This window comes from Ochotona princeps, chromosome 1 (assembly GCF_030435755.1).
Source record: "Ochotona princeps isolate mOchPri1 chromosome 1, mOchPri1.hap1, whole genome shotgun sequence".
Taxonomy (NCBI): domain Eukaryota; kingdom Metazoa; phylum Chordata; class Mammalia; order Lagomorpha; family Ochotonidae; genus Ochotona; species Ochotona princeps.
Genome location: NC_080832.1, coordinates 101,160,655 through 101,232,743, shown reverse-complemented (window position 1 = coordinate 101,232,743; position 72,089 = coordinate 101,160,655). Strand labels below are relative to the sequence as shown.

Genomic DNA, 72,089 nt, shown 5'->3' with positions numbered 1-72,089 from the left:
ACATTTGGTGACTGGATTTTAGCAGTGCTGATATCCTGACCTGGTGACCTACCCTTGACATCTATGAGGTTGCTTTCCTAGCCAACCGTGGGAAGATTATCAACCTGCAACATGTTATGGCTTCCTTGTCAAGACTGGAGCTACTAGCTTGCCATGGAACTTCTCCTGCTTTATCTTCTGACGCCAGTGCTATAGCGCTATGATTCCACCATTGTCTCTCTGCACGGATCCTGGGCACTTCGGGGACCAGAGGCTCCATTCGACTTGCGGTATAAGGAAGAGATAGCAATGGGAGGACTAGGGCAGCAGGAGAGTCAGTCTACCTTGGAGTCCAGCAAAGCCTTTTGGCTCTCTGAAGATGGGGAAGAGAGGAAAAGTCAGAGAATTATTTAATGTGCTCATTGTTTTAGTTCATTTTAGGCATTGATGAAATAATTTAGCTTCTAGAATCTCAGTCCCCTCATGTGTGAAACGGGAAAAATACAGTTGTAGGTTTTACTATTTGTATGTTTTGTGCATACCTGTACTTGCAAATATGTGTATATGTCTTTTTAAACCAGTGTACATAAGTAAAATCCTGTTTAATATTATAAAAATAAAAGTGAATATATTTACCTTTCACAACTTGCTCCTTTGTAAATTGAGGTGACTCTTCCCACTGGCACCGCAACTCTTGAATAATGACTGTAGTATCAGTGCACTTGAACTCACTGACCAGACCTTCAGGAAGCCCAAGAATGCAATCCTACCATATCCCCACAAGGAAGCAACTTGGGGATAGTTGGCAGAGACCACTACTTCGGCTCATCTTTCAGACTCTGCCGATGAAATTTCCATCATCAGTTTGGTTTTAAATAGCAAGGTATTCAGTAGTTTCCCAGATGGATATGCAAATGTGAGTAGAACAATTCATTTAACTGGAACCAGCATAGTGGTTCCGTATGGCGCCAGCATTCCAGACGGGCACTGGTTCATGTACTGGTTGCTCCATTTACAATCCAGCTTTCTACATATGACCTGGGAAAGCACTGGAAGAGGGCCTAATTAACTAGGCTTCTAAAGTCATGTGGGAGACCTGGTTCCTAGCTTTGGACTGACCCAGCTTTAGCCATTGCAGCTATCTGGGGAGTGAAACAGTAGATGCTGGATGGATTTCTCTCTCTCTGTCTTTCTCTCTCTTTTTCTCTCCCTGTCTCTTCCCCGCCTCCCCCGTGTTGCCCTCTCTCTGTAACTCTGACTTTCCAAGTAAGATAAATAAATCTTTACATTAAAAAGTACATTTAACCACCCCCTGGAAACAAAACAAATAAGTAAAATTGAGTGAATACCTTTTTGTAGGACTGCTGTCAAAAGTTGTTATGGAAGTTCAGTGTCCCTGTGGTTACCAGAGGTTGGGTAAAGTACTACGTCACATTTAGAGAGTAGTAAGAAGTTCTGGTGTTATATTACACAAGAGGATGACTATAAATAATGAAGATGTGCCATGTTTCTCTAAAAAAACAACCAGAAGAAAGGATTTTGGATATATTTTTTTTTACCATAAAAGGTGATAAATGTTTGGATAGACATATGTGTTTGCCCTAATTAAACATAAGCAATGTATACATATACCAAAACATCACATGGAAGTCACAAATATGTACAATTTTCAATCATTTAAATTTTTAAAAAAATAGGCATAATTGAAAGAATAAAGATTCTGATTCAGTGTTTCTCTGGGGGAAAATCTTCTGGGATGATAGAGCAAAGCAAGGGTGAGAGGTGAATGGCACACAGTGGCCTAAGCTGCAGGCACCAGATTTCCTGTTGCTGCTCCCAGTGAAGTCTGACACTTGAATCTTGCTTTCCGCAGAGCATCAAGATCAACCCCCGGCTCCCAGCCTCATGCTGTTAATACTGGTTCCTTCTGCTGATTGACTCGGCTTGGCTCTGCACACGTGTGACGTGGCTCACTGAGAGCATGCTCAGAGTTTCATACACACCATGAATTAGGACCTGGGATTTGCTGCGTTGAGGAGGTTTAGGCATGTTGAGAGTTGAGTTCTACAGATATCTGACATCTCTTCTGCAGTTTATTTCTTGGATACCAACCCATACCCTTGCTGGAATGCCATTCCATTGGCCAACTCTCTAGTGTGCTTGGTTTGAGTGCTGTATTCTGTGCAATCCTGCAGACCCTTTAGATAGTGTACATTTACTAGTTCAGCTCTAGTGGCTAAGTCTCTTTGCACTTAGACTTCAAGGTCTGAATAGACCTTTGTCCCCAGGTAAGAGTTCCTTGTCTCAAATTTCATCTGAATTAACTTTCCCTTAGCCTTCCAGATTGTATTTTGATCTTATTCAGAAGGAAATATAAGGAGACTTGTTTGGTATAAACAATCTTGTTCAATATCTAAGTTCACTATTCACTGCTTTAAACAACTGTTTATTCTCATTTTATTTGAAAGGGAGGAGAGGAGGGAGAGATTGAGCAGGCATGATTTCATCCACTGGTTCACTTCCTCAAATGCATAGAGTCGGGCCAGTTTGAAGCCAGGAGCCAGGAACTCCATCTAGATCTCTCAAGTACTTGATCCATTCTCTGCTGCTGGAGTGTATTACAGGAAGCTGGAATCAGAGCCAGAGTCAAGATTTGAGCTCAGGCAGTCTGATATGGGGCACAAGTGTCCCGTATAACCTGTTAGCTGCTGTATTATGCCCATCTGAACTCATTGCCTTTTTTGTGTTCCATTGTAGTAACAGGGCTTCCACTTTTATCCTAGAACCAACTTTCCGCTCTGTGCCAACCCTAACAATAATCCTGTGCTGTGTGTTGATGCACTATCTGATTTCAGTTCCACATAAACCTGCGTCTCCACCTTCTTCCTAAGGTGGAGGAAACTTTCTCTTTTTCCCAAATTGCTCCCTGACCTTAGCTGCTGTGTACTCCAGGTGTCTTCACCACACTGCTTTCTCACCAGGAAACTCTTCTTGCCTCACACACCCACTTCCAGTTGTGTGAACTTCCATGTGTTTCCTATTGCATATTTTAAAATATGTTTACTGATATAGAATTTATTGTAATGTATTTTGTGAGTATAATTATGAACAAAACTTAATCTGTATGGGGTTTATAGTCTACTGAAGAGGGGAGACATTTAAATAGGAAATAGTAGTAGGGGCTGACTGCAAAGTATAGTATCTAAAATAGACTATTTCATTTTCTCATTTTACTTTTTTCCTATGTGAGAGACAATGTTATTTTCATCTTAATAGAAATGGAGAATTAGACACAAAAAGGTTAAGTAGGCTGGCCTTGGTCACATAGATCAGGAGGAGCAGGGTTAGATTTAAACTCTATCAGCCTGCTTTTACTACTATTCATCCTCACTTTGCTTTTTGATGGATCTAATACAGCTTGTCAGCATACACAGTTTGCTGAATTTTGGTGAGAATTTCATTGAATTAAAAGGGGATTAATATCTTTGCAAGATTCTGTTTTCTAAATCACTGACATAATTAACATTTCAATGTTAGTCTTCCATTCAGTGGACTGGTTTATTTTGCTACATGCTTTATAGTTTTCTGCGTGAGATTTTTCTTTAGATTTTTTAGGGATTTATTGGTTTACATTTTAGAATTCAAAATGTTAATTTGTTTCTTTATAATGTGCTTTGGCATCCAGCAAACTTGCTAACTTTAGTTATATGTTCTAACAGTTTATCTGGATATTAAAAAATACTACATCCATACTTGACATGAATAAAGTTTTTAAAGGATTTATTTTAAAATTTTTATTAGAAAGCCAGACATACAGAATGGAAGAGGGACAGAGAGGAAGATCTTCTGCCTGCTGATTCACTCCCCAAGAGGCCGCAATGGCTGGAGCTGTGCTGATCCGAAACCAGTAATCCAGGAGCTTTGTCCAGGTCTCCCACACGGGTGCAGAGAGGGTCCCAAAGTTTTGGGCCATCTTTGACTATTTTCCCAGGGGAAGAGCAGGGAATTGGACAGGAAACGGGGCTGCTGGGATTAGAACTGATGACCATATGGGATCCCGGCGCATGCAAGGTGAGGACTTTAGCTGCTTGGCTATTATGTCATGCCCAACATGGATAACATAAAAAAAAAATCTATTGTTTGATTTGAAAGGTAAGGGAGGCAGGGGTGGGGTGGAGAGGGTAGAGAGAGTGAGAGAGAGCAAGAAAGACTCTTTCATGCACTGGTTCACTTCCCAAATAGCCTGGTGATAACTGGGGTTAAGCTAGGTAGATACCAGGAATTTAGGGCTCCATCCAAATTTCCCATGGGAGTTGTGGAGACCCAAGTGTTTGTGCCGTCACTTCTCAGGGTACATCATCACGAAACTGGAGTCAGGAGTACAGCCTGAGTCGGAGCCCAGGCATTCCGACAGGTGATGCAGGTATCCCAGCCAGTGCTTTCACTGCAGCACCGTACACTTGCTTGGTATATTCTTCTTCTCTTTATAATCTAGCACTATGCAAATGGATACTTTGCCTCTTTTCTAATCCTTACACCTTTAATTTTTCCTTGCTATTCTGACATCATTTAATTATCTGTGAAAATGAACGATAAGACAGATATTATAGCATACAATTTTCTCTGGATGACATCACAAGTTACTGTTGTCTTTGCTAAAACTTACACTTCTCTGGCAGGGCCCTTGTCCGGGGAACACTCAGGTGTGAGTGAGAGCTGGTGGTTGTATGGGCTGCCAAGGGTTGGATCTGTTTGACTGTGTGAGAGTGGCTGTCAATGACTCATTTATTAGTAAAGGTTTTATTCTCTTCCCCACATATCAGAGAAGATAATACTGCCTTGGGTTTGGTTTTTATGCATAGACAGTGTCTCTTAGAGAGAGATAATGACTGAACTTGTCAAAAAGTTTTCCCAAGTGTTTTTTTGTTTTTGTTGTACTGCCAACACTCCTGTAATGTGTTGAGAATCTCTATAGGATCCCCACACATTACTATGAAACTTCCAATACCAGTAGGGACTAGATATTTAGTAATGGTTAGCTCTGGATGAAAAAAATGTTTTATTCTGGTGTCACAAAGGTTAGTTCTGTTCCTATGTTGAAGAAGCTCACCAAACAGTGCCCAGCCCCAAGTTCATATAACCCTGAGTTCGCATAACTGCATCTTCTGTTGTAAGCAACAGAGAATGACTCACATCCTTGGGCCACTGCACCCACATGGGAGATCCAGAGGAGGCTCCTGACTCCTGGCATCAAATTAGTTCAGCTATAGCCATTGTGAACCAGCAGAGGGAGGATTTCTCTGTTTCTGTTTCTCTCAGTTTCTGTACCCCCTCCCCCAATAATGGTTTTATCTATCTATCTATCTATCTATCTATCTATCTATCTATCTAGAAAATGTAGGCTCTTATTACTGAGGACCAAAACTCAGATTTTCTAAGAAGTACCAATAATTCCCCAATGAGAGAGAGAGTGATCTTTCATCTAGGAATTTACTTTCCGTAAAACCTCAGTGGCCAGAGCTGGGCTGGTCCAAAGCTAGAAGCCGGGACTTCTTCTAAGTCTGAATCATGTTTGTAGGTACCTAAGACCTTGGTCCATTCTTCACTCTCTTCCCAGGCACACTATCAGGGTATTGAATCAATACGTGGAACATTTGGGACACAAATCAGCACCCGTATGGATGCCAGCACCATGGGCAGAGGATCAGCTTGCTATCTTGCTGAGATTATGTTTGATTATGTGGCAGGGGAGATGAAGCAACATGTAGAACTATGTTTGCTAATTAGTTGACCTGGATAACTTCCTGGATTATTTAGGTGGACCTAATGTGGTTGCCAAAGGTTTTCTCGAAAAAAAAAAAAAAAAAGGACACTAGAGTAGTGAAGATACAATGTGACTTGCCTTGAGGATAGAGGAAGGTCCAATGAATCAAGAAATTCAGATGTCATCCAAAAGTGTGAATAATCAAGAGATAGGTTCTCCTTAGAGAGGTTACCTTTGGGAAGGTAACCCTGTGGATGCCCTTATTGTAATCCACTAAGACACATTATGGACTTGTGACATACTATAAGATAGCACATTATTGTATTTTAAGCTGATAAATTTCTCATAATTTGTTAAAGTAATGACATGAAATGGATATAAAAACTGTAACTATGTAGTCACAAATAATCCTCTGGCAAATCACACCTTGGCTAACCAGCTGAGCAAACACCAGTGATTTTTAAGAGATCCACTACTTAGGTACCATCCGGTTGTTCAAATCTTGGAGCGAATGACAGTTGAAATGACATCAACGTGTAGCTATTTTCTCCCAAAGAGAGAAGTACTACGTTCCAAATGGGGCGTTAGGCTTATTTCACTCAATATGACAAATTTTTCTTTTTAAGAAAAAAATCATTTTTAACTGAAATATGAGGTTCTTGAAGAAAGGGGCCTATGTCAAATTGTATTGATTAGTTTTTCTATGATGCTTATGTATTTCTAACAGAAGGAACTGTAAACTGCAGGCTCAGGCAGGGAACAGCCGTGGCAGCGTAGCGGGCCAGTGACACTGCTATACGGGCTGGGGATGAGGAGCCAGCTCTGTGCGAGGAACTGGCTGATGGTGCTTTTTCTGCTTTCCAACCACACTGCCTCACTTAATCAGAGTGCAGATGCAGCTTGACAGCTATGTATTACAAAGGGCTTGAAAGGCTTTCAAAAAAGATTCTGCTGGTCTTCTGAGCTCATCACACTGCAGCTATCTGAAGCATCCTCTATCCCAGTGACTCAAAATTTTGTTCTTAACTAGCGTGGTTGCAATTAAAAACATGTTATAATTTAAGAACAGAATCACAAATTCAAGGTCTGGCAAGATGTTTCAATTGGCTAATCCTTTCCATGCTTATGCCGGATCCCATAATGGGTGCTAGTTTGTGTCCTGGCTGTTGCACTTTCCATCCAGCTCCCTACTTGTGACCTGAGAAAGCAGTGTAGCATGGCTTCTTCACTAAGAAGAAATTCCTGATTCCTTGCTTTTAATCAGCTTAGCTTTGGCCATTACAGCCGTTTGGGAAGTAAACCAGCAGATGGAAGACATTTTTCTCTGCCTCTCCTTCTCTCTGCCTTTAAAATAAAATTAAATACAACATTATTTTTTTTTTAAAGAATCACAAATTTATTATTTCTCAATTCTGGATGTCAAAAGCCCAAAACGGGTCTCACTGGTCTCCACAAGGTGTCAGCAGGGTCTTGTGCCTTTCTGTAGACCTTGGGGAAGATCCTGTTTCTTTGCCTCATGCAACTTCCAGAGCCTACTCATATTGCTAGGCAAAGATGTAGAATCTTCAAAGTCAGAAGAATGGACTGAGCCATCTTACAAAGTCTCTTTTACCTCCTCTTGGTCGAATCTCCACAGTCTTGCACTTTCTTTTCTAGTTTCAAGGATTTTTGTGGGTGCTGGAGTGATGGTGTATCAAGCCAATCCTTTGCCTCTGGTGCAGGCATCCCATATGGGCACGGGTTCCTGTGCTGGATGCTCTACTTCCAACCAGCACTCTGCTCTCCGCCTAGGAAAGCAGTGAAGGACAGTTCAAATCCTTGGACCCTTGCACCCATGTGGGAGACCTGGATGAGGCTCCCGACACCTGGTTTTGGATTGGCTCAGCTCTAGTCATTGTGGCCATTTGGGGAGTGAACCAACAGATGGAAGATCTCTCTCTCTCTCTTTCTCTCTGTAAATCTGCTTTTTAAAGATAAGGAAAAATGTGGTTTCATTGGGCCCATGTAGACATTGCCAAATGATTTCTCTACATGAAAATCCTTGATCTCATCTAAAAAATTGTTTTTTTCCAGGTAAGAATATATACACAAATTCTAAGAGTTATCACATTGTTGTCTTAGATATTGAGTGGAGCTATCACTTTCCTGACCACTACAACATTGAAATTATAATGTGCTTGAACTTATAGATAACTAAGTAAAAAGAAAGCAAGTATAAAATGGCAGCATGCCCAGGCAGCCCGGCAACAACTGGAGACCACACGCAACGCCACGCAGTATCCTAACACGAGCAGTGTCACCACTACAGTCACACAGTCCACAGCCACAAGCAACACAGCCAATACAGAAAGCAGCCAGCAAACTCTACAGAATTCCCAGTTTCTTTTAACAAGGTTGAATGATCCTAAAATGTCTGAAACGGAGCGCCAGTCCATGGAGAGCGAGCGTGCAGATCGCAGCCTGTTTGTCCAAGAGCTCCTCCTGTTCACCTTAGTACACGAAGAGAGCTCGTCCTCAGATGAGGATGAACACGGGGAGATGGCAGATTTTGGTGCATGGGCTGTGTAGATATTATGCCTTTAGTTGTTGCTTTAGAAAATCTGAATTTAAAAGACAGTAATAAAGGAAATGAGCTTACACCACCTCCTCTTTGATGACATCCCAATCCGCAGACGATGTCCTCTTTGCTGTATGAAAGTGGACAACAACTATCTTGGGTTTGTTTGATGATTGTAATTTCAGGTCTGTCGCTCTTGTTACATTGTGTACATTCAAAAGGAAGAGAGAAAATATATATGATAATCATTTCCACTTAACTAACTTTTACTTCTAGCAGGTACATGTAGGTAGCAGTGCAGGGGTGACCCAAGCTTCCTGCACCTTCACATGCAAAAAGCTCTCCTAATACTCCACATTCATACTGAAGGGGAAAATTGAAATCTCTAATGACTATGCTGTGTATATTTATGAATATTAATGAATAAAAACTGCTTGGGTGGTAAGTAAAAGGAAAGCAAGCATAAAAATAATAATAAAAAAAATCAGCAATTCCACCTTACTTATGCGTTCAGTTCTCTATGAAATATATGAGGCGGTGCTATCATTTATATCAAACTGCTGGGTTTTGCTATTTTACAATTTGTCCAAACAATAAAGCCAGATAATAGCAGAATTATGATTCATATTAAGGTTATTATATCTCTGGCATATTTCCCAAGGCCTTTCTGTACTAGCATTGAAACACCAAATTGGTATTCTTCCAACAGTTCATAGCTGTTTATGTTCAGTTGTAATGGCCATATATGAGTGTTTGCTTCTCTTCAATCTGTTGTCCATAGTAACAAGTAAAATTGCCTGTACTGCCTAAGAGCTACAAAAGATACTTTTTACATTCTTTTAGAATATCCTTGGAATTGAAATTTGCATAAAATGTGTTTCAAACGTGAAACTTTCTATACCTGATGTCTATGGCTAAGGGGTCTTGGCTGGTTTCAAAAGGCATTGGTTATGCTAACAGGTATAAGTCGCTGCAGTTAGGTGCCGATTGATGGGTGGCTGTGGGGGTGGGAGTCAGTGGAAGTTATTTTTCCTTTCATTGCTTCTATATTTCTTAGAAAAATAGGAAAAAAATCATTGGCTGAGAAGGAGGATGGGAGATATTAGCCAGCCTATATTATTCTGGAGAGAGGTTGGTTTATGGTTGTTGTGCAACGTAAAGAAACCATTTGATTTTGTGGTTAAAAATTTGAAGAGGTAGTAACCACAAGCTGATTAGTTGGATCTGATCATATCTCTAGTTTGCCAGTTGAGAACAAATGAGAGAAGGATCAGAATATAATGAGGAAATGCAAAGGATTGGCTGTGGAATTTCATCCAGGAAGGAAGGAATTGCGACCATCAGGAAGATATTGAATGCTGTATGAATTGAACACCAAGCTTTTGATGATAAAATAAATTGCAAGTATGTTTGCAAACATTATAAGAGAAAAGAAAGGGAGGCAAAGGGAGGGAGAGAATTATCATTATGTGCCTTGATTGTGTGTATGAAATACATGAAATCTGTTCTCTTTGTATTTGTAATAATTTTTTTAAAGACATAAGAATGGAGTATCTGGGGATTGTATGTTCCCAAGAGCTTTAATTTTGGGCTGAGTACAAATCCATCAACTGCAGGAAGATAATACTCCTGGGTATTATTGACACACTGGAGTTTTTTGAGTGGTTTCTTCAGAAATTTCAGCCTTGCCTGGCTTTTTGTCTAATTTAGTAATATTTATCCCCTTTCTACTTTTTTCCTGGAAACATATTTAATATCACGTCTATCTGAAACATTGCCTCAAAGTTTTTTGCTTGGAGAATTTAAGCTGGCAGTATCAGGCTAAACTTAGCTAAGAAATATATCAACTATTGATATATCCATTAATTACAAGAAAGTGCTTAACAGTCTCATTAAAATATTTTTGCAGAAAAAAATAAAGAAATCAATGAACTGTAGATGTCTGAGATGGAAGGATATTCGTCAGAAGGCATTAGGAAAATTGAGATGAACAGATGAGAGACGGCAGCCAGAGAAAGAGGTGTACACACAGAGTTTGTGAGAGGCGTGTATCCAGATCTGTAAATGATGGCAATGCTCAAGATCTGCCCATCAGGGCAACTTCCATGTTGCAAATCTCAGTTCCACGTGTATTGAAATGACTGATGACCAAAGTAGTCATCAATGATGGTAACCAAAGTAGTACTACAGTGATAGTGGGAAATGAGGAGGAATGACTTGGGAGTCAGCAGATAAGAGTCCAGTAAAATTTGGACTGAAGAAAAGAGAAGGTTGAAAGCAGCCATGGTCGGTGGTGGGAGTGGGAGTCAAGGAGAACACTCTGCAAGGCAGAGGTGGAGAGCAATCACATTTGAAGTTGACTACAAGGACCACTGGGTCCTTTACAGGCTCATATGTCTGAGAAGAAGGTGAGGAAAAATTCAGAAAGAAAATGTTTGTAGGGGGGATTTGTCCTTTAGAGTTTACTGTGGATCCAGATAGCACATGGGGAAATATGAGGTCAGGGTAGAGGAGTGAGGGATGGAACAGATGGGAGGAACTGGGGATGAGAAGGCCCTTTTGGAATTTTACCATAGGAGACAAAGGGTGACCTCTTGGCCTGGGGCTTCTAATAGTTTCCAAAAACAGGGATGAAGTGAGTAGTGTGGTCCCAACGGAGACAGTAGAGTGAGGGTCTAGGTACAGGAGATTGGAGAGGATGGATTTCCAGTGTTCTCTCTTTAATTCTGGAACTAACTGTGGGTGGTAGAATGTCAAGTCACATTCTTAGCCTTAGTGTCCTAATTCTCATTTATTCCATTGACAATGTGGATCATTATCCCAAAGATGTGTGTCTCATTCAACCTGCTTAAATCTTTCAAAGTCTTGAAAGATTTCTGGACATTTCATATCACTTTGTCCACAGGTGAAGATATCATCTTGTTTCCACATTAGAAAAGGACAAGGTTCCAATAGCAATAGCTCAGGAAACAAAGGTCACGTAAAAAGAGGACAAATCTAATTGATGGCATTCATAAAAATGAAAAGGAAAACAGTTTAATTTTTTTTGTTTCTGAAGTCTTTAGGAGCACTGCAAGAAACAGAATCCTAAGTTCTTTCTGATTGACCAATAATCTGGTCCTGACATGGAATGCAGGCATACTGCTACTGTGACAAATGCCTGCACCTTTTATATTTTAAATGCAGGTTACATATATGCTTCAACCAAACATGTCAATGTTCTGTAATGTGGTTTTTATTTTTTTGCATTCTTTGGAGGAAAAAAAATCAACAATTGTCAATATTTCCATTTTTACTGACAATTGCAAATCATTAAGGATTGATACAATAGGGATTTAAAGTCATGGATTCCAAAACTGTATGACCTGTTTTATCCCTGGTGTGACTTTTTCTCCCCTTCATCTGGTCCTGCCTTGTCCCACCATCTCTCTTGATACTAATATCTTGCTGAATCACTGTCATCAGCAGGGACTTATAAGAGTGGGCCTTCTAGAAACATTTGTCCTATTTTAAGAACAAATTAAAAGTTATCTCAGTTGGTGGTGTCTAACTCTTCAACTTGGAAGAGAGCAAATATTAATAGGCATCAACTCTGCTTATTTAACAGGTCAAGATGGTCTCTGGTGTCCATGGGGACGCTTAAGGAGAAGCCGATTACGTTGAAATGTGTGGAAATAGGATCAATAATTTTCAGTAACTGAGGAAGATTACCAGAAGTCAAGAAAAGCCTTTAACAGAGTCTGTGTTGCTCTGAACCCAGGCTGTCAAGCACTTGGCAGGCAATGGTGAAAGTCTAATTGTGGCTGATGATGAGTCATTTTACACTATCATCGCACCTCCTTTCCCTGTGTTCCATTTTGGGTACAGTATAACTTGCCCAGCCAGAAACTGTCTAATTTAAACCCTGACTCTTACCTGTGTGAATGAAAATGACTCAGAGGGTGTAAATAAAACAACCCCAAGGAGTCAGTGGCTGTTTCATTTTTCTAATGGTTTCTCTTCTCCGAACAAGTCCACTTGTATAGAAGAAACCTAAGTAATAGAGGATTGAACTTGGCTGTCAATGGGAAGTAGGGAAGCTTCACTGTGTTCTGTTATTTTTCCTGTTATGAAGATACAGGGCAGGTTCTTTTACGTGTCAGCATCAAAGTTTTAATTATGTAAGAAATAGAGTACCGAGAAGTAATTTCTGCATTTTCAGTGTAACCAACCTTGACAATAAGCAAAAATAGCATGTACCTGTTTACCTGTAAGCATACATACTCATATTATGTATGTACAATTATACAGCTTTTTTTCTGCATGTTAAGCTTCTGCACCCTGCCAAGAATTTAAAATCGTGAAACAATTTTTACTTTATTAGATCAAAAAAGTCTAATAAAACTCAAAAAAAAGCATATTGACCTATAAAGTTAGGGAACACCAGTTGGATGATTCATAAGATATGATTTGCTTCAGAATTCAACTAGTAATTAATGTTCACAAAACCCTGAATTACCTGTAATGCAATAAGTTATTTCTTATTTTTGTATGATTCTTCTCAGTATTGAGGATGTATCAGCAAAAATTTCATTTAACCTTCACAAATAGCCTCTGTGGTAGCAACAGTATGGATTTTTATTTCTAGTTTATAGGTAAGGAATCAGAAATACACAAAGCATAAATGATGTATGCAATATCAAGTGATCCTACAAGTGATGGATACTGACTCCTAACCTTGACTAGGATGGCAGACATGCATAGCATATGGCATAAACATTTCTACATGGTAATATCAGAATCTCTGAAATCACAAGAATGTGAAGGCAATGACTTCACTTAATCAGAGAAATAGCACATCTGAAATGTATTATTTTCTTTAACTAATTAGGTATCATTAAATTTAAATATAGATTAATTTTTACTGGTTCCTGTGGATATACTCTTTCTTGTTGTATGTTCAGTTTTATTTTTCTTCTTTTAGAAATTTATTGCTTATTTTTATCTGAAAGGCAAAGTTAGAGAGAAGAGAGAAAAAGATCTTCTGTCCATTGGTACACTTTTCGAATAGTCGCAACAGACCGAGCTGAGCCAATCAGAAGCCAGGAGCTAGGAGATTTTTCCAAGACTCCCATTCACATACAGGGGCCCAAGGACTTGAGCCATGTTTCGCTGCTTTCCCTGGCAAAGAGCAGCGAAGTAGATTGGAAATGAAGCAGCTGGGGCTTAAAGTGGCACCCATGTAGCCTACTACTCCATGTGTCAGCCCCGGAGTTCCTTTTTCACTGGGAATCTACTTTCATGATTTATTTTGACGTGGGTTTCCAAAATTGAGTAACACTTAATTTTACTAATCATAGAAGTTAAACACATCCACACACAAAAGATATCACTTGTAAAAGTAAACATTTCTCATTGTTATAGTTCCTATTGATTGCCATATTTTTTTAAAAAGATTTTATTATTATTGAAAAGCCGGATATACAGAGAGGAGGAGAGACAGAGAGAAAGATCTTCCATCCGATGTTTCACTCCCCAAGTGAGCCGCAATGGGCCGGCACGCGCCAATCCGATGCCGGGACCAGGAACCTCTTCCGGGTCTCCCACGCAGGTGCAGGGTCCCAAAGCTTTGGGCTGTCCTCGACTGCTTTCCCAGGCCACAAGCAGGGAGCTGGATGGGAAGTGGAGCTGCTGGGATAAGAACCGGCGCCCATGTGGGATCCCGGGGCTTTCAAGGCGAGGACTTTAGCTGCTAGGCCACGCTGCCGGGCCCTGATTGTCATATTACTTGTAACCAAGTATTTTTTTACTTGCAACTGAGGATGCACAGCATATATAAACTGCTTATTATTACTATTTCACTTACCCTTGGTTATTGTCTCCTCATTAGCATTGCTCTTACTATATTTTAATATGCTCCAAAGCTTGTGTAGCTATAGTCCTTTCATGGGATCATTTCCTGTTTCCATTTTTTTTTGATACAAATAGTATCCGAATAAGCATTGTTTGAATTTGTGATTGTTTTTTGGAACTGAGTATTGAAAGTGGTATGCATAGGTCAAATGATGTCAGCATTTCTGGGAGATTGACATAGATTACCAATTGTTTTCAAAATGAGCTATGTAGAATGCTGCATCACCTACTGTAGAATTACTCCAGTGGGATGATGTTGAATGGTGCAACATTTTACTCCAAAATTATTAACTAAAATCAGCATAATTGTATTATTCCATAGTTGGGGTATCCAAAGTTCAGAATCTAGATGTGAGCAGGGCTACATTTGCATGCTTGAAGAATTGTTCCAATGCCTTTCCCAGCTTTTGGAGACTGCCCACACTTTTTGGCTGGCAGGCCTTAGTCTGCATCTTCAAAGCCAGTAGTGTAGCTCCTTCAAATCTCTGCTTCTGCTCTTCCCTGCGTCTGACCTTCGTTTTCTAAGGAGTCTTGCGATGACAGTGCCTTTACCTGGATAACCCAGGATACTCTTTACATCTCCAGATTATTAAAGGTATCTTCCCAAATGACTCTGCTATTTCACAAAGGAGTTGTAGCAACTTAAAGAAGACAATTAAATGAAAACATAAATTGGTAAAAGTAAGACTAGAAAAATTGTTTTAAGTGGGACATCCAGGTGGAGGGAAATGCAAAAGACAGAGAACGCTTTACTGTCCTGAGGCATAGAGGGGCAAGCCACGTAGGAGAGAAGAAACGAGTGCCAAGGTTTTTGCTTCAAAGTCTTGTTCAATGCATTGAATGGTAGCAGGGGGCTCCGTGTAAGAGTTTGCAGCTGATTTACTTTACTGTCCCTAGTAAGCTGATTTGATGTTTTCTCTTTAAATAAATATAGCTTTCTGAAGACTCCTTGCTTATTATCCACATTATTTATACGACTGAACTTTCTGGTTATTGCAAGTGATGTGTATTTTTCCTTTAGCGTCCAATTAAAAGTTTAGGCTACTAGAGCCTTTTCAGCACACAGTACTTCTCAATCAGCCAAATGGTGGATACTATTCACACATTCCTGCTCTTCGTGAAACAAGTACTGAAAGTGAAAATATAAAGCCAAATGTCAGGTTATCTGTAATAGCTTGTTTCCCATCCTATTCTGGCATGTATCGAACCCAAATAACCAGAATCATTTTGTTTCTAAAATTAGTTTTTATTCCATTTTCATAAAAAAACAGAAAATATTTTAATTTTCTATAGGAGGGCCCAGAAATTAAATATATCTTATCTATTTGTGAATCACAATTGCTACTTTGTTAATGGATTTCTTATAAAGCAGATACCAATATTATACTTCACAACAGAAGTGTTTATTTGTGGATATAAACTGAATCATTGTTTCAGAAATCACTTCAGTGTGAATAAGAAACTAAGTTTGGTGCAGTGGCTGAGATGCTCACATACTCTATCAGAATTCCTGGGTTTGCATCTTGGCTCCGCTTCTGCTTTTAGCTTGTTGCTACTGTGCATCCCGGAGGCAGCAGATGAGGCCCAAGTGCTTGGGTGTTTGCCACCGAGGTGTGGATTTGCATTGAGTTTCCTGCTCCTGGCTTTTGGCTGACCTAGTTAAGGATGTTTTAAACTTTTGGGCATCAGTCAAAGAATGAGAGCTTTCTGCCTAGACCTCTGTCTGTCTGTCTCTAGTTTTCTGCCTTTCAAATAATTAAAAATGAATAAATTAAAATTTTAAAAAGGAACCGAACTGACCCTTTTAAAATCTAATTGAAAAATTCATGTTGTGTTGCTACTCATTGAGCTGTAATGCCTTTGTATTTTTCTGGCATTCAGAACAAGTATTAGAGTGAGATTTCATTTTCCTAAGCAAATAAAAACATGTTAAGATGTTTTCAAACTAGTTTTATAGAAAACAATAAAAAAATAAACCCTAACATCTTGTTTATTTAAAAAGATGCGTATCATGTACTCATGTGTAGGTCTGTATTTTGAGTTTTATATTTTATGCAGTGTTTATTTCACAATTTTTTTCCTTTATATTTTTCATTTTGATGGTTGCACAGAATTATTCTTGTTTGCTTGACTATTACATTCACATTGAGAATTTTTATTGTCTGTGATTTTTTTTGCCTATGATTATAAATGTACACAAAATATCCTCTTAAGTTTTAGAATGTACTTTGGGTAATTGCGATTCTTTGAAAATTGTCAATGCTAGATTTGGTGTCCAATACATAATACATTTTAGTAGATGTTCTATGTACACATGAATATGTGTACATTCAACAGAGTTGCAGGGAAAGCATCTTGAGAGTGAAAATATTCAAAAGCATATCTTTTTTTAGATTTATTTATTTTAATTGGAAAGGGGAATACACAGAGAGGAGGAGAGACACAGAGGAACAACTTCCATTCGATGATTTACTCCCCAAGTGGCTGCAATGGCTGGAGCTGAGCCAATCCTAAGCCAGGAGCCAGGAGCTTCTTCTGGGTCTCCCACGTTGGGTGCAGGGTCCCAAAGCTTTGGGCCATCCTCGACTGCTTTCCCAGGCCACAGGCAGGGAGCTGGATGGGAAGTGGAGCTGCCAGGATTAGAACCAGCACCCATATGGGATCCCGGCGCATTCAAGCCAAGGACTTTAACCACTACACTATTGCTCAGGGCCCCAAAATCATATCTTTTGTATTAAACCCAGTTGATTGTTCTTGGCTAAGCCTTTTGTGTGAGAACAGTCTAGTCGAAACACAATGCTAAGTCTTAGTTTAAAATTTTTGATAACAACATATTTTACTTATTCAATAAAATGTATAATTTCAGTGTGCAATTAGCACAAAATTATCCATGAAAAAATTTTCATATTTTCTCATTGATATCTGATGTCTACTTTTACATTTATACTACATGTCAATGCAAGTGCTAAATCTGTTCTGTGTGTTTTACAAAATTTGCCATTAAAAAATGGACTCATGGACTCACACATTCACACTGTCTCAGAGCAGCTTAAAACTTACCAATACCCAGGCCCAGTGGATTAGCCTAGTGACTAAAGTCCTTGCCTTGCATGTGCTGGGATCCCATAGGGGTGCAGGTTCATGTCCCGAATGCTCCACTTCCCATTTAATTCCCTGCTTGTGGCCTGGAAAAGTAATGTAGTATGGCACAAAGCCTTGGGACCCTGCATGGGCCTGGGAAAATCAGAAGAAGTTCCTGGCTTCAAATCAGCTCAGTATGAGCCTTTGCAGCCACTTGGAGAATGAACCAGCGGACAGTAGATTTTTCTCTATGTAAAATCTACCTTTCCAATAAAAATAAGTATTTTTTTTGCTTCTTATCGATTTTATGATACAATTCCATAAGCTCTGTGATTTCTCTTACACCCTTCTCCAACTCCATCCCCTGCCTCCACTGATTACCTCTATTTCATTATAATAATATAGTCCTTTATCAGTAGTTGTAAATCCAGCATACTGCTAGTTAAGTGTATCTTGGCATTGTGGGTACAGACAATATCAGAGATTCCAATATCCTATTGTCAAGATGCATTTGGCAGTTTCACTGGGAGTCCATCTTTGATTTGGAAGTAGAAGATACTGCAGCGTATCTTCACATGTACACCACAGTTGCTATACATCCCCTGAAATGAAAAGTCATGAAACAAAAGCAACAATAGGAATAAAGTTGAAAATTTACAACACCATGCATATAAATAATGTACTAGTGAATGACCAATGTGTAGATGAAGAAATGAAAAACAAAACAAAAAACCTTCTTAGAGGAACTGATTCTACTGTATGACTTAGGAGTCAGTGAAGAATTTACTAAGAGAGAAGAAACCTGGGGTTTTGATATTTTTGCTTTTATTTTCATTTCTACAAAATACATAAATCTTAAAAGAAAGTTCTTTTAAAACGTTTTGTTTTAAAAAATTTAAAACTTGTGCCTAGCAGTCACCTAATGTCTAAATCCTTACCTGGGAGCTGCTGGAATCACATATGGATGCTGCTTCATGTCCTGCCTGCTCCACTTCCCTCCCAGCTCCCTGCTTGTGGTCTGGGAAAGCTGTTGAGGACGGCCCAAAGCCTTGTGACCTTGTACCCACGTGGGAGACCTGGAAGAGGTTCCTGGTTCCCGGCTTCTAATGCCTGAGTCTCTGTCACTTATGTGGGAGACCAGGATGGTGTTCCTGGATCTTGGCTTCAGCTTGATTTATGTCTATCTGGGGAGTGAGCCACCAGATAGACGATCTCTTTGTCCTTCTTCCTTTCAAATAAATTGAAACTATTCTTTGGCCAGTGCCGTGGTAGAGAAGGCTAAGTCTCCACCTATGGCATCAACATCCCAAATGTTTACTGGTTCATTTCTTGGATGCTCCATTTTCAAGTCTTGCCTCAGTTTCAATAGAATCCTGATCAAAATCTCAATGAAAATTTTCAAAGAGCTAGGAAAAAAAAACGCTAGTTAAAAAAAAACACCCCAAAACCCCAAACACTGCTACTACAAAAGGCCTGAATAGTCAAAGTGATTTTGAACAAAGGAATCAAAAGCCAGGGGTTGGAGCGTGCAACAGGTTAATCAGAGCTCCATCATGACCACTGGTGCAACTCTCTGGTAGTCCACTTTCAATACAGACTGCTGCTAACAAGGCTGGGAGCCGGTGGAAAAGATTTAAGTACATATGCCCCATGTGGCTGATGCAGATGGAATCCTAGAGCCTTGGTTTCACCAGGCCCAGGCCTTATTTTTGTGGCCATTTGGGGATTTGAAGAATGATCAAAAGGTGCAGGATCTCTCTCTCTGTCTCATTGTTTCTAACTCTTTCAATTAAAATACCTATGATGCCATGGAAACTAAATAGCAGGATGTTGGACTTGTGGCTGTTGTGAAAAGATCATGGTATTGTAATAAAATGTGGGGAAACACTGAAGGGGAATGGAGGAGTGGAGGAGAGGATCTTTGTGCCTATGGAACCATACTATGAAAAATCATCACCATCATCATCACCATCAACAAAAAATAAAAAAGAAGGGGGAAATGTTGAGGAACATCAGAATAACTACAATGACTTTCTTTTCTATGATTGTGTCCTCCCAAATTCTTGCTGCCTTGGTAGTGTTTTGGTGTTTACCTTTAGAGTCTCCTTCCTTCTTTCACAAAATAATCTGTTATTTTTAGTGGGTAAATTGATTCTATTCAATGAATATGTTATAACTGAAAAGAGATCTTTTTTAAGCTATAAAGGCTAGCACTTATTGTAGACATTCCCTCTCCTCAGTTAAGTAAAGGACAGTATTTGTCACGGCAAATATGAAAGACTGAGAAACATGATAAGAAGTCATTTGCCTTCCAGAGATAGTTACATATAACCTGGACACATGTTAGGAACTGAATGTGTTTTCTTATCCTCACTCGCATGTTGAGATCTAGTCTCCAATCTGCTGGTATCTATAGATGAGACTTGGGAGGTAATGAAGTCCAGAGGATGGAGCCCCCTTGACATCATTAATGTTGTTATAGATAGTTTGCAATAACTCTCTCTTTGCCATGGGAGTATATACAGTAAGAAGGTGGCTAGCTAAAATCTAGGAAGAGAGCCTTTACCCATACCCAGTCATGGTGGTGCCCTCATCTCAATGTCCAGCTTCCAAAACTGAGGAAAAATTTTTGTTGCTCAAGCAACCCAAGCCGTGACATTTTATAACATCTGTGACAGTCAGGTGGACTAAAACTATTTATGTGAAGTGTCTTTAAAAGAAATTCAAGGAAAACACATATTATGAAAATACTATTTGTGGATTTTAAACATTTTCTATCAAAATAAACATTATTCCATGTATTCATAAACTTTTAAAAACATCCTCCCAAATATGCAATAAATACATAATATCTTGTATATATTTTCACAACAAGCTTAATATTGAGATGTTTATACATTAATAAATATTTTATCAACAAGCATATAAAATGTATGCATATATATGAAATAATTACATATACTATCCAAAAATCTCATGCCTTTGACTAAATGGAACCTCATATGTAAATATATGAATTATCAGTAAGTCAAGTACTGCTGTTGCTGCTTAGTCCAAAGTGTTGCAGCTTAAAGAAATGTGCTGATTTATTACTCTGATGTGTTTATCCTCACATTGCAGATAGATTTTTTGAGATCAAATTCATTGCTGGAGATGCTCTCATAATGCAGAGAAAACTCTGACAATCAAACAGTCAATCATTTTTTCCCCTGTATCTGGGGTCAGGGGAGAAACAAAGGGAGAAGCCCCACCCACCCTCCCACCCATCCCAGGCCCCTGATGTGGGGCATGCTCCCAGGGTCCTGTGTATTTTGATAGTTCAGCAGTTCTGAATTGCTGCCAATCTCGCCGGTCCAAACACGATGAAATCTATTCAAAATCCACTGGCTACAGAGTCTCTTCGAGGTTGGGGTTCTGAGATCAGCAGTTCAGTTGGAGGGATCTCCAAAGAAGCTTCTTCTAAGGTGATCCCAGACCTGATTATTGTGTGTGCTTACCAATATAGTGTCCGGCACAGTCGGTAGTCTCACCCCACCTCCTGGCTTTCTCTTCTGGAGGTGCTTTCCCTTCCCTCCCTCTTTCCTGCTCACCTGGTCCCTTCGCAAATAAACTTCTGTCTGCAACAGATTCCTAGCTTTTTATTTCTATACTAAGTTGAGGAAAGAACCCACTAGGCATTTCTGTTAACAGAACAACATAACAAAATAAAACAAAGCAAAGCTGAGTGAGGGGAAGGCTGAGCTAGTGGTAAGAACCCAATTACAATGTCATATTTTACATTGGAATGTCAGGGTCCAATTCTTACATTTGGCTTCTGACTCCAGCTTTCTGCTACTTTGTACCTTGGGAAGCAAACGCTGATGATTAGGCTATGGGTCAGCCTCAGCTAAAGTAAGCCTATGTGATGTGATCTAGTGGATTTGATCTCATCTCTCTCTGTGTGTGCATGTGTATGTGTGTCTCCGCTCAAAGAAATTCAGTAATTAAAACTGGCTAAATAGGCTTTATTATGCAGGAAGCATCTGCTGTATTAAGGGTAGAAAAAGTTGAAACTGCCAGGGGCTAATAAATGAGGCCACCATTGGTGTCAGAGACCAAAACAAAGGCTTCAGAAGAATGGTAAATGGTCAGTAGAATCAGAGAGGTAAGTGATGACACACTGGAAAAAGTCATCAAGAAAACAGAAGCAGAGAGCAGCATTGGCAGGAAGAAGTCAGAGGGGCAAGTACTCACAAAAGCAACAAGTGCCACCAGAATTGGAGCTGAGAATTTAGGAGTGTGGCTTGAGTAATGTGGCTGAAGCCTTCGGTCTCTGGGTTTATAGCCTAGGTTTTTGATTCTTCCCCATAGAATGCATCCTATGAAACTTTGAATTTACTGTTCTTTATTTCTAGACATTTCAATTTGCTTTCTTCCGTGTAAAATAAATATGTTGATCGTCAAAATAGCAGGACTTTCTTACACACTGACCAGAAACTACATTACTGAATCACTCTTCTAACAGTTCTTTTCCCAGGGCAAAATCATTACCCATTATTCGTACTTAGTGCATCAAAAACACATGTGTGTGTATATGCACATGCGTGCATGTGTATGTTCGTTGACATGTGGACTAAATGACCTTGCAAAAAATAAGTCAAAACAGACTAAAACAAAGAACAGTTAGGAAGGCTGGTTAAAATATCTTCAGTTGGGAAAAGTGAAAGGGCTTCATGAAGGAGGGAGCTCTTGCAATGAACCTTGTATGCCATGCAGCATCGGAACAAGAATGATGGTAGAGCTTGAGAACAGAGGTGCTAAGACTTCGAGGCACAAAACCTCCGCTGTTGTAGCCTGAGAAGAACGCGTGCTTATGTGCATGCTTCAAGGATAAAGAGGCAAGAATCAGCTGGAAAGTACACATGAGGCAAAAGACTGGAGGTGGGAAAGATGGCGGTGTAGTGTGAACTGCGGAGTTAGCCTAGCAATTTTAGGACAATTGCACTTTTTTATTTCTTTGAATAATGACCTAAAGTCTGCATCTTTATTCTTTTCCTCAATCATTTTTCTTTGATTTGAAGATCAATAGGAGACAAATCATTTTTTAAAAAAGATTTTATTGTTATTGGAAAGCCGGATATACAGAAAGGAGGAGAGACAGAGAGGAAGATCTTCCATCCGATGATTCACTCCCCAAGTGAGCCGCAACGGGCCGGTACGCGCCAATCCGATGCCGGGACCAGGAACCTCTTCCAGGTCTCCCACGCGAATGCAGGGTCCCAAAGCTTTGGGCCGTCCTCGACTGCTTTCCCAGGCCACAAGCAGGGAGCTGGATGGGATGTGGAGCTGCCGGGACCAGAACCGGCGCCCATATGGGATCTCGGGGCTTTCAAGGCGAGGACTTTAGCTGCTAGGCCACGCCACCGGGCCTGAGACAAATAATTTTTGAAAAGGAGAGCAACAATAGCAAAAAAAAATCACCTGTAATTTTACCTCTAGCATTGTTATATTTTTTTCCCATAATACCTCCATGGTTGTGACATTAGTCTCACATAGCCTTGAAAGTTTAACTTGTATGGATAACTTCATAAACATTTCCCATGTTTTTTTAATAGTATCCACAAGGAGCATCCAGAATTCAACAAAATCAGTTCCCCTTAGTTTAATTAGCCATCTGCTTCCTGCTAGAAGTACACTTTGCTTCTTATCCCCAGTTATAAAGGGAGAGTAGTAGCAAACAGCAAACGCACCTGTAAATGAGGACAAATTGGTAGGGATTGTGGTATGGTTCTTTCAATAAGCCTATTTCTGTTTTATGAAGGATCCTCCAAAAGTTCATGGATGATGTCTGTATACACTTTCATAAGTATGAGTACAGATGTAGCCTACAGTAGCCCCCCAGTAGAAATTTTTGCTATTATCACTATTATTTTAAATTATGCCATTAATTGGGTGAGCAACCTTATTCTTGAGGCAATAGTGACACATCTCTGTAGGAGCTGCTGTTCAGTCTATTTTACTGGATGGAAAATTTGTCCTGCTCTCACTGTTTTAGAATCTTCAGACCCTTACCGACAAGTTTAATGTATGCAATTGACTGCGTGTTTTACTGTTTCACATTTTGTTATGTTGGAAGTGATTGCTTGGAGGACTTCGGGCTATCACATTGGATTATCATGGATGGCCTCTCACAACGCAGTTGAGAGACTGTAGGAATATACAGCAGATGCATACTCTTGGTATTTCTCACTCCCCGAATTTGTCACTGCACATAGAATATTTATTTCTGATGAACTCTTCATCTATAAGATCCAGTATTGTTATGTTTGACATTGCTCTGGAAAATAAGTGAAGGGAAAATCACACACGTAAAGTGAGAGAGAAAGAGAGAGAGAGCAAGAGCAAGAGAGGGAGAGAGAGAGAGAGAGAGGGAAAGATTCATCTGCTGGTTTACTTCCCAAATGCCCCACCTACTGACTGGGTTTGGGCTGCAGCCAGCAGCCATGGATGCAATCCAGGCCTCCTGCATGGGTGGCAGGAACCCATTTACATGAGCCGTTACTACTGCTTCCCAGGTGTACATTGGCAGTAAGCTGAAATTAGGAACTAGAGCCAAATGACAAATCCACTTGTTCTTATATGGAATGAATATATTAACCAGGGCTTTGGCCAACAGGCTGAGAGATTTCCCAGAAACTAGCCCCATAAGTAATTTTAATGACTGGATTAAGTTTTAAACCACTGATCCAAATATATAAAATTATAAATATACCTATTGTTTTGTCATTTACTGAGGTAAATTGCATTAGCTGTTTAGTTCCATGGTTTGCTATTTCTTTCAGGAAACTAGTGATTATGAGTACGCTTTCAGATTTTTGGACTTCATGTTTCTATTTTATTGATTCCTGATTTTATCTTTATTATAGTCTTTCTTCTATCTAAATTTTTTCATTTTATTCCAATTCTTTTTTTTCTGATGTCTCATTTTTATGTTAGGAGAATGGATTTAATGTGGTTTATAGATACAGTTCTAAGAATACAATGACATTCTGTTGGACCATTCATATGAGAATATTCTTTCTAAATTATGGCCCTTTGAAGAATTTATTACTTATCATTATGAAATGATTTTTACTATTTGTATATATATTTTTTACCTTTAATGTACCTTTTTGGATATAAATGCAACCACTTGCTTTATTTTGATTGGTATTAAAAAGCTATGTTTATTTTTATCTTTACTTTTAATCATACAATGTATGATAATCATACAATCATACTTTTAATCATATAAAGTACTTTTTTATAATTAGGTCTTGTCTTTTTTTTTTTAAAGATTTATTTTTATTACAAAGTCAGATATACAGAGAGGAGGAGAGACAGAGAGGAAGATCTTCCATCCGATGATTCACTCCCCAAGTGAGCCGCAACGGGCCGGTGCATGCCGATCCGAAGCCGGGAGCCTGGAACCTCCTCCAGGTCTCCCACGCGGGTGCAGGGTCCCAATGCATTGGGCCGTCCTCGACTGCTTTCCCAGGTCACAAGCAGGGAGCTGGATGGGAAGTGGAGCTGCCAGGACTAGAACCGGCGCCCACATGGGATCCTGGTGCGTTGAAGGCGAGGACTTTAGCCACTAGGCCACGCCGCCGGGCCCTTTTTTTTTTTTTTTTTAAAGATTTATTCATTTTATTACAGCCAGATAGACACAGAGGAGGAGAGACAGAGAGGAAGATCTTCCATCCGATGATTCACTCCCCAAGTGAGCCGCAATGGCCAGTGCTGCGCCGATCCGAAGCCAGGAACCTGGAACCTCTCTTCCGGGTCTCCCATGCGGGTGCAGGGTCCCAATGCATTGGGCCGTCCTCAACTGCTTTCCCAGGCCACAAGCAGGGAGCTGGATGGGAAGTGGAGCTGCGGGGATTAGAACCGGCGCCCACATGGGATCCCGGGGCTTTCAAGGCGAGGACTTTAGCTGCTAGGCCACGCGGCCGGGTCCAGATCTTGTCTTTTTTATCTTGCCTTTTTGGTTTGGTATTTAGACTATCATTTAATGTGGTTATTGATATGATCAAATCTCTCATGTTGCTATTTGCTTTCCATTCACCCCATCTGTGAGGGCAAATTTTATGTGTCAACTTGGCTAGGTCACAGAGTTCTCAGATCCTTGATTTTGTTTTGGGTAGTCCCATTATTGCAAGAGTAACCCAAGTTGCTTTCGGTTATATGGGTGGAATTCCATCAATCAAGAGAAGACACGAATAGAGCTAAAAGGTCCTGCCATGAACAGAGCAAGATTGTCTGTCTTGAACTATGTTTCAATTTTCTCTTGTCTCTGGACTTGGTCTTAGATGGGAACTTCCCCCACTGGATAGTCTAGGTATCCAAAGTGGCATTTGGAAATTTGATACCAGTCTACCTCCTCCACAAACATGTGAACCAATTATTTAATAATAAGACTTTCTCTCTAGCTCTTTCTCTGCACATGCACACACACAAATACGTAAATATTCTCTCATTTATCTTACTCCTTTTCTCTAGAGAATCCTAATACGTCATCTAGTTTTTGGCTGTTTTTCTTCTTCTTTTGCTATTATGACATCATCATTTCTTTTGTTGATTTATTAGCTGGAACTTTCTGTTTTACTAAATCAGTGGTTGTTATCTAGGATTACTGTATAGAAAGATATTGTTAAGAGATAGGAATGAGAATTTGATAAAGGATGATTATAAATTTTGGAAAAAATTAAAATTGTTATGATAATAGTTGTGATGATTTTCAATGAGTAGTGATATAAGACATTTAATAATTACTGAATTATTGAATAGTGAAATGAATGAATATTTATCCTGAATTTCTCACTCTCCCTAATGCTGATTTGTTACTACTTTTTAATTTTAAAACAGTATAGATAGACCTTGTTGTTTAGACATTTAACACTTTCGTTTATTTGGCACTATTTTTGCTTTCTTTTTGTACCCATTTATTGTCTTCTCTTTATGATTGAGTGCTATCACTATGGGAGTTAGATTTTATTTGTTTTTCTCACTTTCACATCCCTGGCTATCAGAAGATGATTCCATTCAGCGAGTGCTCAAGCACTTGTCAAAAGGAATTGATGTTATCAACTGTCAAAATCTTAGCCCTCTTTCAAGAAATCCTCCTGGGTCCTCAGCTTGAACAGGACACTATTTCTGGTCCTAAGATCTCTTACTTTCAAAATGAAAAATGAGAGTGAAGGGACTTGGGAAATGAGTTGAATGTCAAAGGAGAGACCCAAAGAGGAAGATTCTGATGGTTTGGAAAATGCTGGCATCTGTGCAATTCAGCAATGCTGACATGACTGTAAGAATATAAATTCCCTGAGAGCCAGGGAATTTATTGGGTGATGAGGATACAGCAGGAGAGAGAGAAAGAGAGGGAGAGAGATATTGAGATTGTCTTTCTACAGACAGAAGCAGCGCGTCTGAGACTGCTCAGATGGGATGCCAGTGTTGCAGTGGGAGATCGATTCATTATGCCACAACCACTGCCTTCTGTGTCATCTTTATTTTGAGTTCTTTCCTGGCCATGCTCTGCAAGTGAATGCCTGTATACCATCATTCTAGTTCCCTCACGTTTCCTATTTCTCTCTAGTTTCCCCCATTATATGATCGCCACTTGACTTATAATATGCTTACTTGTACATTTGTGCAGTCTCTGAGAAGAGTGCTATTATGATGAATGCAATGACTAGTTGACTTGATGCACAGTTAATGACATGACTCAGTATCCATGAACATTTTGCATGGTGTTCAGTTTAGTGTAAGCGGTGAAAGCAATTGTAGAAAAGATGACAATTAAAACTACTTCTAAGTAGTTGAACTAAACATGCAAGGAAGCTGATGTGGGTAGGGAAGAGACAGACCAAAGTGAGGGAAGCAGTAATTGGTTTTGAGGGTTTTACACATGCATGCTAGATCCTTAACAAGGAGGTGTTCTTATTCTTTGTATTTGATAATCAGTATAAGCACCCAAGTCTAAAGTATGGCCCTATTGTGACTCAACACAGTTTGGCCCAATGTGGTGTGGTTTGGTTTTCCTTCATTTTATTTTTTTTTTAAAGATTTATTTATTTTTTATTACAAAGTCAGATATACAGAGAGGAGGAGAGACAGAGAGGAACATCTTCCGTCCGATGATTCACTCCCCAAGTGAGCCGCAATGGCCAGTGCTGCGCCGATCCGAAGCCGGGAACCTGGAACCTCTTCTGGGTCTCCCATGCGGGTGCAGGGTCCCAAAGCTTTGGGCCGTCCTCGACTGCTTTCCCAGGTCACAAGCAGGGAGCTGGATGGGAAGTGGAGCTGCCAGGATTAGAATCGGCACCCATATGGGATCCCGGGGCTTTCAAGGCGAGGACTTTAGCCGCTAGGCCATGCCGCTGGGCCCATCCTTCATTTTATTTTAATTTTTATTATGATTATTTTCACCACATAGTTTATAGGCATATGGATTTCCACCCATCCCTCATAATCCTCCTTTCCCTACTCCCTCGACACTGTATTCCACATTAATGCAGTCCTTCAGTTACATCATTATTCCAACATTCCGCTATTTACATGTGTCATGATATTTAGGGAAATACAAATAAAAACCACATTGAAGTTCCACTTAACTCCAGGAAAATGGCCTACATACAGAAAACTAGTAACATCTGCTGGTGTGGATGTGGGGACAAAGGTACCCTACTCATTGATAGTGAAATTACAGACTTGTGCAGCCACTATGGAAGTCAGTATGAAGAATGCGCAGAAAACTCAAAACTGACCCAGCAATTCCACTGTTAGAAGTATATCCAAAAGAAGAGAAAACCTATATACAAGAAAGCAATCTACATCCCTATATTCACAGCAGCGCAATCCACAATAGCAAAAATATGGAAACAACCTAGATCCCTATGGATTGAGAAATAGATAAACTGGTAATTCTACTTTATGAAATATTTCCCAGCCATTAAAAAGAACGAGATTCTACCACTTGCAAAAAAGTGGTTCTAACTGAAGGCCATTATGGTCACTGAAATAAGCCAGTCCCCCAAGACAAATATCATGCATTCTGTCTAATATAAGGCAACAATCACATGAAACACAAAACAAGAAGGTGACTTTGCATTGTTAAGGGTTGAGTAGGGAAGCACGGGGGGCTGCGGTCTCTGCAGAGGAGGCTGATGGGCAAAAGTGATCAGGAGAATGAAGAATGTAGCCAAGAGATCTGTTGCCTGTCTGGAAAATAGAGACTGGGAGCTGTGACATTTTTATTTTCTGAGGAGTTAGTGGGAATACTTACCTCGGTTACAATGATGTGAGTTTTGTTTATTAACTTTACACTTGTAACAGAGGACAATCCTTGTGAGAACAGGGAAGACCTTGTTCTGTCTTTTTACTGGTATGTCCTCAGAATTCAGTAGATGTTCTGGCTTATGTTGGAATATAGATGTTCTAATCTTTTAAGTATGTGATGTTATTCTTGTAGCTACATGGACACTAAGTTGTGTAGCAGATGTCAGCATCTTCTCAACCAGGGCACTCTCCCTCTCCAGGATGCCCAGGATGCTTAACTCCAATTTACCATAGCCTTTAGCTATTTCATCTGGATTGCAAGTATCTTTAAAGTAAGGATTCTTGGCACCTAAGATAATGTTTTTTTTTTTTTTTTTTTTTTTTTTTTTTTTTTTTTTTTTTTTTTTTCCAGGCTGAAGACTCACAATGCTTTCTTGAGGGTCATATGACCTTAAACCGGCAATTGGTAAAATGCACATATTTTTGTTTTCCTTCCTGCAGCAGTGTGTCCCTCCCAGATATTGTGTTTCAGAACCAGAGAAAATCCTTGGGATAGTCAGGAAGTGTTATTTAATATAGGATAGAAACCAGCTTTTAGAGACTACCTTGTAAAATATTAAATGAGAGGATGAATAATTTGGTTCACACAAGCTAGAATTTTGTAGGGCAGCATTAGCAGGATAGCTAAGAGGTCAGAAATTTGTGAATCTTGAAAAGTGGCTGACTGAAGCAATAGATTTTGAAATTCCCAGATGCATAAAGAAAACAAAATGGAGACAACAAGAGCTGACAGATTGAGACAAAGCAAGGACATTCGGGCATGAGAGCACTCACGTGTTACAGCAGAACAGAATATTATGGACAGTGTGTATAATGATCAGAATTTGCTATTTCAGAGACGTGGCAGTTCAAGGTTGTGTACAATTCAAGGGCATGGCCATGATAGTAAGTTGTTAAAATACAGCTCATTGGAGTTGAAAAGGTCAATATCTTGAGGTAAAATTTATCAACTTAGGAAGTAGTGTAATTGCTCCTGACACTTGGATCTGCTCAGTTCACAGATTTCACTGTGAGGCAAGCACAGATGTGTACAGAAGACATCAAGCATTGTTAATTAGAGAACTTACATACACAACAAGCACGCCAGTGCACTTTGTTTCTTCATGGTTACTTCTCACTTATTTAGCACTTTTCATTATTCTTCTATTTCAAACATCTTTGTTCCCAGAGGAGACAATGATTGTCTAATTGAAGAAGTTACAAAATTCCCAAGAAAGAAGTAGCTGCCCTCCAAATGGAGGGTTTTGAAACCAAAATACCTTATCTCCAGTAGAGGGTAAGTGTTTGGTTAGACAATGAGTTGAAGCATGACTTATGGTGAGAAAATCTTGTTAAAAATAGGATCATATGATGTGAAAAAATCACAATTCTATTTATTGTTGGTGGGATGGGGTATTAAAAACTGAGATAACTGGAAAACTAGTCTGAAATACTTTCATTTTTCATGAGACTTTCCTAAACTGTTATATTAATAGTTTTCTCTATCATAAATATAATTTCTTCCCTTATTTAAATGAAAAACTGGATTTGAAGTAATGTTATATGTTGATGAAAGACTGGTTCATTGACTTGTTTAGTCAACAAATGTAGAACAAGCTAAGCAGATGACTTTATACAATCTATGTACCATAATTAAATTTGATAAAAGGGTAGGTACATTACTACCTGACCATCAATCTTGGTTGCTAAACTCATTTTCTTCATGGCTGTGAACAGTCTTATCAACAAAATTGTGATAATGAAATAGCCTACTTTGTTGCATTATTGCTGTGGAGCTGAAATGGAGTGATACGTATGTATTCATTAGACATTAGACATTCATTAGACAATTCCAGTTTCAGGAAGTGAAATCGTTGAGTAGTAGGCATTCCAGCTAGTGGATGCTTATGCTATTAAATCTTCATTTCCAATCCTGACAAACTTGGAGGGTTGTAAACCAGGACAGAGCAAGTGTTAGCTTTATGTTTAAAAATAAGCTGTGAGCTTTCCTTTTACATTTTAGTGGTCTTTCTCAGGTAGTTATGAGGTACTTGAAGAGAGTACATACTGATTTTAAAATTTACCAATAAGACAAATCAGTAATAAAGGCTTCAAGATTTTACTTGTGATTGAGGATGAGTCTCAGATGTTTTAATTGAAAAGTAAAAAAGCAAGTATATGGTGTCTTAAGGTACAGTCAGCAGACAGAATTAGTCTAGTTTCTGATCAATATAAGGGCCAAGTAGCTGCTGCTGGTTTTTTAATCACTGATAAATTAAGCTTCCAAAAATTGCATCTCTCCTCATAATTCAATAAGATGAGATTGTTTTTTTCTGAAGATATGATTGGTTCTTTCAGCAAAGGGGTGGAGAGACCTGAAAAGTCTAGAAAATGAATACCTTTCACTTGGTAAGGTTTAAAATCAGCTGAAGTGCAAAGTAGCTAGGGTATTGCTTTGGAAAGAACCAATAAAAAGATGTGGCAAGATTGAGCAAATCCAGCCAGAAGCCCAGGGAACGAAACTTCTTTTTTTGGCAGGCTCTAAAATCGGTGAGTTTTAACAAGGGAATAAAATGACTAAGAAGCAACAAATTCTAAGGTTTACTGTTAGGCAAATAATCTTTGAGTTGATAGTCAGTTGAAAAGAATGATGAGGATAGCATCAGGATAATTCATGGGCAAAATGATGATGGTTTTTAAATTCAGTTTTAGGGGATTTTGCCCTTTCATTCGTGTTTTTTGTTTTAAGATGGATGTGGAGTAGTTAGAACTGTTCTGTCTAAGCTTTTATTCAAATATCACTGTGTAATTGATGAAGTTAATTGGATTTTTTTTTTGATCTATTGAGGTTAGGCCCACATTCATCAACAAGTACTTATAAAAGTCAACTCAGGACAGAATTTTACATAAGGAGTTAATTAAGGAAGGCAAGCAGCAGCAAAATAATGAGAGCCTGTGAAACCAATGTCAGGTCTTTTATAAAGTACTGTGCTATTTGTTTTTAGCTTATCTATTTCTGCCATTTTAAGCCTTGATGACATGTTAATTTCTGTTTGAGAAGGAATGAAAATTCTGTTGTTGAGAACTTTGTCTCATTGATTGTTGATTGTTATTAATATGTAGGTGTGTTTCATGTTGACTGTTATTATCATTATTATTTACAGTTACTTTATAACTCATAGCTAACAAAATCCAGCTCAGAGTTGAGGCATTTGAGAAACAAAGGGATTTGTAATCTATCTGTCAAAGTTTATGCTCAAGTTTCTTTATACACCATTTGATGACAAAGGAGATAAAATGTCCACGATTAGAATATTCTTATAAGCTGCATCCAGCTAAGTACGATTTCTAAGTCCAGGGTTTCTTGATAAAATTGTTGAGAATTTTGAGGCTCCAGCTGCATCTCTGGGTGTGCAGTTTCTTGCATGCTCTGGAGGTTATCTTAGCCATGTGCCACCTTTCTGACTGCAGAGGTTGGGGTTCCTTGCTTCCTTCTCTAGGAAGGAATCTTAGGTATATGGGAAGTCTCTTAGAGAAACAAACAATGGATGTCATATCATGTCAGAGTTGGGCAAGATTGTCGAACACCTGAGTGGCACGCATTTCTTCTTTAATTAAACGTACTGAGGGTCTGTAATTAGAATAGTGATGGCCACATGACATTTGTAGCTCATTACATTAGCTTTGGAGAAGTGGTTTGGAGAAAAGATGACATCAAATTGATTTGAAACCTGCTCAGGAGACGAGATAGGTGAAATAGATATTAGTTACATGATACTTGATATTTAAGAGAAATTAGTATTAGTAGACTAAGGAAATATTAAAACAGATCTCTTTATGGCTTAAAGACCTTCCATTACCTTAGACTTGTCAATTGGTTTCAAGCTGGAGTGGTTAGGAATAAATTGACATGGAGGCTATTATTCTCAACAGACAAATCTGCGCTTTTCTTATACAGCTTAGGAAATATTGAATTGAATTGATTGCTCTCTTGCTGGCTTGGTTCTGTGAAGGAAAATGTTCTTTTATCCTTCATTCTACAGCCCTCACCTCTTTCTTCAACCAATTTCCTTCCTTTTTTCTTTATATTTCCAACCGTATTTTAATGAAATGAAAAACAATACAAATATTTATTTTCTTCTCTAGCATCTTATTGAACCAAAAACCCAGAAGTGTGTCTGTGCATTTCTGTTTGACAGGCAGTTTTAGCTGATTACTAATTTCCTTGCGGCCGTGAACATCTCTCCTGTGGAGAAGGCCAAGACCTCATTAGCACCAACTAATGGATAAAAGTGACCCATCCACACACTGTAGTTTGAGCCCCAGATTTATTTTATGTTTTGATTGTTACTTTGCATGTGAAGGTGATTTCATGTTTATTTTTAATGTATAAAAGGAAAATACTACATCATACGAGTACGATTAGTACCATGGCTTAATGCTCAATAAGCACCTGCAGCTGCAAAAAAAGAGCAAAAAAAAAATTGAGAAGCATGCATGATTTTGCTAATTGAGCTTGCAGAGCACTCACTGAGCAAGAAGAGACAATCACTGAGTAAAAATCCCCAAGGTAAAACCTGACGCATCAACGTGTATGTGTCACAAACCCCAGTTAGTGCTAGCACATAGTTTGAAACACAGATATGATATGATAGGTGGTAAGATTTCAGGGCTGTGAGGAGACCTCCTGAAGAAAAACCTTTAATTTCAGTATCTTTAAGGCACCAATTCACAGCAAATCTCCCAAGTGAGGAAACCCACAGAACCATGAGAGGCCTTCATATGGTTTGTGATAAATAAATACATGAATTATGAATGGATGGGAGCAATGTTTTCACCCAAAACTGTAATTGGTATCAATGATATTGCCCATTTTGTAGATGAAGCAGTTGTGGTTCAGAGTGGAAATAAACTTCTCAAGGTCAGAGGATTTTCAGCTTACAGCCAGGAGCTTATATTGGAGATCCAGGCATCACAAGGAAATCAGGATGAGGAGAGAACTTACCAGAATGATTGGCAGTCAAAGAGAAATTATGTGCTTGAAATTTAAAATGAGCTTTAATTGATCAGATCTTGAGAGGCAGAGAGTGTTGGCAGCCTGAAACTTTTTGTACAGCTTTTCACAGCTTTCACAAGCTGCGCGGGCTTGCAAACAATAGCTTCATCTAACTGGCAGCTTAGTGTGGCACAATTCCCTTCTAAGTGGTTAAAGCAATCTCTTTAGAAGAGGTTGAGATACATTCTTGCATGTCTGCTGATCACCCCCTCACCCAACAACACCATGTTACACTTGCAGGCTGGTAATCTCTCTTCCCAGAGGGCTGAACAGTGACATCTATTGGTTCATTTGAAGTAAGCAAGTTCAAAAAATTGAAATGCCTGCATTAGTTCATCTCCTTGTTTCAAAAGAAATATACCAACAATTACTTCATAGGAAGTTATGTCATCAACAGCATGATTTATTTAGGGAATAACTATTCAATGCTACAAGATTGGGATAGCATGTGACTTTGATTTCTCAGAACACCCTTCAAAGAGCTTTTGTAAACCTTTTAATATCACAATTCAATAGAAATAGTACAAAGACCTGTGGGCTTTGGGAATTCCTCATTGCTCAAGACTTCAGCCGGCACCAGCAATCTGTACTTTGAAAGAATGTATTTGAAGAAGTAGTTTTAGGAAATAATACAGTTGTTTTTTGCTTTAGGAAAATATAGAAAAATATCTTACAATCAAGATCAATTATTTTCTAAATAGCCTCAAATTTTGCAATAATTGTGAAAATGTCCCAATTCCTTGCTCTGTTTACTGAAGCATCTGTGTTCTTTGTACTTAACGCTCTATTTCTTTTCTTTGTAAAACTGTGTAGTTCACTGAACATATAACTGATGGAGATGCTCTTCTGGGCAATTTGGGTAATTACCAAATACTATTCTCTGACAAGTGAATATATACACAAAGTGTAAAACTCCATTCAATGAATTCCTAGCCAGACTTTTGCAAAATTGCTAAAGCATAGTAAATACGGACAATTGTCTTTCAACTTAATCACTCAAGGTGGGTGTGAGGTAGCAGAGAATGTTGCAAGCTTGGGAAAGACACAGAATGAAATATGAAGTATTGATATATTTGGATTATTGAAGAAAATGTTAAAATATCCATCAATAATTTAAAAGAGAATCATGCGGGACTGTGGGAATGTGTCTTTTGGTTGAATACGGAGGATACCCTTTTGAGATGATTCGTACTGACTGATTCAGGTCTTTTGGGATTTCCACTGATTTGCTTTTCAGACTCCTGGTGTCTTGAGAACAGCATGGCACTGAATGACACTGCCCTGCCTCAGGATGAGCACCTGCCGCACTACTTCCGAGATGGCGATCCTTTTGCTTCCAAACTTTCCTGGGAAGCAGATTTAGTGGCAGGCTTTTATCTTACAATAATTGGTAAGTTTCCTTAATTTTTCTGTGTGAATACTGCATTTAGCAATCTCATAGATGTACAGTGTGAGTTTTACACAAAATATTCTAGTTTTCTGGGATATATTGCGGGTGATGAAGAGTGGGAGGAAAGTAGTCGGAAGGCACTGTGACCGTCCATATTCTGTAGGCTATCAGCTTCAGTATTGGGGATAAAAATTTCATGGATAATCCACGGATTAGTTATGGCAAAATTCTGTGTTTTAAGACTATATTTCATTTTATTTACTTTGTTGTTAGGTTTATCATCTGAATGCGAAGAATAATGATAATGATATTTTACTTTAAAAGTACTTCTATCTTTTAAAAAATGCTTTTGACAGATTTATAAGATTTTTTTTTAAGCCAGAATGAATCTTAGAAACCATCTAGTTTAGTCTCATCTTCTCATAAAAGAAGAAATTTTGGCCCAGACATATAGGGAACATAGACACACTGAATTTACTTTCCCAAAAGTAAAGTTACATCACAACAGCATAGCTAAATGATTCTGGTAACAAATGCAGAAAGGTATTGGCAATAAGTGGAAGTCAGAGTGCAATTGAAAGATGCTATGCATGTCCATAAAGGCATTCATCTGCTTCTAGAACAATGCAGGGGTCGCAAGGGGATCCTGAGCAAATGAGCCAGGACTTTCTCAAACTGAGCTATGCTGCAGTAGAAATACATACCAGGTCCTGAGGACTCAGTGCCAGAAAAAAAACATGTAAAATACCTTAGCAATAATTAGAAAACATTAAATAGATGTTGAACCCATACTATTTTGAATATGTTAGACTAAAGAAAATGCATTATTAAAATGGATGTGCCAACCTATTTTTACTCTGTTTAATGTGGCTAAAAGAAAATTCAAAAATGCATGTGAGGGGGTCTGTAAACCATGAATGGAAAATGCATTCTATTTTTGAATTCATTTTCACACAAACAGTTGAAAGATCTATGCCATATGGTACACATCTTATCTTTTATGTTATATTCCTATTGGGCATCAGCAGTCTAGACAATAAGGGTTTAACCTTAACATTTTCCTGAAAATTAAATTTATTCTAAATTTGGGTGCACAGTGTTCAGATGGGTTATGTCTTCAGCTTTCTTTGCCTTTATCTTTCTTGGGTCAAATTTGCTTTCTCCCTTGTTCTTCTCTCTGCTTCTCTCTGCTTTTCCTTTCGTCCCACGTTCTCTGCTCTTCCTGCACCCCATGCTCTTCTACTCTCATCTATTTATTGCTTGCTAAGATTTTCATTTAACTGCCTGAAACTGACAAAATTCATGAGAAAATTCTCGTGATTCCTCTATGGTCAATGCTTGAGGAAAAATTCATCGGTGACATGCAGTCAGAAATTCTGCTGCCACATGATCCTTTGGGTCCTTGTCTTTATAGTTAGCGTTTTAGTTATCTAAGGACCCCGTGTCCTTTGCCCTGTGCCTTTTCCAACACAGATCTATATGGTCTTTCTATGCTTCCTACGCTATTCTTTCAGTAATTGAGAACATAGCAGGGAATAATGGATGAGCAATCTGAAGAAAGAGGGCCTACCCTGCAGTAAAATCTCCATTACGTTTTTATTAAATGTAAGTGCTTTCAAAATGCTGGCAAAACAAACACCTTGCACATTGAAGTTAATCTGTCTCAGCGAGCGGCAGGACATGAACCAAACATCTTTAACACGAAAAGCCTCTCCAGACTCAACACAAAACAGGGAGAAAGACAGTCATCTTAATATGGGGAGAGAGGCAGGTGGAGTGGATAGGTGGGATGAGTGGGGTGCTGAGGCAGTGACTGGAAGACATGTTCAAAGAGTCCCTAAGGAGACTGTCAGGTGAACCCCAGAGCTGGGCCACGGCAAACGTGCAGCCCAGCAGTCACTCAGGTGAGGCTAGGATTGGTCGGAAGCCTGGGGCTAGGCCTTGAGTCTGACTTTCACCTTCTTCTAAGATCACATCTTATAAATATACCCAGAAAGATGCTTTTGGTGAGCTTCGTTAAACACTGAAGGTCTTAGGGATGAAAATAAATCTGCATTTGAATTGTAAAAGAAAAATTTAGAGATGCACGCTCCACTCTCCTGTGTAAATACCTGGCATATCAATGTTCTAGATATGTATATATATATTTTTGGTAGGTATTAAAAAGAGATGTGGGATTTTGATAATCTAAAAATGTCCTCACGTTACCTTCTTGTTTTCCTTGAATGATCATTAAAGATACACTTGCAATTTTTTTTTTTTTTTTTACAACACATCTGTGAGTAAGATTGGCCTTGGAAATAAAGTCAACAGAGTTGACTGTTTTGCTAACACATTGGGCACTGGGTGAAGCCTATGAAATAGGGATAGTAAAGACCATTTTAGAAAGAGAAAGCAAGAAGCAAATATCCTTGAAAGATTTCTAGACAGATAACAGATATTTAAATGAATTTTCATGTGGAATGCATATGCATATTTGTTTTAAAACTTTTTTGGGATACAGCACAGGTGGCATTGTTTTATAACTTTTCAAGCCCTGTTTTCACAATTTAATTTTCCCAGTGCGTTGTGTTATCTGGTTTCCTTTTATGAGACATGAGCCTCTTTTAGTTGGTTTGCTCTGGAACTCCATAATCTCCTCTGCTTTTCTCCTCTTGTGCTTTAAGAAAGCCAAAGAGGTTTCAGCGGACCATTAAGTAGCACTGACTCCAGGGAGTCAGAATTTTCTAAGAGTGCAATGCAGTCAGTTCCTGGTGGTTTCAGACCATCGGCTGAAAGACACATTCCTTTCCTTGCCCCCAAAATGAATTGTGGTGGAGAAGTAGAAGTTAAAACAGAAAACTCTGGGTTTCTCCTGTTAATACTCTCCTTATTCCTTACTACCGAAGGCAGCTGTACCAGATTCTCATTTATACACAGCTACTCTATGAAGCAAGAATTCCTGAGGAAATCTACTCTACATGTTAAGCTATGGAAGTAGGTGTATTCTTTTCTTAAATAAAGTCAGTAGGGATTGGGTCATTTTGGATTTAAACTGGGACAGTTTCCTTGTAATGCGAAAGTCGATCAGTCATTCGTTAATGAAAGGATATAAAAAAGCGGGAACACATGTATGCTGTTATTGGTAGGTCTGGTGGGTTGAGGGTCACTTTCTCTCCCCTTTGGTGGGAGGGGGAGTGCCTGTGTTCTCAATTGTCACCCACTTACCCTTGACACCTATTTTAGCAGCAGATGAAAGTGGTCCTGTCTGCCACACACCCAGAGTCCAGGTCTCCTATGGAGATTGATGTCCTGGGAAGTCTTCTAGGAGATGACTCTTCCCTTGTAGGAGGTTATGCCAGGCTCACCTGGCCCCTGCCTCTTCTGAAGGAGCCCACAGTGTGACAAAAGGCACCTGTTGGCTTCATCTTAGAATCTATCCAGAGCCAAGGGCTTAACCCTACTTATCAGAGGGAGGGAGTTCTATCAAGCCAATCATCTGTAACGATGGCTGAGGAACATGCTCCATCTTGGGGGCCGGTCCACGCTGGCCCATGGGATCCCCACACCCTGCGGAGTCTGACTGCAAGTCAGCAGTTTCATTTTCTGGGTAAGTTCAGTCTTGAGAACCCTGACTCCAGCCCTTGGGAGGCAGCCCCTCCCTTGCCAGACCCACTCACAACTCATGCTCTTTATTTCATCTTCTTAACTTAGACTTTTTGTTTAGAGTCCTCTCACTGCCCTCCAAATCTATGGTGTCGATTTTTTTTAAAAAAATTGAGGAGTGTTTCATATCCAAGTAAATGCTTAATCATGGTTTTAACGATGAGGCGTTTTTTATTTTTCTTTGTAGGGATTCTGTCCACATTTGGAAATGGGTATGTCCTTTATATGTCTTCTAGACGAAAGAAGAAGCTCAGACCAGCTGAAATCATGACTATCAACTTAGCAGTCTGTGATCTGGGGATTTCAGGTAAACACAACCCTGCCGTTTGCTTCTTGTGGGTCTAAACAATTTGCTTTTCTAATGTACGCATTGGCTCTGCTTCTCCTCCTCAAAGCATCTTTACAGAGGTTGTGGTGTTTTTGGCTGCAGAGATCATTCATTTAACATGCATTCAATCTTTCCAAAGTGCCAGGCACAAGATGTGCAGCGAGGTCAACCATGCAGAAATCAAACTCACTAGGAGGGTTTTGGCCACCGCTTGGAGCTCCGTGTCTTTGTATGCTCTCCCTTGGCAGGTGGTCTCAAATGGGGTCCTGTAGGGTGACTGGCAGTACAGCTCTGAGGGGAATACAAGAAGTTGGGGGGGGGACTGCTTGGCTGCTGGTGTTTGTGAGTTAGGAGCAGAATGCAGGCACAGAAAGCTTACGGCTCAGTGGTTCTCAGGTTTGACTGCCTGAGAAACCAAAAAATGCCTCATGATCCCTCACCAAGATGTTTTGCTTTTAAGTGTTTGGAAATGTAACATGGATATCGAGATATTTGAAATTAGAATCTCCCAGGGAATCAATTTATATGTCCCAAATTGAGAAGAGCTAGTTTCTTTTTTTGCTGGTTCTGCTTCTATGACAACACAATAAGCAAAAGTTGGGATACTATCTCTCTTTAAATATAATTCACTTAGAAGATGAAAGATATTTGGGTAGATCACCTCCCGTCAGTTTCTGCTGTAACATTCTAGTGCTCCTATAAGTCTTTGGATTCCAGGGTCTACTGATTAGCACATGGTTATGGTTAGAGTTGGGGAAATTGTGTTTGAACAGCACATATTAACTTCTTTTACCACTAAAAACCTTTCAGCAATTTCTCATCTAAAGTTCTCCTCTTCAAATGTTCTCCTATACTTAATTCTTTGTTCCTAAGTGAACTTTTCATCCCAATGTACCAAATCTATTTATTATCTAGCATTACACATGTTGTGGTCTCAGTTATTTGGGCGATACTTTACTCCAAATGAGAAGGTTTCAATATCATCTGATCCTAAGATAAGTAAATGCACTTTGCTGATTAACAGGAGCATGACGTCAGGTCCTTTCCTGTGAAAATAGGATGCATCTGCGGACCCGTCGTTACAAATGGTTGTCATTTTAGAAGTTGCCACACGATGGCGGTGTAGCAACACCAATGATAGCTTTCCCAGCGCACTCACCCAGAAGGCCCCTGGAGGTTCTCTCTGGGTACTGAGATGAAACGCCTGGATGACACCTGTCATTTCAACTTCATCCTTCACCAGCGGATAATGCCAGACTCCTGCTTAAGGCTGAATTAGCCTAGGCTTGGATGAAACTGTCTTTAATTGGTCTGAAACATCGAAAATACTCTCAACCAAGTGAGTCAGCTCTAAAATTGCACAACCCCCCTCATTACTGTGCACGTCTTCACAGCAATGAATCAGAAAGCATTACCTTTCAAGTGACAGCTTTTGCTGATTAAATCAGATCAGTCAGAACATCTGTAATGTACTTTCCCTTCCAATAAACCTTAGGTTTTGGCTGCCTTTTTTCCCCCTTGCTCAGCTACACTCACTTACAAGTAGCACAACCCGGAGAGCGTTGCTCACCTGTGCAGCTAATATTGCTGTGTGAATACCGAAGGCTGACAATTGTGAATGCATAATACAGCAACCTGGAGAGTCTAAAAAGTATCCTGATGTCTGGCTCATTCCAGACAAATGATCCCAGCCTATCTAAAGGCTGTTTTCAGTATTGATTTTTAAAGCGAATAAAGCAAAGTAATTTCTCCAGTGATCCTAACATGTGGCCATGTTTGGAGCCGACTTACTAGATCACACCGCAGCAACTCACCAAAAGCTTGATGAAGCGGCAAGCTCAAAGCAGCTCTTGCTACCATTGTTTTACGCACAACCACACTAACTTGATCCTATTCCGTTTTTTTTTTTTGACTTTTTAAAAATTAATTATTATGCATTATGTGACAGTTTTATAGGCTCTGGGAATCCCCCCACCCCTCCCCATGCCCCTCCCCCCTGGTTTTGACTTGTCTGCCCTTGAAAACCTCCGCCCCATCTGTGGCCTCTAGCCTTTCCACCTGCTGGTCCTTGCATGATGATCTGTATTCACCACTGAACTAGAAATCCTAGAGATATACTACCATAAATTAAGAAACTAACTGAGTCAAATTGTAATTATTCGGGAGTCGTCTCCCAACCATCTTTGAATTGAACAGGTTTTCTTGTTGGATATTTGAATGTTATGTAAAGAGTTAAGAATTTCGCATCAAATTACTGCTGAATTCTGGGCTCATGCCTTATGTTAATGAATTGTTTGTAGTTCAATGACACTTTGTCGTCTGAGGAGCAGTGTTTCCTAAGGAATAACTGATGGAATGTGTGTAGGGTTTTATGTGGAAACTCACTTGGACAATGGTATTACACACAAACTGATACATTTCTGAATGTTTAAAAATTTATAGAGACTCCAATTTTGACTGCTAAGAAGCATGTATAATAGCTTCTTTAATATTGTTGATTATGTAAGTATTTTATCCTATTTGTTTTGCAGAAAAGCTCATCAGATCCTTGTTTTGGAGATTCTCTGGTTCTAGATGAGATTTCTGAAGTTGAACACATCCAGATGTGCATGCTCCAAATCTCTTTCCAATCAATATTCTTTTATCCATGAGCTTGGGATGTCTAACATTCGATGGAGAAAAAAATAATGCGATTTTGGGTACTCTAGAGGGGAAATCAGTGTCAACATTGCTATTTTTTCTTAGGGTTCAAATGAACCGCTTCAGTAAAACATTAAAAGTGTCCAGATTGTTGTTACTACCCACTAAAACACTCCCTGCACTTCCTGAAGCTGGGTCCCTTTAAGATGGTTCCTTATAGTGATATTTACATTGAAATTTCCTTGAGAATGATTTTATTATACTTGCTTATTGATACGACTGAAATGATCCAGAGAGGTTTTCAATCTCAGTCTGTTCTGAGATCTTGGAACTTCGTTAGGGCAGCAGTTCTGTGTGCTGAAGCATATTTAGGTGTGCCTCTGTGCTTCCGGAAGAGGAGGGGCCAGGTGACCTGAGGTCGGGAGGCACCTTGTCACTGCAGGGCTCTTCCCCCTGACAACTTGCTTGGTGCTCTAGTCGTAGGCAAGCCGTTCACCATCATCTCCTGCTTCTGTCACCGTTGGGTGTTTGGCTGGATTGGTTGCCGTTGGTATGGATGGGCTGGATTTTTCTTTGGCTGTGGAAGCCTTATCACCATGACGGCCGTCAGCCTGGATCGGTACCTGAAAATCTGCTATTTGTCGTATGGTAAGTTGGAAGGTTTCTCACTTCCTGATTCTCAAAGCTGGGTGGAATCACTGTCACACAGATAATACACAAACATTGTTAATAACCTCAGAGATTGAATATTTCTATTTATAGCTTATCTTGTGCTGATGAATGTTGAAGTATTTGAACCCTTTGTCAACAGATTTCTTTTAATACTTTTTATAGCGATATCTTGTGTTTTGGCTATAATATTTGAAGAGTATATTTTTCTTTATATAACTGCATAAACTTCTAGCATGTTCTGCCACAAAACCAAAAGAAATAAAACACATTGAAAGGATGTTAGACCCAAGATGCTTATCTGATTTTCCATGTAGAGGCTATAATTATGGATAAAACTATTGATTCTCCCTGAGGATTTAAGGTTCCTATAATATCAGAGAGAAGTTCCAAAACGTTCAGTTTCAAGTTAAAGTACCATATAACTGTTCCTATGTGAAAAGGCACACATACTGAAATACTACTTCACATTCTTTTGTTATCAGTAAATAGAAATATGAGTAAAAGGAATTGATGAAGCGAAGCCAGCAATTAAACACGTTTTCACAGTCCAAGCATTCTTAAACAATTAAATGATTCAGCTAGTGAAATATAATTTTTTAGCACTTTGCTTATTGAAATTTTGGAAATCTGTTGAATGTGAAAAAGCATTTTTAACTTTAATATTGAGAGCCAGCTACAACCAGGTAATAGTACAGACTCCTTCTGGATAAAGCTGCTATCATTGCTCTGATCTGTCAATCAGAGTGGCTGGGACCACAGGACGAGAGTATAGCCAGGAGACCAAGGTGGAAAAATACAAAGTTGAGCTGTCATGCTCTCATTGTGGTTGACTTTTCCGTTATAGACCCCAAACTCTCAAAACACCATTCGTGAATTGGTGGGAGGGTCATGAACCATCGTCTTCATGATTCAGTTCTCATTAAAAAATGCATATCTTTTTCTAAACATTTAAATCACCCAATATAAATAGCCCAAATCATCAATATTTCCATAAGATTAAAAATATACAATCATACATATTCTAGACATGGAAAATATTATTTGTAAATCTTATTTCTGGTCAAACTAAGCAGATTTTAAATTCAACCACTGATCTTTTAGATAAGAAGGCAAAAGTATTTCCTCGAAGTATTCAAGAGAGATTAAACCTTGGCATTTCTGTTTGTAAATATAGTCTTGAGGTTAGGCTTTTTGTCAGTTAAAGAAATGATGCTTTACACTGCCAGACTCATTGCAGGGCATGGTTCTGTATGAAAACTATATATACTTTATGCCTCCTCTAATATCAAACCTCAATAGTACAGCTTCATAATTTGATCTGAAGCACTATGGAACTTTCCACACAGTCTAGAAGGTTGGAATTGAAAGGTCACTTGGGGACATGTAGACCTTTCTCCCAGTTTTGCGGTAAGCTGTTTTAATGCATCCCCGAGAGACAACTATTTGGCCTCTTCTTGAATAATTCCAGTGACCAGTGACGGGGAGATTACTACAGCACAAGGCAGCCCATTCTCTGATTGGTCTGCTCTCATTGTTACAATGTTATTCCTTATATTGAGACAAAACTGCCTCCCAGTAACCTCCACCCATTGGTCCTAGTTCTGACTTCTGGAGCAACACAGAACCAATCTACTAATCTACTCCCTCCTGTACTTGACAGCCTTTCACCACACTCGAATGTAAGTATAAAACACCTCACTAAGTAACCTTAACCATAAACGCTTATAAGTATGCATATATGCACATTCCCATAATTATGAGCATTTCTGCCAATGTTTTATCCATTACAATAGAAAACCGAAAGTTGACTTGTGTTGTGGCCACATGTGTGCTACCCATATCTGGTTGGGCTTGACAAGTTTCATTATGCAAAATACCATGTATTTGAAGGAATAGAGACCATTGTGTATAGAAAGAATCTGTTATGTTTCTTGTGCTAAATTAGACAAACATACAGGAATAAACATTTGTGATGGACTAGTGCTTCTTAGTTTGCAAAGCAGGTTCTTACATTACAGCCTTTAACCCTTTTCAAAATCTGTAAGCATTTTATCCTTCCCTTGATTTTACTGTGAAGAATTCAGAACATCCAGAAAGAGTATATGAGAAAGCTTAAACACTAGGAGTGACAATTAGGCTGTACTAAACTGCCCAAACTTCATAATGTACCAAGTAGAGGCAGGCCCCGACTCTATATTGAAGAAATCATTTAGCTTTTATTAAATATAGGTATATATTTTTATCTACTCTTGCATAACCAAAGCAGTAAGCATTCCCTCCCTAGCCACTTTGAGGTGATGAGTCAGGTGTGCAGGCAATTTCCTGTGCAGGATACAGCACTTTATCAAGCTGAACTAACGGTGGTGGTAGTTGTGTTGAACTTCAGAAAACAAAAAATCACTTGCCTTTCTCAGATTAGATGATTGCATTGTTTCTATCCCTTGGAATTTCCTTTTGCTTAAAGAATAGAGCTAAAAAGTGGAGCTCATTTTTTTTCTGGTCTTCCTGAAAATATTTTCACAGAATTTCATTTGTAGAAAGAACATCATGCTACCTATTTAGATTCTCTGTCTTTCCTTTTTTTTTTTGGCTACATGAATAATATTTGAAGATTCAAAATCTCCACAAATCACTGACAGTCTACCACTTTTTGTAGTGTAATGAACAAAATCTACCAGCCCCCACTGAGCAAGTTCTTAGAAAGACAAATTCCACACATGAGAAGAAGGACATTTAGAAGACATGGTGATATTTTGTGATTTCTCACTCTTCTCCCAGAAAAAACTCCCCTTCAGTTAATCCCTGACACATGCTTTGGAGATGTTTTCCTAAGAGCCACCGCATCTTCAGCGTCCATTCATCTTTGTACTGTTCCCTTTTCCCAGCCTCTGCCACTTCTCCTTTGCAAAGCTCCCAGGTGCCCAGAGAAAACTCTCCTTGTGAAATCTCTTCAGAATTACTCTCCTGGAGACAGGCCCGGGTTCTGCAACGCGTCCCTCTTCACCGCACTCTCCCTCAGGCTTCAGTTGTCTGCTCACGTCTCCCAGAATTCAATGGAATAAATCTTTGGAGGTGGAATTGGATGTATCGAGGGGAGGTATTTGGGTATAGGGCAGATTACATCGAGGTAATGCTTTCCTTTCACCTCCAGGGGTTTGGCTGAAAAGAAGGCATGCCTACATCTGCCTGGCGGTCATCTGGGCCTATGCCTCCTTCTGGACCACCATGCCCCTGGTGGGTCTGGGGGACTACGCACCTGAGCCCTTCGGAACCTCATGCACCCTGGACTGGTGGCTGGCCCAGGCCTCCGTAGGGGGGCAGGTTTTCATCCTGAACATCCTCTTCTTCTGCCTCTTGCTGCCCACGGCTGTGATCGTGTTCTCCTATGTGAAGATTATCGCCAAAGTTAAATCCTCATCCAAAGAAGTAGCACATTTCGACAGTCGCATTCACGGCAGCCATGTTCTTGAAATGAAATTGACAAAGGTAATTGTAGTAATGATTCACAGATGGTGTTTTCTTATCAATTGAAGCTAATTGAGAAAGAGGATGGGCGGAAAACTTAGTGTCTTCTCTGTTTATGTACTTCTGAACTTTGTAATTGTTTGAGTCGTTGTTTGTCCTCTGTCTTCTGCTGTACTCTCTGTTTCTCTCTCTCTCTTTTTTTTGTCTCTTACACATGCCATTGTGATGGTTACTGAAATTTGTTTAATGGATGCACTGGGGACAGATTTTCTCAACTGAATGGGGAATACTTGATTTTTAAAAGTTAATTTAGTAACAAAATAACTTATAAAGCATATATCTACATTTTCGCATGGACTTTGGTGGGCATAATTAGCAATATTCTACCATTTGGAGTGCTGAAAGAGCATGCATTTATCTCATAGAGCTTTCCATGGGGAGCTTGTCTTAATACGGGAGCAAATTCTGTAGTGTTGAATCTTTTGGATAATGTTTCAGAGTTGGAAATTCTTTATAATTTGTGGTTGAAGGAAAAGAACACACAAGTTGGTAACATACTCTTCACTGACACCCATGTTTGTGGCTCAGAGCTGGATACTTAACTTCTGTGGATCTCTGTTTCCTAACTTGCGTGCCAGAAACAGTGCCAAATATGTTAGTGTAATTGTGGAGATTCAAAGGGGTAGAAGCTTGTTATTCTGTCCTTCATATACAGAAGGTGCTACAGAAGCTGTAGTTTTCTCTTCACACTGATTCCTAACAGGAATCCTTGGTAAAGTCTAAAGTGGTTGTTATCACACTTTAAAGGTACTGAAAACATATTTTCCAGAACACATAACTTCAATATAGGTGATGCACAGGTAACACCACTGAACTGTGTATTAAATGTTAGTATGCCATATTTCTGTCTTATATATTTGTTTGTATTTGAAAGGTAGATTTATGCGAGGGGTGGAGGGATGGCAGGAGGCAGAGAGAGGAAGATAGAGATGGAGAGAGATGGAGAGAGAGAGATGGAGAGAGAGAGAGAGAGAGAGAGAGAGAGAGAGAGAGAGAGAGAGATCTTTCAACTTCTCGTTCACTCCCAAGATTATAATACCTAGAACTGATCTGAATCCAGGAGCCAGGGATTTCTTCTGGGTCTCCCACATGGGTGCAAGGACTCAAGGACTGGAGCCATCCTGCCCTGCTTTCCCAGTCCATAAGCAGGGGACTGGATTGGAGGTTCCAGCATCTGAGACATGAACACGGGAGGCTGGCACCTCAGGCAGAGGATTAGCCTGTTGATCAACTATGATGGCTGTCCTGTTTTAAAGATGGAATCAAATATGCACTTTGTAATCATTTCTTCGCATATCCCAATTGATCACATTAAGTGTTCTCTCAGACGCATTGGTCTTTGGGATCAATAGCAGATAGTTCCCTCCAGACTGAAGCCAGCTTCTTCTATTAGGACCTTGATCCTAGTAATATTTTCCTGTCTAAGTGGCAGTTTTTGAAGCCATGCAAAGATCGTTCATTTACACAATTTGAACTAAACATTCTGTATTGTTTAGTTCATCCTTATTCCCTAAATTTGCTGAGCTAGAAGAAGCTTTGAGGAAAAATTCTCTTTCATTGCTTTAGACCTCTGCAAGTCACCTGATAGCAGAATAATTTAGGAATGAAAATGTGGAATCTGTATAACTACTTAATTTAGTCTGATAATTGGCTGAAAAAGTTAGGCAAATACTTCTATAACACGTGACGTTGTGAATTATGTTCTTCATTTCCAGCTTTTCCTTTATGTCTTATCTGTGAGTTAAAAATTTATTGAAGACAGCATTAGAGGAATGAACACTCACACAGAGGGAGTATTTCCATTTTCTGGTTAATCGTCCAAATACCAGAAATATCTTGGTATCTAGACTGTTAGGACTGGATTGGGGCCAAAGGCAGGAGCCCTGAGCGCTCACATGGGTGGCAGGAACCCAAGTTCTCACTACAGTTTCCCTTGTCTGTATTAGCATGAAGCCAGATTTTGGAATTGGAGTCGGGAACTGAACCCAGCTAATCTCATGACAGACTCATGCATCCTAGCCAGTATCTTTTTTGTTGTTTAAAGATTTTATTTTGTTTTTATTGAAAGTCAGATATTCAGAGAGGAGGAGAGACAGAGAAGAAGATCTTCTGTCTGTTGATTCACTCCCCAAGTGGCCACAATGGCCAGAGCTGCACTGATCTGAAGCCAGGAGTCTGGAGCCTCCTCTGGGTCTCCCTCATGTGTGCAGGGTCCCCAGGCTTTGGGCTCTCCTCGACTGCCCTCCCAGGCCACAGGCAGGGAGCTGGATGGGAAGCAGGCATGTCGGGATTAGACCGGTACCCATATGGGGTCCTGGCGCATGCAAGGTGAGGACTTTAGCTGCTAGGCTGCTGTGCCAGGTCCCTCGACAGTATCTTAACCACAGGTTAAATGCTCACCCCTTTTCTGTGGGTCCTAAAATTGAAATTTAATCCAAGAAATAATTGAAGTTAAATTTGAATTGAACATAAATTATATCCTGCTTTGTATCTGGTACTGCTTTAGGAACTGGACATTTGCACCAATGAAGAAACTTTTACTTTCAGTAGTTGGTGGGGTACCCAGTTACATCCAGGGAAACAGTGTGAGACCCATCACAGTTGTAAGTGGGCCCCAGTTTACCTGGAAGCCTTGTTGTTCAACGTCATGCTAAGAGGTCTCATGCAACAGTGCTCTTGCTGTCCCCTTCATCTGTCTTTTTGCTAGCTTGCCGATGATGCAATCAGCCAGTCTTGTTGGTCTTACTGCATCTGGGTGCTGATTCCCATGGGGATCTTATCTGATTTTTCTGACTCTGTGACAAATCATCTGTTCTGTTAGTTGAAATGTACAACTTGACCCAGTTAATTCTAGCATCTTGTACTTTTGTATTTTTGGGATGGGCAGCTTGTTTAGTTCACTCCTCTGACTCAGGGCACATAGCAGGTACAGCTCAGCATCTGCCAGTTAGTGTGGTATTTTTTTCTGTCTTTATGCTTGAGTTGGATAGCGTGGATCAAGTAGTTAGGCTCACTCTGAACCAGATTAACCCAATATATGCTAGATGAATAGTTTAGGAATATGTATGTACAATATTTTAAAGTTATAAATAGATGTGTATTCATCTAACATATCCCAAATGATATTTTGGATAATGGCATATTTTATAGTATGTCCACGTTTCATTCGTATTTGTCAAACATAAATAAATAACCAAAATCTAAAATGTTTATAATTATCAACATTTGTACACAAATAGACATCAAAATTCAACTGTATGGAAGCATAATAGCATCTTAAATTTGAACTGTTTTCAATCATTATTTAGTTTTGACCTTGATTCTCCCTTTGAATAAAAGTAAGTAGAAACAGCTGCCTCCTGGGCCTTTTTATAACCTCAGGGTTCTTCGCTCATATTCAGCTACTGGCAATTTGCTTGTTCCCTGGTACTTCTGAAAATCAGAATAGATTGGTCTTAAAGTTTAATATTTAAAACCTACTTTGCTGAGTTCTACAATCAAAACTCATTTTCTTGTGTGCTGTAATTATGTTTAGCTAGGTTATTGTCCTTATATATATAAGAATAAGTCTCCAAAATCTTCAAGGCAAATGAAAATGCAGGGTGTGAGAAACCTAGGCACAGATTAAAAAAAATTGCATCAAAGAAAGTTTATCTTATTTCTTTTTCACAATTTTTATGTATTCTTATCTCTGTGATTCCACATAATCTCACTTTTATAACCACATTTACTTTGTAAAATAAATTTTAATTTGAGCAATCAGGATAAATTCAGTAGAATCAAGGATTATTTCCTTTTCCCAGGGTTACCAACCCATTCCAGGAAGGGCTTTTCAATGTTGGCGATGGTGGGTGAGCCTCCTGATGTAATTATCATTAACTTGGTATTGTTGAGTTGTTTCAAGTTCCTTCCAGTGGTTTTACTAGGTGCTGTGGCTCACTTTGCATCTCTGATTTGTTCTAATTATAGAGCCTCCTTAAGCTCATCAGCACTGCCCAGTTTCTCCTATACTTCTCCTGCAATGTGTTGCTTCTCTTTAGGATGCTGGTCTATGAAGCTCATATGCCCCAAAGTACTGCAGGTTCTATTGCTATCCAATTCTTTATCCTGATCTTTGGTGCTCAGCTCAGTACGACACTTATCATTGGTTTGATAAAGGTATAAAACAAGGTTTTACATATCTGTGTTTTCAGCAATACTGATACATACAGACATTTATTTCTTTTTTCTTTCTTATGTTTTTAAATTTTAGCTTTGACAGGATGGCACAGGTGTCTCTTTGATTCATTGTGTTGACATCTTTTGGGTATATACCTGGTAGTGCATATGGCAAGTCTTTCTAGTTTTTTTTTTTTAATTTCAATACTGTTTCCCACAGGGGTTGCACCAATTTACATATCTGCCAATAGTGTGTTTGCCCTTTCTTCAAGAGGATTTGTTACTGCTTATGTTTTGACTTTTAGCCATTCTGACAAGGTGAGGTGATAGCTAATGGTGGTTTTGATTGGCATTTCCTTGATGACTAGTGATATAGAGCAGTTTTTTGTAAGTTTGTTGGTCATTTGTACTTCTTCCTTTGAAAATTGTCTATTGAAATGGTTAGTGCAGTTTCCAACTAGATTGATTGTTTTTAGTTTGTGATGCACAGCCTTCCTGATTCTGGGGATTGTTGCTTCTATGTGTAATTTTGGAAGGGTTTTGTCATGAGGGTATGCTGAATCTTATCACATGCTGTCTCTGCCTCTGGTGAGAAGGTCATCTGTTTCTTGTCTTTCATGCTATTGAGGTGATTTATGATGTTTTTTGATCTGTGGAGGTTGAGCCACCTTTGCATTTCTGGGATAAAATCCACTTGATTGTGATGCATGATCTTTTTTGATATACGTTCAGACTTGATTTGCTAGTATCTTGTTGAGAATCTTTGCATCTATATTCATTAAGGACACGGAGCTGTAGTTTTCTTTTCATGCCATCTCTTTGGTTGTGGTATGCAAATTATGGTAACCTCAGAGAGAGTTTGGCAGAATTCCATCCTATTCAATATTTGAGAATAATTTGAGGAGTGTTGATCTGGAGTTTGTTCCTCTTTGAATTCCCTTGGAATTCAGTAGTAAGACCCGCAGGTACTGGACTGGAAATCCACTTTCAATCAGCCCTATGTTCCTATCAATAGCATTCTCTTCAAGCAGGCAAGATCTTCCTTCTCCCTTCTCTCAGTGCACTTGCCGTGGTGATCTCACTCTTGGTGACCTACTTCACATGAGTTACTGGAATACCATGTTGTCAATAGTCTAGCTGGTTTTGAAATATGACTCAATGTTATTGATGGGAATTTCTTTCATCCTTTTGATCCTCTCTATAAAATGTCACTTTTACAGCAGTCCCTTGTCCTCTTCTCATGTATTTCACAAAAATTCCATATCCTCTTCTTGTCTGTTTATTTTAAGTATCATGCATTTTTAACTGCTAATGATGCCTTATTCACAGTTCAGTCTCAGAGTCGGGTAGAAAGGGAGGGCACTCCTTCTGAAATGAGTGTATGCAGAAAATCAACAATCCTATCTCCCTCACACTTGTCATGGATGTTGCACTGTGACTATAATGACCCAGACACCTTGGGTCCTATCTTTGCCCATGATCTTTTCCCCCATTCCACTCTGCCTGACCACAAAGAAAGGTTCTCTTTCTCTCTCTTTAAGAAAGAATGTCTTCCAGGATAGTTCAGATGTTTTTGGACCCAAAGTAGAACATCCTTCTAGTATTTTTCACAACATAGAATTTTTACTTTGATCACATTATTACTCAGTTATGGTTTTAAGTGACTAATTTGTTGGAACTGAGTACTTGTGGACATCATTCTTGAGGCACTGCATACCCCTTAATTAGAGCTAGAAAGCATTTACATCAATTGATTCTCTGCAGCAAGTTGTATTTTTAATGAATCAGGTAGCATCACACCGTAGTGTTTTGGAAGGTATACACATATTCTGGGAATTTATTTTCACTAAAAAGACCAATTTTGGAATTAAAATTTTGTTGCAGAATAAGTGTTGTGTTTGGTGAGTTAGGGCATGACCAGGACTCCTTCATCCTATATTGAAGTATTTGGGATCAAGTTTTGCTCCATTTTTGCTTCAGCTTTTTTCTAATGCACTTGGGAGGCAGCAGATGATGGCTCAAATACAGAGGCCACGCCACTTTGACATGAGAGATCTGGAGGACTCCATCCTATATCCTGGCTTCAAACTGGTGCAGCCATGGCTGTTATGGGGACTTGAGGTATGAACCAGCAGATGGAAGATTTCATACTCTCTCCATCTCCCTCTTTTTTTCCCTACCAGTCTGACTTTCAAGTAAATAAAAAGCCAATAAACATTTATAAAAACACTTGTATTGCTTTTTCAAAAAAAGCAGAAGATAATAATAAAATTGAAAGAAGGAAAAATGAATTAAGTTAATTTGTACAGTGCAGGTGTCAAAACTGATTGAAGGACATTTGGGTGAGACATTTTTGGAAACAAGTGAGAACTCAGGAAAACATGAAGTTAGAATTGAGAAGAACAAGAAACAGTCTAATTGGAAGATCAAACATATATCAAGATACATAGAAATTTCTGGAAAAAAATAGAGGATAAAATGAAGGCTTTGGAGATTTTTGTGGAGTCTCTCTTAAAATAGTTTTGGTGCTTAAATGTTTAGTATTTTGGGAGTCTTTTGAAATTGGAGTATATAAAATGAAGATGTCTAATATTAACTTTGTAGTTAGTTCAAAACCATAACATTTTTAAGTACCTTTTAAATCCAGCTGTTTATCCCTCTCTCAGCTTGAAAGTCAATTTCTGTTAAAATATTCAGATTTATTCTAATCTGAGAGGAACTGCAATGATTTATTTGCTATGCTTAAAACCACAATATAATTAATAGCTCCATGCCCTTACAAGATGACATAATGAAAATATTCTAAATCCTTCCTTTTTCTCTGTTGTACAGTCCCTCAAAAGGAAAATATGTAAAATATAGAAAATATTATGGACTAAGTGTTAATCTGTTTTTTTTTTGTCAATGACTTCAGCAGCAACACAGAAAACAGTGTTTGAGATACTGTGAAATGATCATATGACTTACTAAAGAAGCAGGGAGGGAGCTATGTTAAATCCACAGACATCTGCAGAAACAAACTTTATTTATATAGTTAATGTTTATTTAGGGAATTTTAAAAAGAAGGTCCTTACTGTGCACCTTGAGACATCTGTTCCATTAAAAAAAAATCCCACAGACAAAACCAAATGAAAATTTCTCCTGGGTGTCATTTTGTAGAAAGATAGAAAATCAGGCCCAGGGGAGAGCTGGCTGTTTGTGCATGAGGTCTTAACAGTTTCTCAGTGTTAAGCGCTGGTGACAGTTTTGGCTCAGGACCCTAAAACAGGGTTGTAAGACACCTGGGAGATCTGGGCTCAGTTGATTCATTTCTCAGGGTTTCTGTTTGCAAAATGGAGCAAAATAGATGTTAAGGTTTTTTTTTTTTTTTTGCTGTTGCAGTTTATTTTCAGAGATGAACCTTAAAATACCTGGGTATAATTTTAGCACCTGAAAATTTAGGGCAGATTCATTCTTCTTACACACCTTCTAAGCTGTGTTCCCAAAGTAAATACATTCCACACAGGCAACGAATCCTGAGTGTTCTTGCTACCTCCTGGAGGTGATGGCTTTGTTTCCACTAAAGCATTCCACACCCATATTGGACCACTAGAGTACTGCCTCCATTAATCAACCTTCCTTCTAAAGTACCTGAGAGGCAGAAGGAGGTGTTCAACTATTTGGGTCTCTGTCAGTCATGTGGGAGACCAAGATAGGATTCTGGGCTACTGGCCTCAGCCTAACCCAGCCTTGGCTGTTGCAGGTATTTAGGAAGTAAAACAGGGTATGGAAGATGTTTTTGCTTCACATCCTTTTCACTCTGCCTTTTAAATCAATTAGTTAATCTTAAAAAAAATGTAAATGGATGGATATGATTTTGTTAGAAGAAAATACACATTCAATTGAACTTCCAAAACAAAACATGGCTTTACAAATATGTTTGCCTTAACTATTATTATTAAAAATATCTTGCATCTCACTCCTTTATCACTGATTCTGCATATAACTTGCCATTACCCTGATGTTGGGAATTACTGCCTTACTTTAAAAAAATTATTTGTAGGTATAGGGATTTCCTCCCTTCCCTCCCATTTATTCCTGCCCATTTTCCCCTCCCATCACTTTCCCCATATTATTATAACAGTATAGTCCTCTAGTAACAGTACAAGTTTAGCATTCTGCTATTTAAGTTCATCATGGAATTGTAGGCATGTACAAATCTAGAAAATCTAGTGTCGTACTGTCAGGGTCTATTGAACTGTTTCACTGGGATTCCTCCTCTTATTCAGATATAGAGATGCCTATTGTTACATACCTTCACTTCCGGGCTTACTTCTAAGATTAGAGCGACAGTGAGAGGAAGTGATAGAGATAACTTCCTGCCAGCTTCCCAGGATTGTGGGCGCTTGAAGATAAAATTTTCCTTTTTCATAGAAAGCCCTTATAAATTCCAAAGATTGGCATTATCAAGCTTTTATGACTGATGTGCCAATCCCTGTTTCTATTATTGCATCTGAGGGTGTGTAATCTTGTAATTGGCCACATTTGAGTCATGTGATGTTATGATATCAATTCTTGCCTGAACAATCCTGCTAAGGGTGGGAATTCTGTATAGGCAGGATGTGTCTGCTTTGTTCATTGATTTTTTTCCACAAAACATATACAAGATTCTCAGTAAGATTCATTGATTCAATGAATAAACAATAATCATTCTACTGTCAATTCCTTTCTGTGTGTTTTATTTTTGTATGTTTTGTCTATTGTGTGTTTTATATTTTGTGTGTTTTAATTTGCAGGCAAATCTTGAGTAGAGTTTGCATGTTTGTTGCTCAAAAATCTGTTAGTGCCTCAAAGCATATATAACTAAGCTGCAAGCAAATTAATATGTTGTACAAGTCTGCAAATACCATGATGCTTTCTTTTCAAGCATCATTTCCTTTTGTTGCTTTCCTGCATTTTCTTACAGCAGTAGCTCACTGTGCAACCATGCACTTTATGCTTTTCTAAGTTGCTGTCATTACTATTTATTTCTACTGATCCACGGGCAGTTTTTATGACACATACTCAATGAAACTTTATTTGCCCAATAGGATGTAATTTTGTTCTCTGAGCTGACACTTAAATCACAGAAAACTTTGATAGTACATCTACTTGCATTTTAGGGGGATACAAAGCAATCCACTGTGACCCCACACATGGCTTGGCACAGTGTTTTGTAGAGAGCTAAGATGAATGTGTTGAAGTGAGATGATTAATGGGGACAAGGTAGGTAGCTTCGGGGCACTAATTAGGACTACTTTATTAAAGACTGAATTGCATATGATGAGAAACTCATGGGGTGTTTTAACTCTTATCTCTAAGTATTACTTTCTCTAAAATTAAAAGACCCTGTAAAGCAATTATAATTTTGTGTCAGAGAAATGTGCTTTCTGGAGAAGTCTAATTTTATATTACTGTGCTCCTTTGACTGAAACTTGATGGCTCTATTTTGATTTATTTCTAGTGAACTTTCACTATCTGAATGTCAAGCTTGAGAAAAACTTGAGTCAAAAGAAGTAACATTTAATAGAAATCTCCAAAGAAGATGCATATTAGAATTTCAAACCAGGGCAAATTCTCTACATTTCCTGAGGCAAATATGGATAATTTAAAATTTCATCAAGGTGAACATATGCCTGTCAAGTTTATAAGTGAATGTGGGTTGAGAAGTCTAGAAATCTCAGGAGCACTGATTATCTTTTTATTATGATTTCTTGCCCAATACAGGCACAATCTGACAGCTGTTATTGTATTATATGTTGGATTTTTGGTATATTGAGATTCTGGAGTTCAGAACAGATAAGATATAATAAATGGGATAAAGAAGTACAATAACTTCTTCTAACTGAATTTCTCAGAAACCTTGTGAAATGATTCCTTATGGACAAAATAATGGGAAAATATTAGACTTTTCTGGCTGTAAAAGATGACCTGCTCCTCTTCCACTCTTGTCGTTTCAATCTCTTGCTCTCCTGGTCTGTTGATTCTGTTCTCTGATGCCTTTCCTTATTAGGTGGCAATGTTGATTTGTGCTGGATTCTTGATTGCATGGATTCCTTATGCAGTGGTCTCTGTGTGGTCAGCTTTTGGAAGGCCAGACTCCATTCCAATACAGCTTTCTGTGGTGCCAACACTCCTTGCTAAATCAGCAGCCATGTACAATCCCATCATCTATCAAGTCATTGATTACAAATTTTCCTGTTGCCGAACGGGTGGTTTGAAACAAACTAAGAAGAAGTCTTTAGAAGACTTCAGGTAAAATTTCACAAGTTGAAAATAAGTCATATTATTTTTTTCAAAATTCTGTGGGGTACAAGTTACTTGGTTGTGCTATTTTAGGTTTAGAATATATCATCTAGGAGCTTATATAAGAAGGCCTTTGTTTTCTGTTTATTGAAATTGCTGAGATTAAGATATCAGGTATTTCATTGTTGAGCAACATGGGTAAGTACTGGGACATGTGATCTTAATTTTGATTCTGGGTTAAATAAAACACAAAACAGTATCTACTTGAGCAGCCATCGTATATGAATGTCTAGTTTGGAACTAAACTCATTTTACTTCAACAACTCTGTTCCATGTGGCATTGATCTGAAATGAAATGCTCATGACCAAATGATTCTCTTATCTGGGAAATAATTATAGTAAGTGTAGCATTTGGGAAGGCAGAGGAAGGAGGTACAGGTGGTATTTTTTTTCTTTGCGTCAGGTTATTGTAGTTTTACAAGAGCCCTTGTTTTCTTTCTCTTATTCAGATGAGGAAATTGAGGTTCAAGTAAGATTAAGTGTGCTTCCCATATTTAACCGAATAGGATGTGTGAAAGGGCTTAGGAGACAATTGTTAATGGGTTTTTATGTTGCTGGAGGCAGGTGTGTTCTCTCTTGAACTGGATAACTGGATCCAAATACTATAATGCATATTCTTTGGAAGTAATAATACTTTGTCCTTATCAGCTATTGACACTTTATTATGAATACAGGTAGAGTGAATAATTCTAGTGGAGTCTTTGAAGGAGAAAATAATGGGCACTTCTTCATCTTAAGTTGGGGATTTGACAGGAGTTACTGGAAGCACTTCATCTACCTCATTATTTTGCTTCTGACTGGCTCTGTGTCTTCTATGTTCACTCACCATTGTGAGCAGCACATAAATATTCAGCACTCAATGGAAAGAAGGAAATTTAGGTGGAAGCCAAGTTTGGCTTAGGACAGAAACCGTTAGAGCAACCAGCCAGCCAGAGAGACTCTACACGTCATCTGTTCCTGTGGGCCATATTTTGCAGTACAGAACAATAGCTTTGCTGGAGCAGGACTGGGACTATCTCCACATTGGAGAATGTCCACTTACAGTGAGCAAAGCAGGCACTAGTCTGAGCAGCAAACAGCCCTAGAGATCCAGAGGCTGGCGTGCCTTCCAGAAAGGAATACTGATGAGGGGTTGGATCACAGATTGTATTTTATTATTATTTTAAAATTTTTATTGCCCATGTTCAATGAAGAGCAGAATGCTGTAGGTGACCATCAGATTTCTTTTTATCCCTACAAAAAGCCAAAAAACTTTTGCTTACCCTTGCTGCTATTAAGGAACAAGCAAGTGAATGATTTGGCGACCCACAGAGTGAAGTCCAGAATGGCTATTGTGTTATCAAGACAATTAAGTTGAATTAAGCTGAATTAATTGATTTCATACATTCTGCTTCTGAGCTCTGAAACGTGTATTTGCTAAACATAGGAGACTCTACTGGGAAATATTTTGAGTTCAAACAAAAAATATTCTAATGTAGCAAATACGTGAATGTGAAAGTACAACTTGAATGGTTTTTAACAGTTTATTACCAGTTAAACTCACTCCTAGCTTCCTACTTGGTCCTACTCAATTTTAGTAGAAGTTGATGAACTGGCTTCAGGAGATGCGTGATGTGAAAAGATAATCCCAGTTCAAGGATGTAAGTAGTTAATCTGATCCAAATCAGAACTGTTATAGGGAACATGCTCTTAAAGACTGGTAGTTTATCTCCAAATTGTTTTTCTTCTCTAAAACCACAGCAGCAACATCATTTTCAATGTGTACGTTTTTATCTTGTTTTTAATTTGCTCATGCAACTCCGTGATGACCAATACAGTTCTAGAGATTTGTCGTTTGCTTGAGCACAGTGATAGAGCAACAAAATGTTATTGTTTCCCCAACTTGGTCTCTGTAGTATTTACTGGTATCTGTAGTAGTCTCTCCTATTTTGTAAATTATGTTTTGCCATTTGGTTATATAAACCAGACACCTAGGGAATTTTGAAAACTGCTTTATGGTCCCGCTTGAAGAGATGCCACCTCAGGTGCAGGTTCCATGGTGTAATGGTGAGCACTCGGGACTCTGAATCCAGAGATGCCACTTCAGTTGGTTTGGTTTGGGCCTAACCTTCAGCTGTTTGTTTAACTTCTCAGATGATTCTCATGCACAGTCACCCGGAAAATCAGTGAGCTCCTGAGGCCAGCTATGTCAGTGACCAGGAAGGTGACTTCAGATGCTGGGCATAACTCAGGTGGAAACAAAATGCTCAAAGACTCGGACATAAATCAGTGAAGATGGGGGCATTTTACTTGCTAATACTTTAATAAAGATCATGCCCCCAAACCTAGCATTGCTATCATAATTAAACTTCCACCTGACTGTAATAGTTTGCAATGCTGTGGGTGAACAGAGGGCCCTGCTCAAATGTAAGTAGCTGTGCAGTGAGTTTTGTTCTAGAAAGCAGGAAACTCGCTGTGGCACAGGACTTATGTGGTAACCAAGTAGCTTGGTGTTCGGGGAGATCTGCCCAAGGGATTCATTAACTGCATATGACGGATTTATTATTTTTATATTTTTCAAAATTAAATCAGATATCAAAGCTAAAGTACATAAAAATGGAATGAAACAGTGTTTATTTTGGCATGAAAATATCTCAGATTCTTGCCTACAAGAGACCTTCAAAAACTTCATAGGAAATGCACATTAGAAATAACTTTATGTGGGTTTTGTGCCAGTAAACCTGCCTTTTAATTCCATTTCTGAAGCATCCTTTTATGTAAGTAGGTATGCCTTGGTGTATGTAGGTATATTTGTGCATGTGTATGCACATTAAGTTGTATTTTTCTTCCCTGTCTAGGCTGAACACTGTTACCACTGTCAGGAAGTCTTCTGCTGTGCTGGAAATCCAATAAGAGGTATGAAGATGGAAAACAACATCACTCATGGACACAATTGTTTGCCTCTTCACTGCTGTTAACATTTGGTTGTGGCCACACTTTTCTTTCCATATTATATTTTTTTACATTTTGTATACTTTTCCTCTATTTTATCAAGTCAGGGTTTGCTGCGAAATTCCAATGGACAAATGGAAACTAGATTACAGGCTGTTACTTCAAGGAATATTATTAGGATGAGCATCCCTGGAACTTTTTTTTTCTCTTACAACATAAAACCTGTTCTCATGCCAAATAGTATTAAGTCTGACATATTAAGAAAAATATTTAAAAGTTTATTCCATTATGTGCTATGGTATTATTTAATTTTACTGTATCATAGTCATTGCTTTTTCTCAATATAGGGTAAGGATGGTGGTTTCTAGACCTCGTGTTGGTGGGCAGTTACTGAGACCATGTGTTGGGTCATGGCTTTTCACTGGTAGATGCTGTTTATTCTCACAGTCATTTCCTCTTTATGTTGATGGGAAGACGGTGATTATGCACAGGAATTCTTTGGGGAAATCAGCTTTGCCTTAAGTCCCTAAATAGAAAACTCTCTTGTGTCTTATAATCTGAAAACAAAAATAAACCCACTGATGACAATTTTACACATGTGGGTTTTTCTCATCAAGTTCTATTTACTGACTTAGTGGAAGAAACAGTTTTACTGGCTATAATTTACTGGCTATAATTGCCTTAGAAATGATTATGGTGAAAATCAAAGGATTTTTTTCTTTCCTTATTTTTACCTTTGATCTTTGTTCTGGTTCATTTTTTTTTAAACAAATACCTTTTTGAAGTCTTGATATAATAAGATGCAAGTTGCAGTGAGATAGACTAATTTCAAAGGCAGATCCTTGTCCTTTATGGGAAATGAAAGGGGAAGTCATGTAAATATAGCCTTGTTTCTGATAGGCTTTCAACTCAAAATCTATCTGATATTCTCTCCTACTTTTCTTCTCTCCTGCTCTGAGGAGCAGGGCCATCCACCATTCCATGTGTTTCAATTCCAGGTATAGGTAGTTGTCCCTCATGCTTCCCCATCTCATCTAACTCCTTGTTCTACTATGAACGGTAGCCCTTCTCATCAATTCTGACTCCTAGAAAGAAAAGTGGAATAGAATCACACCTGCCATGTCGTTGATAACCTCTCCACACATGATATTTATGATTTTTAGAGAACTAGACACTCCTCCAGAGTTCAGACATCAGTACATGATATCTGCAGTTCTATCGACTCTTCCTTTCTTGAGAGAGAGAGTATAGGATGGAGAGTGAGTTGATGTATGTTGGTGACTTAAGATATGCTCTACATAGCTGTTATAAGGCAAGCTCTAATGTTAAATGAAAGTAACAACTCTTCCCAGGGTTAAGGAAGCATATCATTCTAAGGAAAAGAGGCAAAATTAACACTAGGGAGGCAAGGAGATTTTAAATAGATTTAATTATAAATATAGGTAAGAGTACAACACCTCAGGTGGAGAAGGTGCAGGTTTAGGATGGTTAGCCCCTGCCATTCTATGCCCTTTGACAACCTTGCAAATGGGGATAGAAGCTATTGGATAGTTGAGTCACCCCTGGATTGAGACAAGATCCAAACCTCACAAGTCAATTAGTATTCCTGCAATATAGGAAGTGTCCCTCTGCATTATCTATTGCTTTTATTATTTTTAAAGTGGGTGTAATGATCAGAAGTGAGGTGGAAGTGGTAGTTGGACAAGAGTCAGATCATGTATTTTTGCTATTCTGTGAACTTTACCCTTAATGTTATGGGGAGACCACACATGATTTAGGCCTGGGAGGGGAGGCCAGGCTAGTGGCAGTGTGGAGAGTGGATTGTTTTGGTGTGAGTGGGCAGCCAAGAATAGAGGTTAGCAGGCCAGTGAGGAGGCTTTATGAATATACATAAGAAATTCCAAGGACCAGCATTGTGGCATAGTGGGATAAACCACTTCTTGTGATGCTGTCATCTCATATTAGAGTGTCAGTTTGAATGTCAGCTACTCCACTTCAGTACAGCTTTCTGTTAATACGTCTGGGTAGACAGGAGAAGATGGCCCAAGTTCTAGGATCTGATGGAATTCTGATTGCTGGCTGTAATCTAGGGCAGCTCTGGCCATGGTGGCCATTTGTAGAGTGAACCAGTGGATGAAAGATTTCTCTCCATGTCTCTTCCCCTATGTCTATCACTCTGTCTTTAAAATGTATATATCTTTAAAAAATTACAAATTCTGAATGCCTGAACTGGCAGATATTCAAAAATTAAGCAGTTTTGGCAATTGATTGCATGAATGCAGAAGCATCAGTGATGGCTTGGGTGGATTTTCATGGGAGACAGTATGGTTGGAGTGTCCACAGAAGAGAGTGAAGCTGGGGATAGAATACATTACATTTGAAGTGTGCTTACAGCATAGGTGAAGAACATTAAAACTAATCAAAATCTAAATGCATACCCAAATTCTATGGAGATTATGACATTAGGGAGCCGAGGACAAGCATGCTAAGAAGAAACTTTATTTCAAAAATGTTAGTGTAAATTTGTTCGGAAAGTAAAAATCTAGTAATTGTGTTTTATAGAAGTCCCTGAAGGCATATGGTCTCTTCTTTATTTTTTACCTATTTAACTAGAATGTGGTAATATGCATGGCTTTAAAGAGCACATATAAGAAAGGTTTCGCATGCTGAGGAGGGAATAGGAGAACTGAAATATGAAGAACTCTGAGAGTAGGGGAAGCATAGAGTTGGTTTTTGGTATAAATCTGAAATTGGGATTTAAAATAGTCTGAGCTCTAGCTCTACATTTCTTTTTATTAATATTTTGATAATAGGGAAGAACAAGAATTGTTCCCAGAATGGTAGATAAAGAGGCAGTCCTTGTGGGCAGAATGAGAGGGAAAAAACATGAGGAGTGGCTGTGGTTCCACAAAGGTGATAGGAATATAGTTCACAGCATAAATTATTTTAATAATTATTTGATGTTTGGAAAATAATTTATCTGAATATTCAGGCATTGCACCTGTTTAGAATTAAAATAATAACCAAACAACTCAAGTCATTTAACTTTCCTTTGAAGATTGCTATTGCTATTGATGAGAGTGTTTTTTAATACAAACTACAAATCTATGAATGGAAATGGTTCTTTATTAAGTTTGTACAAATGAGGAAGAACAAATGAAGGAGAGCAGAGGGGGAGACAGGAAACGAGAGAGAGAAAGGGAGAGAGAGAGAGAGAGCGCCTATGAGTGGAATATTGAATGGATCAGTGATGCTGGCATGATAAAATGTCTTACAGGTTTCCAAAGTGTCAGAGGCTATTAACTATAGTTAGAGGATATATGTTGCTATAGAGAAAAGGTTAGTGCAGGTAGTATCATCTTTTAATTAAATAACTAATTTTGTAGAGAAGGAGCCAGGGTTATTGTCTAAAAGGTCAAAGTGTTGACTATTCTTAATTGCTTGTATGAGAAAGAGGCAAGAGAGAAGACATATAAGAGCTATAATGAATTTAATCAGAAAACACATTGAAGGACATGCCTTCATTTAGTTCCAACTTAGTTTGAAATCTCAAGATATTAGTGCATGCCACAAAGCCAAACCATTGGTCTCTACTGAGAGTTTGAGTGAGTTTTAAGACTTTATTTATGTATTTTGAAATAGAGATTTAAAAAAAAAATGTTTGCTTAATGTTCAACACATAGTTGTGTGCTTATCAGGTTCATCAGGCCTTGAGACTAAATGGGAAATATTCTGAAATAATTTTATTCCAAAATTTTGAATCAAAATAAACATTGGCATTTCTATGGTTTTTCAGAGTTTGAACATGCTTTCCTAGCCATGCAATATGTATCATTATAATATATAGTCATACAAGTTCAGAATACAGTTTTAGAATTACACAGACCTTATGTCCAAGTAAGGTTCTGTCACTGACCATGCCTCTTCTCTTTGTGTAAATTATTTGATCTTTTATTGTACCCAGTTGTCCCAATTATGAAATAGGAGCAATATTATCTCATTAAGACTTGTCATATTTCATGTAAAGTTTGCGAGATTCTTAGGACACTTCTGGCCAATTGAAATCACAGAAAATAAATGAAGGCTATTATTATTGTCATTATTGGATGAACCAGTGGCAGGTGGGTTTGTGGGGACAGCTGCAGGTTGTTTTCTGAAGTTGGTAGGTGAGCATCCCTCCAGATGTTTAGTCACTTAGATACAGGAGATGTTCAAGCTTTATGAGAATAACAGCTAACACTCTTTGGGAACAGCTACTGCCTACTCTTCCATTGAAAAATCTCTACTCCTACCTAAACTCAATACCTTGAGAAAATGCTTGCCAGATTGAACCAGGTTGGAGGTGACAGGTTGGACAAGAATTCACAGAGAAAAACATTTTCTCTGTTAAAATGTGAGTCATCTGGAAGGAGAAAGGAGTCACAATGCATTGTATACTAAGCTATAGTGAAAGCATCAAAATGAACAGGCTCTCAGAAATAGTTCACTGAGGTGGGAACATAGTCATTTTCTATTATAGACTTTAAAAAATTTTTATTTTATTTTTATCGCAAAGTCAGATATACAGAGAGGAGGAGAGACAGAGAGGAAAATGTTCCGTCTGATGATTCACTCCCCAAGTGAGCCGCAATGGCCAGTGCTGCTCTGATCTGAAGCCAGGAGCCAGGAACTTCTTCCAGGTCTCACATGCAGGTGCAGTCCAGGTCTCACATGCAGGTGCAGGGTCCCAAGGCTTTGGGCTGTCCTCGACTGCTTTCCCAGGCCACAAGCAGGGAGCTGAATGGAAAGTGAGACTGCCGGAATTAGAACCGGTGCCCATATGGGATCCTGGCACGTTCAAGGTGAGGAATTTAGTCACTAGGCCACCGTGCTGGGCCCTCTACCACAGACCTTTTATAGTGGCAGAATCAGAAATTATATCTGGTGTTCAAGCCCATTACAAAAATTGCTATGTTACCTCTCACTCCTGCCTAGAAAGCAAAGAAGATTGCATTTTAAAAATTTCTCTAAAATTTTAAAAAGCATTAATTTTCCTATATGATATATATGTAGAGAATTATTTAAATCATTCCTATCAAAAGTATAGTCTACAAATCCAGGGCTTAGGACATTCTTCAAATCTGGTTAGAAGAGTTGAACTAAAGCCACATGCCTGGCCTCTTGAGTCAGAATCCATAATTGAACAAAGTGATTGGTATACATATTTTAATTGCTTATGTCATGGTTTATTAAGATGAATGTAAGTACAAGTCTTTGCTGTTGAATATTGCATGGTTAGGCTTTGCCCAAGAAATACCATTGTTAAGCAATATAAAGACAGGGACTTGAAATCTTGATAGCTGCCTTGGCAGCTGGAGCTATGAATCCTCCATGAACGTACTGGATACAGAGCACTGCAGCTTTAAGTATGTTGTGGGGAGAACTCTGAAACTACTAATTTCTGTGGAATGGTGAGGATCAGGACCCCTCCAACTCCTCAGGAAACCAGGGAAGGAGGAATTGAAGCTTTTGAGGAAATTGGCATTTCTTCACATAAAGCTATATTAGCAAGGATTGATTACTGCAGGGTAACATGTACAGACAGAAGTGAATTTTCTAATACCAAGAGTTATGCTTTTCAAAGTATTTCTTCTGCTTTTCAAGTGGCATCCACTTTCAACACCTGGCATACATGCATACACACCCAAATGAACAAAATGAACAAGATCTATTTTGCTAGAGGAAAAGAAAAGCATATGATCCTTTTGAAAAGTGAGCCATATTTTCCTGAAAGCATGTGGGATTTATACAAACCTCCCAGAATTAGATCTGAATCTACCCATTTTGATATTCCATCTATGTAGAAACATAGCCATGTGGAGGCCCAGACTGATAAAATGTTCTGAGGGACTGGAAGTGAAGAATAATAGCATTAAAGTAGCAAGTTGCTCTCAACACTCCCAGACAGTGGAGAAGCTGGTGTCCTTCTCTAAATATAGGGCCAGATCTAAAAATTGCACAAATGCTTCTAAACTAGTGTCTTGTAGGAACACACTGCCAGCAGGGAATTGGCAGATCATCCACCCAAAGGATAATCTTTTTCTGCAGTTGAGCTTGAAATGGGGCATAGTGGGGTACTTTGGGTCAGAAGGGTTGCAGGATGAAAATAGGCAATATACAGAAATGATACTTTTCAAAGAAAGGGAAGATATTCCAAGGTGAGAGAAGACCTCACTAATTTCTTTTGAGCTATGTCATGTTATTTTTATTGAATCGCTGTGCAGTCCTGAAAATAAGAATCAGGTGTGCCTAGGAGCCAGAAGACTAGGCAATCACCACTGTAAGAAGTGCCTGGCATAAAGGAAAGGTGTTCGTGACATGAGTTAGAGCACCTTGAGCACATCGTGGGTGAGCAGACAGTGCAAAATGAGAGGGAAAACAAAGTTACCTGTGAATTTTGGCAACATTAATGAGCATGAGCATTTTCTGTCTCATTCTGATGGCAGTGGCTACTGATGGTCTAGACCCTGCAGAGCAAGATAGAATTATGTTGTATGTATTGTGTGGTGAGGGATATTGGGGAGGGTAGACAGAGAGGGGTCTAACAAAGTGGGAAGAGTCTGTGGGAAGGAACAACTTCCAGACAACTAAAAAAAGCCTATCACTTGCAAATGTTGACATAAAAGGAAGCATATGTGGCTTCTTTAAATCCACTTCTTTTAAAAGAATCTATTTATTTTTAGTTTCTGAAAAAAGCATCAGTAGTTGTTAAGTCCTTATACCCATAGTATAACATTGCAATTGCAGTCCAGAACACTAACTAGATATTATCCTCCACTGTAGACCAGCCTTCATTTACTTGGTAGTGGCACTGATGACATGACTTGCTAACTAGAAATATCTAAATAAGTCTGAAGTTTAGGTGAAAGTTTTGGTACCATCAGCCAGAAAGCAAAGCCTGATAGATTCCGTATTTAGCAGCTCAGTAGTTTCATGTAGTGTTTTTTCCATTAAATTGACAGAATTATAAATGAGCAGTCTATCATTAAATATAAAGAATTTCCAAATGATCATAATTATCCATATCAGGCTGCTGTATCAATGCATTTCCTATTATAATGTCCTATGAGAGAGAGAAAGAGAGAGGAGAGAGAATGAAAGAGACCATCTTGTAAAGCTCTAACATGTACTTTCTAGCATGTTACAGAAAAACCTTAGCAGTAGATACTCTAGTATTATTTTATACTGTTAACAGTTCTAACAGATATTCTTCACTCCCAGTTAGGAAACTAAAGCACAAGAAATGTGTGCAGACTACCTAAAATACAACCCACTGTCAAAAGAGCTGGGATTTCAACTCCTGTTATCAACTTACAGAGCCTGTGGCTCTTACGGTTTTCTGTATGAGTTTATAATTTATTCCATATTTATTTTCCCTCTTCCTTTAAGACCTTACTATGGTCCTTTTTAACAATTTTAGTTCCTTTCTGGACTTACCAGTCAAGTGGGGAGTAATGTTTTTGCTACAATTTTTGTTCATTTTAAGGGAATCAGGAGACCTCAGGCCAGGTGCTCCAAGTCTTATTTCATTTACGGGATAAAGAACTCAGTATGTGGGGGGTGTGAGAGCAGTTGAAGACAAAGTCAAGCAGATGTGCTCTGTTGAGTGCTTCTCATATATGAAGCTAGGCAAAACAAATGAAGAAACCAAAAAAACACTTATGTAAGAAGTAGGTCATGGTGTGCTGGACTATTAGTAAGTAGTTGATCCCAATACATTGGGGTCATGCTGTAATAGGGCTTGTACATGGAGCTGTGGGAACACAAGATGGCTACCCTGCACCAGCTTGGTGTGTGGAAGTCATGGGGCCTAGGGAAATTTCTGAATGTTAGAATGCTTCATAGTCCATGGTCAGAAAGTGTTGGGATGTTCTTCAAAACCTGAGAGAACTTTGTAAGAAAGGGAGCACTGTATCTTTTTGGCACAGTGTATTCCAGAGGCTTTGGGTAGTACAGTAGGAGACAAGGAAAGGGGTCAGTTCTTAAATGTGTTTGAGCATCAGGTCATCATGGTCAATAACTGCCATTATTTCCAGTTGGTTGTGGAAAAGTCTGTAAGTGATTTTAATACCTGGACTTTTTTTTTTATATTTCCATTTAGATGCTATACTTTGAGGTCAGTGTGGTCCTCGTTCTTGTCAGAACTGGCCCTTGGAGCACGGAGATAAAAGTTGCCTAATATGATTGTTCAAAATTGAAATAGCTGGGCTCTGCTCTAAGCTTCTTACTCCAATTCTGTAGAACATAATCTATGAATATGCATCTAAGTGATATTTCCAGGAGTCGCTGATATGTCAGTTTCTGAAGAATTGAAGCATGACTTTAAGAAGAGGAAATTAATTTAGGTGATGCTTGATGAGGGTCTGATTAGTGATACCTGGGCTGAAGTGGCATTTCAATTTTAGAAATAGCTTAGAGATCAAAATTGACAGTAGTTAGTGATCAATTGGTTATGGAAGATGGGTAGCAAAGGAAAAGGAGATGCCTTATTTTAAAAATTCTGGCTTATGTGATTCACATGAGATAGTGATTTTTTCTCTCATCCCAAATCACCTTTTTGCCTTCTTTACTAGATCAATTCAGAGCCTTTTTCAGTGATATCCCTGTTTTTCACTCTGAAATGGGGCATTCCAGTCAGTTTGGAAATGTGTGCTCATTTTACTTCCCCAGAAATTCACAGAAACATGTCCAGAGTAGTGGTTGGAATGTATATTTAGTGGAATGGGGAGCCTGGTGCACAAAATGGGATATAATTTGAATTGACTTGCCAAACGTGAGTGATGTGGAGCCTAGCAAGAGAGGCAATTTGGTTCATAAAAGAATCTGTTCTGTGGGCAGATTGAGCCCTAGAGAGCCAATGAAGATTTGCTTATAAACCAACATCATAACTGCTTTTCCTTTTCTGTGAAAAATGCTATTTGGTTAGAACATTTTTATTATCCAAAATTTCTCTAAATAAAATTCTAAGAATTCGTGACCCCATAAGCTGGTGCCACAGATAGCATAAAAGTGGGACAAGAAGACTTTCCCATGTATTTGAAGGACACATAGTTGAGGCTAAGTTTACCCTGGTGGCACTGCATGACACAAGAGACTAGCACAAAACCTTCTTGCGATTCCAGCAAAGCCCCAAGCAAATTTCCTTACTGAAAAGAATGCTGTTAATGGAATCATCATAGGGTTCTGTTTCTTGTTGGTTATGTAACCTTGGCCCAATGTGTGACTGGGGTAGTAATGTTGCATAGACATGAACTTAGCCAGGAAAGAGTTTATTTTCCAACAGGAAAGACAGTCTGGAGAGGGATCTTTTTCTTTTTCTTTTTTTTTTTTTTTTTTTTTTTTTTTTTTTGGTTTAAGGATGACATTATATTTGTATAGAAACTGAAAGGAAAAAATAAGAATTACAATCATAGGAGAGGGTAGAAGAACAGTCTGTATTGGATAGATTGAAAAAATGCAGGGGAAATTTATGCTAATTGGAAGCATATCCTGGAAGCTTATATAGGTTCATCTTTGATGGTTGCATTTCCTTTTATTTAGTCTTTAGAAATAGATATTGGTGACATGTGTTTGGAGCATCTCGGAGTGATATGGGTAAGAAGGGGACCTGAGTAGGATTTTGAACATTATACTGTTCAAAAGGGAGCATGTTGAACTAGACCTGGACAGAGAAGTTTGTAGGATGGACTGCCAAATGATGTACAATAAGAAAACAGTATTTCTGGGAGAGGCTACTCCTGAAAATAATGTCCGTCTAGCCAGTTCTTACCCTTTTGGCTTGAGTGTGGTATGTTTAAGCTTGAATTTCATTTTGGAACTTCCCCAGTACTGGGGGTGTATCTATCCCTGGAAAACATTTTCCCTTCTATACTGGGACTATGAAACTAGCTGGTTATGAAGAGTACAAGTGAAAAGCTTCAATGTTTGGCTTACTCAGAGAAGTTTTCTGATTTCCTGCTTCCATTCAATTAGTTTGTCAGGAAAAAGGAATTAATAAGGAACATCAAAATAATGATATACTCCAGAAATATCAAAGCATAGTGCTGTGTCAGAATCATCTGAGTACAATATTATAAAAGGGGAGAGTTACTCTCCGATGAGTGCCCGGAACCTAAGGTCTCATTATTCTGCATTGCATGCCTCAACCTAATGACCAACAACCTCACTTTTATGCTGTTTTGGGGCTGGTAAAACATGTGATACCCAGACTGATTAAAAGAATGTGTAATGTCTTGACTTGACTTGACATCTGTAATCTGACTTGCTTTATTGTAGAAGAAGTGCTTAGCATAGCTAAGTATTATTATTGTTGTTGTTGTTATTATTATTATTTTTTTTGTGGTGGGCAACATTGAGCAAAGGGGTGTCCTTCTAGCAAGGAACATCCATTTGTGGGAGGCAGGATTTGGACTTGATACCTTTCCTGCATCTGAGCATCTCTCAAGAGCTTTTCCAGGTTAGTTTCAGGTTCAAAGAAGATGGTAGCCGATCTCTAGGCCTATTACTCTCATTAAAGTTAATACGTAGGTTAATGTCCAGTTCCAGCTTCAGGCTCCCAGATATGTAGGCAGAAATGGCTAAGTTTTTAAAACTGAATGACTTCTACTGTGGAAAAGCCTTTTCTGTGATTTTGTGTGTGTGTTTTGAATTAATTTTAATGTAGTGTTTTTCATTCTTTTTTAGTTTTAGTTTTGTGGTACAGTTCCATAGGCTTTGAGATTTTCCTTAGCCAATTGCCAGATGCCCTCCTCCATGCTGATTTCCCCATGTGTTGCAATATTATTGTCCTTCATGGGCAGTCGAAAGTCCATATTCTGCTATTTGAGTATATGCTGACATTTTTGGGATGGACAATGGCCAATAGTCCAGGATCCTATTGCTGAGATATGTCCAACTGTTTTATTGGAATTCCATCTTTGATTTAGAAGTAGAGATGCCTATAGCATTGTAGCTTCACATCTTGATATGATAGTCTCTATTACACAGTTATTGTTCATTCCCTGAATGGGAAGCCGTAAAACAAAATCAACTGCAGGAAAAAAGTTTAAAAAATTTACAGCAACATGGAGTTAAATAACATGCTACTGAGTAATCCATGTGTAATTGAAGAAATGAAAAAGAAAACAGAAAACTTTGGAGAAAATGATGCTACTGTGTGATCTACTGGTCAGTGAGTAATTTGGTAAAAGAAACTATTCTGACAAAATGAAACTAGAAACAAAAATATTGAAGCTCGTGAGTTGCAACACACACACACACCCCAAAACAGTAATAATAAAAAACCTGAATAACTTCTTTTCCTTTCTGATTAGGATCCCTGAGAATGCTCCCTCTTAGAAGTCTTTGGAGAATGAGCAGTCAAATCTGGATAACCTGAATCAATATTTTCACAAAGAGGAAATTAGAGAACATTATTCGCATAATGTCATAGAGCAGTATTGGTTTTCCTTTTTCTTTGTTTGGAATTATACAATAGAAACACAGTAAGAAGAGTTTACCTTAATCTTAAAGTCATGCCTGGCCCAAGGGGAGGTTGGAATAGGAACTGCAGAGGATGGTAACAAATGTAAGCACCTTGTAAATTTTGAGTGGATTGTAAACATGTGCTAGATGAATGAGAAGGACCTGCCAGGAGACTGTGAAATGGCCCAGTGGGGAAATAACTAATGCATGAACACAAATCTTGGTGACAGGTAGGTTAGCAATCTGTGAACTTTCTAAAGGTTAAATGAACAATAATAGGATTTTGTTAATGCACCAAAGTGAATTTAAACTATGAAATACATAATTCAAACATGCAAGTACCTTTAATTGGGTTTAATTACAAATAATGAGATGTGTTTAAATTAATGACATTTAGAATGAGAGAGCACACAGGCAAAATTTTTCTAAAACCAACTCTTAAAAAGAAGTAGTTGCTTGGCAATTTCATTGTTATCAGGAAAGAGAATGCTTTTAATACAATAGATTAGGCAACTTGGTAAGTAGAATAGGTTGTGGGTCAATTGAGTGTCATGCCAGATTCCCTACTAGCTGGAAGCTTTTTACTCCCAAAAGACAACTTCATTAAAAGAAAAGATGAGCACAGTCTTCAAGTCAAGTGCATTGTTGCACCAAATCCATTGGATCATTCTCAAAATCTGGTGGCTTTTACTTCAGATTCCTTACAGTGACAGGGATATAACTGCACAACCAGACACTTTTGTCAGAGTCAAGTGTTTGGATTTTGTGCAAATTGAATTATTTTTGTGCTTTGTACTTTTTAAAAATTATTTATTATTTTTAATTCATTAATTACATTGTATTATGTGACACAGTTTCATAGGTACTTGGGTTCTCCCCACCCCTCCCCAAACCCTCCCACCATGGTGGATTCCTCCACCTTGTTGCATAACCGCAGCTCAAGTTCAGTTGAGATTCCCCCATTGCAAGCGTATACCAAACATAGAGTCCAGCATCTTATTGTCCAGTCAAGTTCAACGGCTTCTTAGGTATACCCTTTCTGGTCTGAAGACAGAGCCATCTAAGATGATTTTCACCTCATTGTCAACTTCCTAATGTCTTATGAAAATGCTGGGCTCAGCATTTTTCCTGTTTGACGAAATACAGAAATAAACTTGCATTGCTCAAGGTTACAAGTTTATTTCAGGGCCTAGAATCCTGAACCTATATCCTAAGTCCAAGAAAAAAATTTTTTTTTGACTGCAGTGTGAATATTGCACTGGCAAATGCAGTATACCCCCAACTCCTTGACGTGGTTTCTGGAGGCAAAAG

At 38.8% G+C, this 72,089-nt stretch overlaps 1 protein-coding gene across 1 annotated transcript; it reads left to right on the top strand.

The window, feature by feature from the left end:
- The first annotated feature begins 34,840 nt into the window (after positions 1-34,840).
- On the top strand, positions 34,841-59,237 carry OPN5 (opsin 5). The gene is made up of 6 exons (XM_004590534.2): positions 34,841-35,053; positions 38,886-39,005; positions 42,144-42,314; positions 45,490-45,824; positions 56,053-56,294; positions 59,183-59,237. Exons 1-6 carry the CDS (start codon positions 34,924-34,926, stop codon positions 59,235-59,237), a joined length of 1,053 nt encoding a protein of 350 aa, XP_004590591.1. The 5' UTR covers positions 34,841-34,923.
- The last annotated feature ends 12,852 nt before the right edge of the window (positions 59,238-72,089 follow it).

Coding starts and splice junctions, on each gene's coding strand:
- OPN5 (XM_004590534.2), top strand. CDS start 34,924: ATGGCACTGAATGACACTGCCCTGCCTCAGGATGAGCACCTGCCGCAC. Junction 35,054..38,885: donor CTTTTATCTTACAATAATTG/GTAAGTTTCCTT, acceptor TTTTCTTTGTAG/GGATTCTGTCCACATTTGGA. Junction 45,825..56,052: donor TTGAAATGAAATTGACAAAG/GTAATTGTAGTA, acceptor TTTCCTTATTAG/GTGGCAATGTTGATTTGTGC.